This window comes from Homo sapiens, chromosome 2 (genome assembly GCF_000001405.40).
Source record: "Homo sapiens chromosome 2, GRCh38.p14 Primary Assembly".
Lineage (NCBI taxonomy): Eukaryota > Metazoa > Chordata > Mammalia > Primates > Hominidae > Homo > Homo sapiens.
The window spans coordinates 162,936,093-163,008,181 of record NC_000002.12 but is presented as its reverse complement, the minus strand read 5'-3'; the positions used below and the strand labels follow the sequence as shown (position 1 = coordinate 163,008,181).

General features: G+C 35.4%; 1 annotated feature.

Annotated features, from left to right (window-relative positions):
- Positions 69,469-69,763: a silencer, noted in NCBI's record as "tiled region #11367; HepG2 Repressive DNase matched - State 12:CtcfO, and K562 Repressive non-DNase unmatched - State 13:Ctcf". NCBI's record gives its function as "represses a minimal TATA promoter and a strong SV40 promoter by Sharpr-MPRA in HepG2 and K562 cells {active_cell/tissue: HepG2 | K562}" and the evidence as "EXISTENCE:reporter gene assay evidence [ECO:0000049][PMID:27701403]".

The window sequence follows — 72,089 nt, the reverse complement described above, 5'->3', positions numbered from 1 at the left end:
TTAAATAAATACAGGCATAAAATTAAGAGGCATTACTTAAAAGTGAGTTCCACATTTCTACTACAATCCACTTCAATCCATATAGTACTGGGTGACTAGAACTCTAGCAGAAAACTGATGAGCATCTCAGTGCCTTGAGGTCTCAGGACAGAGTTTGAGACCATTGCAGCTGCTGGAAATTCAGGGTGAAAATTCTGGAAATTAAGAGGACACAGAAGGGATAGCCCCCAAATCTGTGTATAATCATTCTCAAATTATTAACCATTTCCTAAACTGTGCATGCATGGAGAAGACTGTAATGGTAATAGTGTAAAACATCAAATAGAAGACTGAATGAGCTAGGCAAATATCTCAGTTTCTTCACACCAAAGGAAGATGAAAGTTTGAATTTGTGTTCTTCCCAGTGAAACACCAGAAGACAACACTTTCAGAATACAGATGATATAGCAGGACTAAAGCATTTATCTTGGACAAAGAACAAACCCAAAACAAATCTCTCCTAATAAAATATAAAGTCAAGCCCCCATAGTCCATAGTTAACAACCAATGCTTTAACTGTCTGAAAAACAAAAATCACTCTTCAGAGCAAGTTAACAGAATCCAGAGTTTCTACAAAGTGCCATCTACCTTGTCCAGTATACAATAAAAGTTACTAGGTATAGGAAGAAGTCGGGGGAGAAACTAATATTTAAGAGGAAACCAGTCAATAAAAATGGATTCTAAGATAGCTCATATGTTGAAATTTCCAGATAAGGACTTCATAGCAGCTATTTAAAAACATATTTAAGATGCAAATGAAAATATTATCAAAATGATTGGTTATATGGAGAATCTGATCATAGAAATAAGAAATTAAAAGAAGCAAACCAGAAATTTAAGAATTTAGAGGTACAGTGTATAAAATAAATTTACTAAAATTGATAAACAGACTTTTGGAGATAATGATCATTGTGTGTGGTGTTTACAAATTATCCAATCTTAAAAACAGAGATAAAAACAACAAAAAAAACAAAAAACAAAAGAGCTTCACTGATCTGTAATGGAAAATCAAGTGGTCTATCATGTGTAATTGGATTTCCAAAGGGACCAGAGAAAGAAACTGGGGTAGAAAAAGTATTTGAGGTTATAGGGCTGAAAACTTCTAAAGTATGGAAAAGAACAGAAACTTCAAAAAGCACAGCAAATACAAGGCACAATAGCACATATAAGACCATATCTAGATACAAATATTAAAAATGCTGATAACCAAAAATAAAGAGATAATATATCTAGTCAAACTGTTGAAAACCAAAAATAAGAATATCATAAAATTAGTCAGAAAAATGTATATTACAAAAATAGATATAAATATCTGGAAATTTTATATACATAAATATATAGCTAGAGATAAGAGAAAGAGAGAGAGGACAGTGTGTTATGAGATGTTATCAGTTCTATTTCCCCCATAGTCTTATGTTGAAGGCCCAACCCCTAGTACCTCGAAAGTGACTGTATTTGGAGTTAGTGTCTTTAAACAGGTTATTAAGCAAAATGAAACTATTAGGTTGGGTGCTTATTCAGTCTGACTGGTGTCCTTATAAGAAGAGGAAATATGGACACATGGACACCAGACATGTGCATGCACAGAGGAAAGACATTTTAAGACATAGCAAGAAGGCAGCCATCTATAAGCTAGGAAAAGGGGCTTCAGAAGAAACCAAACCTGATGATACCTTGATTATAAACTTCTAGCCTCCAGAACTATAAGAAAATAAATTTTTGTTTTTAAATCACCTAGTCTGTGGTACTTTGTTATGACAGCTCTAGAAAACTTGAAGATAGATAGATAGGTAGATAGATAGACAGATAGAGTGAACATATGAGGGGCTTCAAAAAGTTTATGGAAAATGCATATCATGCAAACACTATGCATACATTTCACATATTTCTCAATCAAAATAAACTCATACAAACTTGTTATAACGTATCTGAATAGGGTCTAGTTTGACGCACTAAAAAGGATAAGACATCTCCTTGAAAATAGCCCCTGTCAGAGCAACATATTTTGCTAAAATTGACACCAAAAAAACATCAAATTTATGAAGATGGTGACATCACTGATGCATTATGAAAAATGTATGGTGATAATGCCACAAAGAAATCATCAGTTTACAAATGAATAACTCATTTTAGAAAGGGACAAGATGATGTTGAAGATGAAACTCACAGCAGCCGACCATCCACATCAATTTTTGATGAAAAAATTAATGTTGTTTATGCCCTAATTGAAGAGAGCAATGATTAACAGCAGAAACAATACCTATTACCACAGACATCTCAGTTGATTCCACTTAACACAATTCTGACTGAAAAATTAAAGTTCAGTAAATTTTCCACTTGATGAGTACCAAAACTGTTGTGTCCAGATCAGCTGCAGACAACAGCAGATCTTTGAATGGAAATTTTAAACAAGTGGGATCAAGATTCTGAAACATTTCTCAGAAGAATTGTAACAGGAGATGAAATATGGCTTTACTAGCGTAATCCTGAAGACAAAGCACAATCAAACAACAGCTAACAAGCAGTGGAAGTGATTTGGTAAAAGCAAAAGCATACCGGTCAAAAACAAGGGTCATGAAAACAGTTTTTTGGGATGCTCAAGGCACTTTGCAGGTTGAATTTATACAAAGTATGAATTTGAACAAATCAGAAATAAATTAAATAAAATAAAGATACCTGGAAATTTTCTAAATATTTGGAAATTAAAGAAAATATTTTGAAAAAACCCACAGTTGAAAAATAGCTCACAAGGCAAATTGTAATGAAAATGAAAATACCACATACCAAAATTTGAATCACACAAATTATCTGTGTTGCTTTCAGATAATTTTATAGCATTAAATTAAATCGTCATTTTAGAAAAGAAAAAAGTCTCAAAGCAGTTATTTAAACTTTAAAGAAATTTTTAAAAACTCAAGCGAAATGCAAAGTAAGCAGAAGGAAGCAGATAACTATACAAATAGAAATCAATCAAATGTAAAATGATGTTGAAGACCAAAAAAGTAGAGAAAATCAATGAATGTAAAATCTGGTTTATTGAAATGATCAGTAACTTGATAAATATCTGGCTAGATTCATCATAAGAGAGAAAAACAAATTACCAATAATAGGAATAAAATTGTGGGTATCACAGCAGCCATTAAATAATAATAAGGCAATGTTATGAACAATTTCATGGCAATAAGTTTGGCTACTTACATGAAATATACAAATCCTTTTGACAGGTATAAACTTCCAAAACTAAATAAAAAAGAAATAGAAAACCTATAGACTTTTATCTTTAAAAGAAACTGATTTATAATTAACAAATTTCCAATAAAATAATCTTCAACCCAAATGGCAAATTTTATTAATCATTTAAGAAATAATATAGAGGAACCACTATCTTTTGGCAGCTTATGTAGGGTCCTCCCTTGATGTTGATGTCTACCAATTGACCAGAATGGTTGTTGCTGAAGGATGAAATCACTGTGACAATTCCTTAAAATATGACAACAAAAAAAGTTTGCTGAGTCTACTGACATTTCCTCTCATGAAAGATTTCTGTTTCTGCTGTTTGATACCATTTTACCCACAGTAGAATTTGTTTCAAAATCAATCCTTTCAAACTCTATCATGGCTTTATCAGCTAAGTTTATGTAATATTCCATATTCTTTATTGTCATTGCAACAAGTTCACAGCATCTTCACCAGGAGTAGAGTCCATCTCAAGAAAAGATTTTCTTTGCTCATCCATAAGAAGCAACTCTTCATCCATTCAAGTTTTATTATGAGGTTGAAGCAATTCAGTCGCATCCTCAGGCTTTGCTTCTAATTCTAGCTCTCTTTCTATTTCTAGTACATCTGCAGTTATTTCTTCTACTGAAGTCTTTAACTGCTCAAAGTCATCCAAGAGGGCCGGAACCATCTTCTTCCAAACTCCTGTTAATATTGATATTTTTACCTCCTCCCATGAATTATGAATATTCTTAATGGCATCTAGATGGTGAACCCTTTCCAGAAAGTTTTCAATTTATTTTGCCTATATTTATCAGAGGAATCATTATCTTATGGAAGCTATGGTCTTATGAAATGTATTTATTAAATAATAAAACTTCAAAGTCAAAATTACTCTCTTATATATGAGCTGCAGAAATGACGTTGTGTAAGCAGGCATAAAAACAGCATTAATCTCCTGTACATCTCCATCAGAGCTCTTGAGTGACTAGGTGCATTGCCAATAAGCAGTAATATTTTTGAAAGGAATTATTTTCTAGGTAGTAGATCTCAACAGTTGACTTAATCAGTAAACCATGCTGTTAACAGATGTGCTGTCAACCATTTTCTCTTCTATTTTCAGAGCATAGGCAGAGTAGATTTAGCATAACTTTTAAAGGCCCTATGATTTTTGGAATGGTAAATGAGCACTGGCTTCAACTTAAAGTCACTAGCTGTATTAGCCCCAACAAGTGGATCAGCCTGTCATCTTGTTTGAAGCTTTTAAGCTAGGCATTGACTTACTCTAGCTATTAAAACCCTAGATGGCATCTTCTTCTAATATAAGGCTGTTCTGTCTACATTGAAAATATGTTGTTCAGTGTAGCCACCTTCATCGATGAACTTAGCTAGATTTTTTGGATAATTTGCTATAGCTTCTACATAAGCACTTGCTGCACTTTTATGTTATATAGACACCTTCCTCCTTTAACCTTTATGAATAACTTTTGCTCACTTCAATCTTTTCTTCTACAACTTCCTTATTTCTCTCAGCCTTCACAGAATTGAGGAGGGTAGGGTTGCTTTGGATTAGGCTTTGGCTTAAGGGAATATTATAGCTGGTTTGATCTTCTATCCAGACCATGCAAACTTTCTCCATACCAGCAACAATCCTGTTTTGCTCTCATATTATTCCTGTGTTCACTGGGGTAGCATTTTTAATTCCTTTCAGGAACTCCTTTGCATTCACAACTTGCCTAATTGTTTAGTGCAAGAGGCCTCACTTTTGGCCTATCTCCACTTTTGACAGGCCTTCTCACCAAGCTTTATCATTTCGAGCTTTTGATTTAAAGTGTGAGAGACGTCTTCCTTTCACTTGAACACTTAGAGGCCTTTGTAGGGTTATTAGTTGGCCTAATTTCAATATTGTTTTGTCTCAGAAAATTGAGAGGCTTGAGGAGAGGGAAAGAGATGAGGGAACAGCTAGTGGGTGAGGCAGTCAGAGCACATGCAACATTATCAACTAAGTTCGTTGTCTCATATGGATGCAGCTTGTGGTGCCCCAGAATGACTACAATAATAACATCAAAGATCACTGATAACAGATCATCATAGCAGATAAAATAAAATAATAAAACAATGCAAAGTATTGTGAGAATTACCAAAATGTGGCATGGAGACACAAAGTGAGCACATGCTATTGGAAAAATGGTGCCAATAGACTTGATTGACATTACTTCAATTTACAAAAATTACAATATTCTGTGATGCACAATAAAATGAATTGAAATAAAATAAGGTATGCCTATATACATGATTATTAACTATAGTTATTTTGGGGTACATTAGGTCTCCAGTACTTATTTTGTACCCTTTGGCCAGTATCTATCCTATTCTGCTATCTCCCAACCCTTGGTAACAACCATTCTACTCCCTGTTGCTATGAGTTCAACTTTTTTTTTAGATTCCACATATAAGTGAGATCATGCAATATTTGTCTCTCTGTGTCAGGGTTACTTATCTAGCATTAAATCTTCAAGGTTCATCCATATTTTTCCAAATGGCAGGATTTCTTTCTTCTTTAAGGCTTAATAATATTCCATTGTGTCTATATATCACATTTTCTTCATCCATTCTTCTGTCAGTGAACATTTAGGTTGTTTTCGTATCTTGGCTACTGTAAATAACACTGCAATGAACACGGAAGTGCAAATATTATTTGGAAACAGTGATTTTATTTCCTTTAGGTACATACCCAGAAGTGAGATTCCTCAATCATATGGTGGTTCTATTTTTAATTTTGGGAGAACTTCCATACTGTTTTCCACAAAGGATGTACCAATTTGCATTCCCACCAACAGTGTTCAAGGGTTCCAATTTCTCCACATCCTTGGCAACACTTATTATCTTTCCACTTTCTGATGATAACCATCCTAACATGTGAAGTGATATTTTACTGTGGTTTTGGTTTGGATTTCCCTGGTGATTAGTCTCATTGAGCATCTTTTTATTTACGCATTGGCCACTTGTATGTCTATTTTGGAAAACTGTTTATGTTGGTCCTTTACTCATTTTTTAATTGGGTTACTCATTTTGCTATTGAGTTGAGTTCTTTATGTATTTTGGGTATTAACCCTTATCAGATATATAATTAAAATATTTACTCTCATTACATAGGCTGCCTTTTTTATTGTTATTTCTCTTTTCTGTGCAAAAATGTTTTAGTTTGATGAAGCCCCACTTGTTTATTTTTACTTTTCTTGTCTCTGCTTTTGTTATGAAACCCCAAAAATCATAGCCAAGACCAATGTCAAAGAGTTTATCTTGTATATTCTTCTTCTGGCAGTTTTACAGTTCCGGTCTTAAGATTAAGTCTTTAATACATTTTTAGTTTACTTTTATATCTGACTTAAGAGTCCAATTTAATTTTTTTTTTTGAGATGGAGTCTTGCTCTGTTGCCCAGGCTGGAGTGCAGTGGCATGATCTTGGCTCACTGCAACCTCTGCCTCCTGGGTTCAAGTGATTCTCCTGCCTCAGCCTCCCTAGTAGCTGGGATTACAGGTGCCCACCACCACACCTAGCTGATTTTTGTATTTTTAGTAGAGACAGGGTTTCACTGTATTGGCCAGGCTGGTCTTGAACTCCTGACCTTGTGATCCACCTGCCTTGGCCTCCCAAAGTGCTGGGATTACAACCATGAGCCACTGTGCCCGGCCTAATTTTTATTTTTATTTTTGCATGTGGATATCCAGTTTTCCCAACACCATTTATTGAAGAGTCTATTATTGTCCTGTTGTGTATTTTTGGCATCTTTGTTGATAATTAGTTAACCATATATGCGTGGATTTATTTCTGAACTCTCTATTTTGTTTCATTGGTCTATGTGTCTGCTTTTATGGCAGTACCATGCTATTTTGATTAGTATAGGTTTGTAATATTTTTTGAAATCAGGAAGTGTGATACCTCCAGCTTTGTTCTTTTTGCTCGAGGTTGCTTTAGCTATTCAGTGATTTTGTGGTTTCATATGAACTCTAGAATTATTTTTTTCTGAAAAACAGTCATTGAAATTTTGATAGGGACTGAATTGAATCTGTAGATCATTTATTAATTCTTCCAATCTGTGAATGTGAGAATCTGTCTATTTATTTGTGTCTTTAATTTCTTTCCTCAGTTTTTCATAGTTCTCAGTGTACAGATATTTCACCTTCTGGATTTATTTCTGTTTTGTTTGTTTTTTGATGCTATCGTAAATGAGATTATCAGTTTTTTTGAATAGCTCATTGTTAGTGTATAGAAATGCAACTGACTTTTGTATGTTGATTCCGTATCCTTTAACTTTACAGGAATTTATTAGTTCTAATAGTTTTTTGGTGTTTTATTAACATCTCTACACTCAGAATCTAGAATATTACCTAGCATATACTAGGTACTCACTAACAGTCATTGAATGAATTGAAGAACAAAATCCATTGTTTAAAACTGTAGTATTTAATTTTGCCATGTGTCTCTCCCATTTTATGTTTTCATCCTCCTTTTCTATGTGGCTTATTTTTGTTTTCTTATTAACTTCTGAAGTTATTTCAGTTAGTCATGTGCTTTTTAATTACATAAATGCTTTCTTTAGACCTTTTCCATGATATTTGTGAACCAACATTATACTATGATATATGAAGACTAAGATAAAACCCTTGTTTCAATACCTCCCAATGTGTGACTTTAGGCAAGTTTCCTAACCTCTCTGTTTCTCAGTTTGCTTACCTGCAAAGCAGGAATTATAACATTACCCATCGATTGGCTGTGAGAATTAAATTAGTATATATGTGCACTCCTTGGCACACTATAAGCAACATTCAGTTGATAGAAATTATAATTATTACTATGATTATCATAAAATCATAAAAATAAGTAATAAACTAATAACTTCTTCCTCATTCTTATGGAAGACCTGAGTGTCATTTTTTGCCTAATACTGTTTTCCCTTCTTTTGTTAATTTAATCCACAAATATAAACCTGTTTTCCTTCTTATTTAATTTAATAAATGTATTGTTTTACAAATAGTTAACTGAGCACAGTATTAGGCAATATGCTAAAGCAAAGTAGACATGATCCTGAGCATACACAGTTTAGTGGGAAAAGATTAGTGAAGAAGTCAGTACAAAAAAACAAATAAGTATATAAATGAAACTTACAAAAAATGTTCTAATTATAACAAACATTGTGCTATGATAGAAAATATCAGAAGCGACTTCAAAGTTGCCACATAAGGCTCTGCAAGGTAACATGATGGAAATTGAGAGCTAAGGGATGGGAAAGGCCAGGAATATTGGCAGTAGCAAAGCGGGTGGACTGTAAGTTTCCAGGCAGAGGTGCTCACAATACTGCCCATCTTTAATCTTCCAAAATTCACCAGCATACATATGATTATCTTTTTATTAACTTTGCTTCAAAGAGCTTCAACTCTCAATTTTTAGACTAAATTTATTTTAGATAAAAGGGTTTCATGCTATTATTTCTTCTGGATTCTCTTTGAAATTTCTATTTTGGTAGGTCACATTATCCTGAATCTAAGTTAAGGTTCTCATTTTGTCCGTTTATTTTTAATTTTTTTTCTTTTTATCCCTTTGAATTTGAGGAAATTCCTTTAGCTCGATTTCCTTAGCAATTTGATTTTCTGCAGCATTCACAGTCTCAATTTTAAAAAATATAACAATTATGTTTTAAATTCACTTAAAATTCCCCATAAGGTCAAATAACCCCATATTTATTACTACTCATTTGTAACTCAAATAGTCTCTTTTGAACCTTACTGAGAACACAAATATTATGTTTCTAATATGTTTTCTTATTCTTTTTTTAAAGTAGCTGTTTTAATGAATATACATTTCTGTGTCTTTAAATAAGTCACTCTTTTTCGAACTACAGAATCTTTTAAAAGATCTGATAGTTTTTTTCTTTCAGTGGGAACTTTTGGATTATTCAGTATTGGCTGGTCATTAGACAGAATCAAATAGCTCAGTGGCTGTCTCTGGCCCTAGGTAAAGGATATCTTGTCAATTTCTATTTATAATTATCTCTCTTTACACAAAGAAAAATGAGACCAAGTATGGACTTGAATATGAGAAATTTCCTAAAAATACTTTAACAATGATATTGGCTAGGAAGAGAAAAACTAATACCATACAAAATCTGTTTAGTTTTATATATTGGATAGTTTTGATGTAAAACATATAATGAATCTGATTATTTTGCATTGGTCAATAAGTCTTGGTTCTAAAAATTGTCTTTATTTTTACTATTTTATTAAACACCTTGTTTCCTTTTCTGCATGGATTTTAGGGGGAAATAACCCAACAAAGGGAAATTCTGATATATTCTGAATAGTCCTATCCATAGAAACAGAAAGTAGATTAGTAGTTGCCAGAGCATGGGGAAGGAGGTAATGGGGCATGGTGGTATAATAGGTGTGGGGTTTCCTTTTGGGGTGATAAGAATGTTTTGGAACTAGATAGTGCTGATGATTTCACAGCATTGCAAATGTACTAAATGCCATGAAATTGTGTACTTTAACATAGTTAATTTTTATGCTATGTAAACCACAATTTTAGAAAAAGGATCTCCCTACCAAAAAGAGCAATTCATTTTTATTAAGTAACAGACTTGATGCTAGTGTATAATAAAATGTTTTTTAAATTTTTTCCTGATAGACAAAAACACAAGGAAAGTACAAGAGGCCAAATCCTGAAACAAAAACATGCAGTTATGGCCAGCACAGTGTTCTCAGTTGGAGGAGGCACCTTTTTGTCTGGTATTATCTACCTCCAAAACACATAATATAAAATGGAGTAACAGAAATACAGTTCTCATAAGTAAGATACCTGCTTGAATAAGAGCAGAATAGGAAATGCAGCAGTCTCTTCTCCATAGCATGTATTTAGTGCTAAATAGAAATAACTAAGAGTCCTTGACTGTCTGATGGTGGAATCAACTTCTTTCCTATCTGAAATAGAAGATAATAGTTTTGCTTTCAAGGAAGAGCTCTACTGTGTTTCAAGACCACAAGGAGGATGGGTTCTTCCTATGTTTCCACTGCTTCAGTACTCCATTTCCTGTTGGAGTTAAGTTGGTGGCCTTAGGATTGAGCATTCGTAGGTTATTGCCAAGTTATTAAGTTTCTTTATATCAATAGAGTCCCCTCAAAAATCTAGCAGACTTTTATAATACTTATTTACTGGACTAATAACTATCACCGAGATCTTGACTACACTGAATTTGATGTTCTCCCCACATCTAACCTTTTGTTTAATGCACTCTACCTTGAATCCAATAAATAATAGCCATTAATCAGATTTCACTCTTAATCAAATTTGTTCATTGTTTGGTGGAGAATGCCTAATGAAAGGACCCTATAATAGGCTTAGGTCTCACTCTCAACAATTATATTTTCTGCAGAATCATTTATATCCTAATTCTCTGAAGGCACTAGCTACATATCGAGGATAGAGAAATTGTTTTAGAAACCTTGGAAAGCATGATACAATGGGGCTTTGTCTACTTAGAAGGCCTATTGCAGACAAAACTCCTTTCTCAACACTGCATTTTCCATCCTTTCTCCTCTCAGATCAAACTTCTTTAGGTTAAATTTCTCTCTGTTGTGTAGTCCCTTGCTAAAACCTACATGATAAAATCAACTCAAACAAACATTTTGAAATGTTTATATGATTTTTTCCTAATTCTGCCTCTTGCAGTCTAGGAGACCTATTATGCTAGGAAGAAAGCAAAAGTGGTTGGGGGTGGGGATAGTAATGACTATTGATCAAACAGCCAGCAAAGTCTGCCAGATTCAGGGCTTAATAAATGTTTATTGAATTACTTTGCTTGGATTTATAGTTGCTACTGACAATTCCTAATATGAAGAATGTTTTTTTATTTTGGAAATCTTTCATTAGCTGTTTTTTTCTCCCTGTTGATAAATGCTCCTGCATTAATCTACTTAGACTGCTATACAATATTCCACAGACTGGGTGGCTTAGACAACAGAAATTTGTTTTTTCATCATTAAGGTTGCTAGAGTCAAAGATCAAGGTATCAGCAGGGCTGGTTTCTGGCTGTGTCCTTACTGGCTTGCAGATGGCTGTCTTCTTGCTATGTCCTCTCATGGCATTTTCTTAGTGTGCACAAGTATACACACACACATAAACACATAAACACACACACACACACACACAGATGTGGTGTGTTTTTTCCTTCCTCTTCTAACAACACCCAGCCTATTTGATTAGGGTCCCACCCTTATGACTTTATGTAACACTACCTACCTCCTTAAAAGTCCTATCTCCAAATACAGTCACATTCACAGGTTAAGACTTCAACATATAAATTTGAGAGACACAGTTTAGCCCATAACATTCTGTCTTCTGGCCCCCTGAAATTTATGTTTTTCTCAGATACAAACTACATTCACTGTGTCCCAAGAGCCCCCAAAGTCTTCACCCACTCCAGTGTCAATTTCAAGTCCAAAGTCTTGTCTAAATATCATTTAAATCAGGAATATGTGAGACTCGAGGAATGAATCACCCTCAGGCGAATTTCCTTTCCAGTTCTGAACCTTTAAAACCAGACAAGATATGTGCTTCCAAAATATAATGTTGGGACAGACATAGTTTAGACATTCCTGCTCTAAAAAGGAGAAATTGAAAGGAAGAAAAGGGTAATGGATCCAAAAGAAGTTCAAAACCTAGAAAGAAAAATTTTATTAACTATTACAGCTTGAGAATAATCCTCTTTGATTGGACGCTGTGCCCCCAGGGCCCACTGGGACAGCAATATCACTTGTATGGCCCTGGGTGACAATTCTTTCCCTTGGCTCTGCATCCTGGCCTGCCTTTCAGCTCCGTGGGGTGGCCCTGCCCCAGAGGCACCGGGTGGTAGCATCTTAGCCCAGTGAAATGAAAGAGGAAACAACCTCTTCCTTGTGCCTATGGTGGGAGTGGCAGGCCTGACATCTCTGAAGTGCCTTCAAGGTCATTCTTCTCTTCTCCTGGAGGATAATATTGGATAGCTCTATTGTTTTATCCTGTAGAATTTCAGAATTCTGAAACCTTTCTTTCATTCCATCACATTTCTCTGTCCCTTTTATTCTGGCAGTGTTTCTGTTGGTATAATCTCATTTCTATTTCTGGCTTCAGCTAAGATGGCTGATCAAATGCACAAGTAATCTTTCTATGGAGTGATTTCCAGGGCTGCCCTTGATGTTCTCTCCAGGAAATGCTTTTTGTTATGTTTTGCAATATGGGTAAGCTGAGAATGTTCAAATCCTTGAGTTCTGGTTTCTTTTTACTTAACGATTCTTTCAATTTATATCTCTCCTCTTACATTTTACTATAAGCAGTAAGAGAAACCAGGCCACAACTTCAACACTTTGCTTAGAAATCTCCTCTGATAAATATCCAGTGTTATCACTCACAAGTGCACTAGAACATTACTTAGCCAAGTTCTTTATCACTTTATAAGACAGATCACCTTTCCTCCAGTTTCCAATAACAAGTTCCTCATTTCCATGTGAGACAGCACCAAAAGCATCTTTAATATTCACATTTCTACAAACCTTCTGTTTGCCATGGTATATGTGTCCTCTAACATGATATAACTTTCTCTACAGCTCTCCTCTTTTCTTCCTTAGCCCTCATTAGAATCCCCTTTAAAATTTAGAATTCTAACAACAGTCCCTTCGAGAAAATCTAGGATTTTTCTAGCATGCATCTGAAAACTCTTTCAGGCTCTGGCCATCACCTAGTTAGTTCCAAAGCCACTTCCACATTATTAGGTATTTGTTAAAGCAATACTTCATTTCTTCTACCAAAATTTGTATTCATCCACTTAGGCTGCCATAACACAATACCATATTTTGGGTGGCTTAAACAATACAAATATATTTTTTCACAGGTCTTGGGGACAAGTCCAAGATCAAGGTGCCAGCAGTGTTGGTTTCTGGTACTGCCTTTCTTCCTGGCTTGTAGACTGCCACCTTCTGTCTGTCTCCTTATATGGTCTTTCCTCTGTGCATGCATGGTGGGTAGGGACAGAGACAGAGAGAGAGAAGAAAAGAGAAAAAGAGAAATCTGGTATCTCACCTGTTCTTATAAGGAAAGTAGTCCTATCAGATTAGGGTCCTGTGATGGTTAATACTGAGTGTCAACTTGTTTGGATTGAAGGATACAAAGTATTGATCCCAGGTGTGTCTGCGAGGGTGTTGCCAAAGGAGATTAACATTTGAGTCAGTGGGCTGGGAAAGGCAGACCCACCCTTAATCTGGATGGGCACCATCATATCAGCTTCCAGCATGGCTAGAATATAAAGCAGGCAGAAAAAAATGTCAAAAGGCTAGACTGGCTTAGCCTCCCAGCCTGCATCTTTCTCCCATGCTGGATGCTTCCTGCCCTCTAAGATGGGACTCCAAGTTCTTCAGCTTTGGGACTTTGACTTACTTCTTTGCTCCTCAGCTTGCACATGGCCTATTGTGGGACCTTGTAATGAGTTAATACTACTTAATAAACTCTCCTGTATATATATCTATTAGATCTGTCCCTCTAGAGAGCCCTGACTAATACAGGTTCCATCCTTATGATTTCATTTAACTTTCCTCCATAAAGTCATTATCTCCAAATAAAGGCACATTGGGGATTAGAGTTTCAACATATGAATTTTGGAGGTATACAATCCTATCCATAAGAACACTTTTTAAGCAACATTCTAATAATAACCATATTTCTTTTGGAGTATCAGTTGCTCTCACTATGAAAAACATATTACCACTTATAGGTCAGAGCCATTGCTCACTAGTGTTGACCAGATGGAAAATCCTTTGGCAGGGAAGTTTACTAAATAAAGTAAAATTAGTATAGAATGTATTTTGTTAGAGAGCTGGAAATGTATGATCATGTGATTATTGCACTTGAAAATGTATGTTGTTAGAAGTAAAGTATACCAAATTGGTAGTCTGAGTAAAAGAAGTCTTGGTAACATATACAAAGACCAAGAGATAGTGGAAAAAACTATAAAGACTCTGCAATATTGTAACCATGAAAATGAAGCATTCTGGGGGCTAGTACTACGTCTGATCAAGTGAGATAAAAGTCTCAACTAAGAATGGACCAGGCTAATTTCATTCCTGGTTGCCTTGGAGAGTGGGCCTCTTTGTACAGGTGCATTTGTTTCAAGTGCCTAATGCATTCCAGGAACTGAAGATACAGCAAAAAATAAGACAAACAAGTGGAGCAGATGCTGGTGATGCCACATCCCTTATATCCTCTGTCAGTGACAGTGGAGGCCAATTTCTCTGCAGGCTGACAGCTTTCCACTCAAGTACTTTTGCTTCCCAGTCTAAACTTTAGGCTTTCTTCAGGACTCATGAAGCTGTTTGTCTCACACAATGGGAAGTCCAGCAGTGTTGCAAATTCAGCATTCTCAGGACAAATGCCCTCACTCAGGAAATTCTGAGGTACAGTGAGTTCTGCTATAATGTTTGTTTTGAAGAGATGCATTAGTTTCAACATAATAGAGATATTAAGAAAAAAATTAAATATGACCCAAATTTTGTGTTTGATTATGCATGATTTCTTCCATAAAAAACATTAACTTAGGGGTTGGGAAACTCTGGCTCACTGCCTTATAAAGAAGGTTTTATTGGAGCACAGACACATCCATTTTTTTTTTCTTTGGCTCTTTTCTGTGACAGAGTCCATATGTCGCACAATACTGAAAATATTTACTATCTGATCGTTTAAGGAAAAGATTGATCATCTCTGATTTAGATAAATAGAGAAAACAGCATATAGTTGGCCTAAGCCACATAAAAACACCAAAATGCTTATCTGCACACACCTCAACATCTACCAGTGACCTCAGGGCACTTCACGTGTTATGAGTCACACTCAGCCAACTCTGGTGTTAACAGCTGTCCATCAGTTTTGCCTAACTCTTCTTTCACCACTTTGCAATAACTCATCAACTACAACCCTTCCAAAATGCCCTTCCATATGCAAATGTCAAGCCTTCTTCAATATAAAGCACTGTATTTATTATAGATGTTATGCATTTCTTAACCATTTATCACATGTGAAATTATGCTACCGTTTTTAAGGATTTTATCTTTTTTATGTGTGACTGATACCAGTTTTTAGTGTTGTACTCCAACTCCATTTCTCCCACAAGCCTTGTGGTTTCTACTGGATGATATTGTATAGCAGTAATTGTTTTTAGAAACACATATGCACTATTATAGCAGAACTGACAGTACTTTCTACATTCTGTTTCTCAAAAGTTCATCAGGGTAATTGAGCCCCAACTGACCAATCTGGAACTTCCTCATTAACAGATATACTAATTGGCTTTGCCCTCTTCCCTGTCTCACTTATCCCACTCTCTCATTTGTGCTTGCTATCATGTCTCACATAACTACTTACTTCCCAGTCCTTGTTTCCCTAGGCTCTAATTTTGGGGGGACACTAAAAAAAGTTTCTGCCCACATGGAGCATAAACCCCAATTTAGAAGAAAAACCATAATCAATTAAATGAGTGAACAAATGCATAACAAACAAGCAAGACAAATACAGATTATGATAAGTGTTATGTAGGAAACAAACAAGGAGGTGAGAAGAAGAAAAATTGGGGGAGACTATAAAGGATTTAGGGAAGGTGTTTCTGAGGAGCGACATTTGCATTGAAACATACAGGGTGAAAGCAAGCCCACTGGGGAAAATGCTAATGCTCTTATAATGAGAAAAACTAGGGGGAAATCACTGGATGCAAAAGGACAAGAGTGGTAAATAATAATATATCAGTACTGCAGGATGTGTTGGGCATTGTACCAGTCATAATTTCTCTCACTGTTATGGCAGCAATCAGTATAAATACACTGTCTAAATAAAGCCATGTTATACTCAATATATACAAAGGACCACAGTGTGGAAGACTGAAGTTCATTCTTAGCATTTGTGAGTTGGCATAGGTGGGTAGAAACTGTAGCAACTTACAGCCTCAATTGATCTCTCTGCCTTTTACTGCTATGAAAGTGGAATTTTCAGAAAATGATAAGGAGCAACAAGTAGAATAAGAGATGAACAAGCATGGCATAAAAATACAATATATGATACAGATAAAGCATCTTAAATAACCTTGGGAATCTTCAAGTCCCTGGTAGTGGGCTTTCAAAGAATAGTAGTGGTGATGACTTTGACATTGACATTGGCAGTTATGGCAGAGAGTGGTGATAATCATGGCACTGATTGATGGTCAATCATCAGTGCAGAAACAATGAAATATAACTTCAACCGTTATAATTCTTGACGATGTAGAAGATACACACAATTTTAGGATTCTTTTAAGACTGGCTCTTAAAACTTATGGTATCTCAAAAAGAAAGAAACAGAAGGAAGAAAGGACAAGTCAAGGAAAATGACATTGCTGCATGTCCACATATTATCACTCTTAGTCATCTTTTGTATGTTACTTTACTTATTCTCACAATAACCATGTGCAGTAATTACTATTTCCCCAATTTATAAACAGGCAAAATGAATCTTGAAAAGTTTCTCTAATTTGCCCAAGTTTGCATTGTTCATTCAAAGCATTATGCTTTATGCTAATAAAGAAAAAAAATAAGTTACTATTACAGGCTGAACAGGTATGGACAATTTTAGGGAGAAGAAAAAAAGTGGAATAAATGAATGTCAGACTTGAGTTTAAGACTTCATTTAGAAAAGGTTGGAAAGGAGACAAGACAGGAAAGGTGCAGTGAGATGTGAGGTCTCCTCGTTCTATTATGCTTTCTTAAGCAATAGAGTCATTGTGGATCATCACCTCTAGGAAGATACACAGTATTGGCTTACTGTCAGTAATTAAACATTTTTGCTGTCTTTGAAGAATTTTATGAACACAGTAGGGAAGCCAAACTAATTTAATTGTTTTGCTAATTGCTAATTAGCCTCAGTATAAGGGCAGGTGCTTGCATTTGTGTAATTAGGAAGAGAGCCAGAATATCATTTGTAAGAAATCCTGCACTAAAAATTTGAAAAGTGACAACGATGTCAGTTGACAAAGTGTCTATACAATAAGGCAGGTGGTTTGCAATTTTTTTAAATTTAAAAAGAGGATTAAGATGCAATGTGTTTTCCTTTTCACTCTTCAGAAAGTATACTGATACATATTCTTTTTTCTTTTCTTTTTTTTTTTGCACATTTAGGAATGAAGTTGCAAATGGTTCAATGAAGATTACTTAATACAATGGAGTATAGAACTAAATAAAGGGAAACCCATTTTTGGCAATGGGTTTGCCCCATTCTCCACCTTTATTTCTTCCTTTTAATTTTAATTTATCTTTCCTCAAATTTGAGTCTCCATTCTCTTTTAGATCCTTGTTCTTATTTATATTATACTATGCTCTTTTACTATACTTTTAGTTTACTCTTAAAATCGACAAATGCTCTATGACAATACGAATTCTGTGTGTCATAAATGCCATTTGAATTTCTTTCATATTCTGCTAGAAAGACAAAAATCCTGTTAATGACAGAATGTACTGTTGCTCAAGCAGATTAATCAAGATTTCAAGAACATTAGGGAAATTGCTATAAATGTATACCGTGTTATAATATTATTTTTCCCCATAGCTTTGTTTCATTAGTATGCAGGAAGTGACGATGTTAATCTTTATGTGAGCCATGCACTTCTAGAAGACTGTTAAGACAGTTAAGAAATCCTCCTACCATTTTCTTTTCTGAAATCTCCTCACTACTTTGTTTCAAGAAATGGCTAACCTAACCACAAAGGACATTCTTTCTCTCTCATATTCCAAAACAAAAAACAAAATACAAACAAACAAAAAAAAACACTCTCCTTAACCCCCACCTTTCTTCAATGACTCAGATTTGAGCAATCTCTGTTCTTCAGTACTCCCATCAGACTTGATAATTATTTTCTTGTTTACCTGACTCTTTGTTCTTTATTAATGAACATTTTCTCTATCGCAATAGCCTGAATCAAATTATCTCCTTAACTGTCCCACATCTTTTTTCCTTAATGAAGGTTGAAAGAATTGGAAGAAATATTTGAATTTATACTTGACAAAGGCTTTCATCACACCCATTTTTCTTTGCCCTTTAGGTAACCAGGTGGCTGGAGAGCATAGCACATAACCACAAACTGGTCCCTTATGCAAACTTGGCACAAATAAGGCTACCTAAGGCACAGACGACTGCATTGCAGTTCATCACCACCAAGTGGTATGAATTGAATATAACAGGATGATCTTCTACTCCAAATATCTTAATCCAACCTTGCTGTTATAAACTCATAAACCTATCAAAAACAATGATGTGAAGCTTTTAGTTCAGTTCATGAACACACCGAACGCTCTATAAGTGTCAGTAATTTTTACTGTTGCTAACCAAGTGCTCATAGTTTCTTTCATTAAATTGAACATTCATTTCTCTGGCTTACAGGCATTCCACATCTAAGATGTTCACTAGTAAATGTGAGTACTCCTGGAATGGGTGACATTTTTATCCATTACTGGAAATGCTCCCGATTAGCACAAATTACATTAAAAGAAGGATGTAAAGCATTCTCTTTAATAAGGGATTGTCAAGAGAGGAGAAGGCGTCACAAACAAACAAATTATATATTCCTAAGTTGGCCTTATATTGGTCACTCAAGGTCATTGTTTCATCCTAGAGTTTCATGTTATTGTTGACAAGATCACAAATTTATACTTTATAGTCTGATGTGCCCAGAAAAATACCTTGCTCATTTCCGCTAATTTATTTAACCTTCCTTAAGAGCATTTCATCACCACATTACATATACATCCATCCAGTCCAGAAAAAAATTCTACATAAATGTAGTTCAGTCTGGTAAATGCAATTCAATTTGATATTTTAGTCTATTTTGTTTCAGGTCAAAACATATCTTGAAGATTTTTCCTTTTTTCTCCCTACTGCTTTCCTAGGTAGATTTTAGATAAAATGAAAACTAGGGGTTATATGATGTTGTATCTGAAGAAAATGGAGAACGAGGGCTGGGCCTTTAATTCACTTTGTGCCTTTGGATGTTCCGTGGCAAATGCTGTGGTATGGTTAGTCTGGGCTGCTCTCTGGACTGGTGATTGCTGAGGTGAGGTTGGCCCTATTCAGCCACTGAAGTCTTCTAAGGACCACTCGTCCTTGGTCAGAAAGTCCTCACACTTGGTGGCTGCTTTGTCCTCATCCAGGCCTCTGCAGTCTCACCAACTTTCTTAGTTTCTCTGTGGCTCTTCAACGAAGGCACACAGGACCACCTGAATTCCTCATGCTTCACACAGGGCTTGGAACCCAGAAACAGCTCAAAAGATTTTTCTAGGCATTTCCTTGTGGCAGTGCTGTGCAATACTGCCACATCATAATAGATGCGACTGTGTTGGACTATGTTTAGTTCACAGCTTTCCCAGGAAAATAGGCCACTCACTAGTGTCAATGATTTCTTTTTTTATTATTATTATACTTTAAGTTTTAGGGTACATGTGCACAACGTGCAGGTTTGTTACATATGTATACATGTGCCATGTTGGTGTGCTGCACCCATTAACTCGTCATTTACCATTAGGTATATCTCCTAATGCTATCCCTCCCCCCTCCCCCCAACCCACAACAGGCCCCAGTGTGTGATGTTCCCCTTCCTGTGTCCATGTGTTCTCATTGTTCAATTCCAACCTATGAGTGAGAACATGCGGTGTTTGGTTTTTTGTCCTTGCGATAGTTTGCTGAGAATGATGGTTTCCAGCTTCACCCATGTCCCTACAAAGGACATGAACTCATCATTTTTTATGGCTGAATAGTATTCCATGGTGTATATGTGCCACATTTTCTTAATCCAGTCTATCATTGTTGGACATTTGGGTTGGTTCCGAGTCTTTGCTATTGTGAATAGTGCCGCAATAAACATACGTGTGCATGTGTCTTTATAGCAGCATGATTTAGAATCCTTTGGGTATATACCCAGTAATGGGATGGCTGGGTCAAATGGTATTTCTAGTTCTACATCCCTGAGGAATTGCCACACTGTCTTCCACAATGCTTGAACTAGTTTATAGTCCCACCAACAGTGTAAAGGTGTTCCTATTTCTCCATATCCTCTCCAGCACCTGTTGTTTCCTGACTTTTTAATGATTGCCATTCTAAGTGGTGTGAGATGGTATCTCATTGTGGTTTTGATTTGCATTTCTCTGATGGCCAGTGATGATGAGCATGTTTTCATGTGTCTTTTGGCTGCATAGATGTCTCCTTTTGAGAAGTGTCTGTTCATATCCTTGGCCCACTTGTTGATGGGGTTGTTTTTTTCTTGTAAATTTGTTTGAGTTCATTGTAGATTCTGGATATTAGCCCTTTGTCAGATGAGTAGATCGCAAAAATTTTCTCCCATTCTGTAGGTTGCCTGCTCACTCTGATGGTAATTTCTTTTGCTGTGCAGAAACTCTTTAGTTTAATTAGATCCCATTTGTCAATTTTGGCTTCTGTTGCCATTGCTTTTGGTGTTTTAGACATGAAGTACTTGACCATACCTATGTCCTGAATGGTATTGCCTAGATTTTCTTCTAGGGTTTTTATGGTTTTAAGTCTAACATTTAAGTCTTTAACCCATCTTGAATTAATTTTTGTATAAGGTGTAAGGAAGGGATCCAGTTTCAGCTTTCTACATATGGCTAGCCAGTTTTCCCAGCACCATTTATTAAATAGGGAATCCTTTCCCCATTTCTTGTTTTTGTCAGGTTTGTCAAAGATCAGATAGTTGTAGATATGCGGCATTATTTCTGAGGGCTCTGTTCTGTTCCATTGATCTATATCTCTGTTTTGGTACCAGTACCATGCTGTTTTGGTTACTGTAGCCTTGTAGTATAGTTTGAAGTCAGGTAGTGTGATGCCTCCAGCTTTGTTCTTTTGGCTTAGGATTGACTTGGCAATGTGGGCTGTTTTTTGGTTCCATATGAACTTTAAAGTAGTTTTTTTCCAATTCTGTGAAGAAAGTCATTGGTAGCTTGATGGGGATGGCACTGAATCTATAAATTACCTTGGGCAGTATGGCCATTTTCACAATATTGTTTCTTCCTACCCATGAGCATGGAATGTTCTTCCATTTGTTTGTATCCTCTTTTATTTCATTGAGCAGTGGTTTGTAGTTCTCCTTGAAGAGGTCCTTCACATCCCTTGTAAGTTGGATTCCTAGGTATTTTATTCTCTTTGAAGCAGTTGTGAATGGGAGTTCACTCATGATTTGGCTCTCTGTTTGTCTGTTACTGGTGTATAAGAATGCTTGTGATTTTTGCACATTGATTTTGTATCCTGAGACTTTGCTGAAGTTGCTTATCAGCTTAAGGAGATTTTGGGCTGAGAAGATGGTGTTTTCTAGATATACAATCATGTCATCTGCAAACAGGGACAATTTGACTTCCTCTTTTCCTAATTGAATACCCTTTATTTCCTTCTCCTGCCTGATTGCTCTGGCCAGAACTTCCAACACTATGTTGAATAGGAGTGGTGAGAGAGGGCATCCCTGTCTTGTGCCAGTTTTCAAAGGGAATGCTTCCAGTTTTTGCCCATTCAGTATGATATTGGCTGTGGGTTTGTCATAAATAGCTCTTATTATTTTGAGATATGTCCCATCGATACCTAATTTATTGAGAGTTTTTAGAATGAAGGGTTGTTGAATTTTGTCAAAGGCCTTTTCTGCATCTATGGAGATAATCATGTGGTTTTTGTCATTGGTTCTGTTTGTATGCTGGATTACGTTTATTGATTTGCATATGTTGAACCAGCCTTGCATCTCAGGGATGAAACCCACTTGATCATGGTGGATAAGCTTTTTGATGTGTTGCTGGATTCGGTTTGCCAGTATTTTATTGAGGATTTTGGCATCGATGTTCATCAGGGATATTGGTCTAAAATTTTCTTTTTTTGTTGTGTCTCTGCCAGGCTTTGGTATCAGGATGATGCTGGCCTCATAAAATGAGTTAGGGAGGATTCCCTCTTTTTCTATTGATTGGAATAGTTTCAGAAGGAATGGTACCAGCTCCTCCTTTTACCTCTGGTAGAATTCGGCTGCGAATCCATCTGGTCCTGGACTTTTTTTGGTTTGTAAGCTATTAATTATTGCCTCAATTTCAGAGCCTGTTATTGGTCTATTCAGAGATTCATCTTCTTCCTGGTTTAGTGTCAATGATTTGTAGTCCTGCTCTCATTTGATGGTGTTTCTCCTATTCTGTTTTTCACACCTTTCATTTCCCACCTTTACAGACAGAAAGCAAGACACACGGGTGCCTCATCTTTCTACATTGTTCACATGTCTGTCTTTTTTGCCACCACACATTGGGGCCACAATAGGTGAAATTTCTTTATTATTTGCCATTCCATTCAAGGCAGAAAGGACTAATGTTCACCTGCATGCTTTCTACTGGAACAGTGGATTGTAAGGACTTCAAGAGATGCTGCTGGCCAGAACAAATGGGCATCCCCAGGATAACTGGCATGAGTAGAAAACCAGAGAGGCTGCCCCCAAATGTGCTGTATGAGACCTGTGGTATTTTATATTACTCTCTGCAGTAAAGGAGACACCAAAAATAATTGAAGTTTCCCAGCAGGACAACTAAATGAGGGTTCTTCACTGACCTGCACTGACTTTAACTAGGTTAAAGAAAATAAATAAATAAGATATTCTTGCAAACTTTAATTTGTGGACCACTTGCTTCTGCTACATAATGCTGTTCTTCTCTCAGAATAAGTTCAGAATTTCTGATGATTTGCTTAATATTCACAAGGGCTAATGTTATGAATTTAGAAATTGATAGCTTTCTATCTATAACAGATTTCTTCCCTCTCAAAGCACAATTTGAGTAAATGTAAACCTTGTATGCTTTGCATAAACTGTAATGGCTATTTATTCCTCTGAAGGAAATTGAACTTTTGTAATTTGTTTTACTCAAAATATCTTTGAGTTTCCCCATCATCCTTTGCTATGACAAGTATATCATATTTTTAATAGTTGTGGCTTTTAAGAATTTTAGAGACAAGACATAGTCAACTCTCACATTAATGCTTTATACTGTGAAAATTTCTAAATCAGTAAACATTTTAGAAGAAAAAAATCAATACTGCCCAAACTCCAGTGAGCAGGAAATGCCCTTGTGTTTTAGATAAGTACTGAAGACCTGTGAGGAGACCTATAATTGGATGGATTTTGTTGTTTGGCTTTGTGATACAGCATGATTCACCATGCTATATTCCCAACATCCCCCTTTGCAGGAACCTCTGTCTCCAGAAATAGATCGTAATCTTCAAATGTATATGTTCACTGTGTGATGCCTGAGGGACATCTGGGGTCATCAGCTTAAGGCTATGAGGAAACAACTACAAGTACAACATATTAAAGGTGATTTGTAGACTGATGATTTTTTTTTTTGTTTACTACGCCCATTCTCTAGAAAAGTATGGCATTTTACCTAACCCCGAAAAAAAAATAAATGGAACCTCTGAGGTACTGGAGTTCTAATTTCTCAGCAGCGGACAAGATGAAGGTCCACCATTGAATCTCTACTAAGTTTAATTCAGTTCAATAAATACATAAATAAGACATTTATTGCAAATCTAACTTAAAATGGTAGTATAACAATACTGTAACTTGGTAGGTAATGGGGTATGAATATATTCCCAGTAGGTGTAACCCTAAAAAATCATATTCCAGACCATAAATAGTGACTCATGCCTGTAATCTTTGCACTTTTGAAGGCCAACACAGGAGGTTATGTTAGGCCAGGAGTTCAAGACCAACCTGGGCAACATAGTGAAACCCTCTCTCTAGTAATAATAGTAACAATAACAGTAAATTAGCCAGGAGTGGTGGTGCAGTACCTGTAGTCCTTGCTACTTGGGAGACTGAGATGGGAAGATCACCTGAGCCCAAGAGTTCAAAGCTGCAGTGAGCTCCATGGTACTCCAGCCTGGGTGACAGAACAAGACCCTATCTAAAAACAGTCATATGTCATCAGATATTAATATAATATTTTCATATTTTATTTACTTTAGAATCAATTGTTTTTAAAGTTAGACATCCCTAACTTCCCAAGCCAATGTTGCTGCATATGTCCATTTCAGTTATAATTAGGATCAGCTGGGTTCCACACGTATTTCTCCTTATCACCTGCTATGGACTGAATTGTGGCCTCTCCCTCTGCAAATTCATATGTTGAAGCCCTAAACTTCAATGTGACTGTATTTGGAGATAGGGCTTTTAGGAGGTAACTTAAGTTAAATGAAGTCATCAGGGCAAGGTCCTAATTCAATAGGATTGTTGGCCTTATAAGAGGAGGAAAAGAAAGAGCACGCTCTCTCTCTCTCTCCAAGCATATAAACCAAGGAAAGGCTATATGAGTGTGCAATGAGAAGGTGACCATCTGCCAGTTAGGAACAGGGCCCTATCAGAACCCAACCATATTACTTCAGGGATCTTGGACTTCCAGCCTAAAGAACTAAGAGAAAATAAGTAAATAATAAATACTAACATTTTCTGTGGTTTAAGCCACCCAGTCTATGGTATTTTGTTATGGCAGCCCAAGCTGACTACCTCCATCCCCACTGCTTTTCAAGGTCATTCCTGAAAGTGGTAGTACTGCAGCTACCATTCATTTTAAGCTGGCACCATATGCCATGTTGACTCGTTAGTAAACCAGGCTTGAGCTCCTTCATAGTCTCTCAGCTTGCCATTTGAGATGCTTTTCCCTGCTCCATGGGACCATGTGAGTGGGCTGGAGGTTGGATTCTTGTGCACCTTGGTGAGTGATATGTAGGTTGGACCATCTGCTCATGCAGCTTACTTGCTCTAATCCTCCTCAAGCTCAAATCTGATGTACCATTTCCATTTTCTGATGGACTGCTAATGGGCCTGTTCACCTTTGTGGTTTGATGGGTCCAACAAAGGTCATCTCATGTAAGCAAAGTTCTAGACACACAGTCATTTGGTACAGAGTCAGTGGTCAAGCATTCCTCTCTTATAAGGACCCAGCAACATGCCAGGAGCTGTTTTTTGAAAAAGTGCAACATTATCCACTGTGAATGGCATGGCTTTGCTTCAGCATCTCAGAAGTCTGCATTGCTAGTAACTTGGGCTTGTCATAAATTCCACACTGAATCTTTTCCCATCGCTTATATTTCCAATATTATAGGATCTTCCAGATATTATGGCCCAAGAGACAATCTGGGCCTTCTGTGCTGCCGTTTCCTACTCAAGACCCCACTCAACACTGGCAGCCTTCCATATCACACAGTATGGAGGTTTGAGCAATATTCCTAGGATTGAAATGTGTTGACTCCAGAACTTGAAGAGGCCTAGCAGATTCTGTGCCTCCTTCTCTGTGATAGAGGATGTAAGATGCAGCAATTGGTCTTTTACTTTGGAGGGAATAACCTGACATGCCCTCTACCATGGATCTTCTAACATTTTTAACTAAATGGAAAGTCTCTGAATTTCTCAACTTTCCTAGGGCTTAATCTCTACTCATTTAATACATGTGTCTTACCAAGTCCTCCCATGTTCTAACCTCTTCATGCTCATTCTCTCTTGATCACCATGATGTCCTAAGTGAAATGATGATGTCAATGATTAGCAAAGAAATGCCACATTCGACAGAATGTCCAAAAGGTACAGATCTCTTCAAACTATATTATGAAAGACAACCAGAGAGTTTATATAACCCTCGGGCAAAACTGTAAAATGAATATTTTTGTCCATTCCATGTGAATTCAAATTATTTCTTTTCCTATTTTCTGAGTACAGGCTTGACACCTATAAAAGAAGTGAGGGAAGAAAAGAGGAGTGCATCAGGAGAGCTTCAGACTGAATTGGAATTGAAAATCTAGGCTAAAATAATGAGGAGTCTTCAGAAAAGGTTTTCCTGGAGGAGTTCCATGTCAGTCAAAAATGGCTGGCTGTGGTAGTTCTGCCATTGTCAGTCATTGCTGTAAGCAGCCTAAGGGAAGCATGACCACGGTGTGGCTGTAATGGTGGATTAAAAGTGCACTGAAAACTCAGCCAATTATGGTCTCTGCAGCAAATTCTCTTGAAGAGAGATTCAAGCAGTGCAAAGCCATTGGTACTAAGAACAGAAGAAAATACTGTTTGTTATCATTGCTCTCCTTATAAAGATCGTTATTATTAGACTAGTTTCACTCTCACTTCTTTAGATCATCCCTCCAGGTGAAAAACAAACAAGTAAACTATTTCTAACAGATGCTCATCCTCACTTCCCTAAATAAATGTTGAAAAAATACATAAAGAATATGAATCAAAAGGGATATCAAATTATTATTCTGCCCAGGGTATTTGCAATCCAACCCTGTGAATATTTGTCTTCTATCACTTTCTCTTGAGTCTCTCATCATCACATCCTTGCTTTTGTGCTGATGTATGTTGGTTAGTGGGTATGTGATATTTTAGGTAGCTGCATGCAGGAGTTTGATCATTTTCTTTATTCAATTATGAGAACATCGTTCATCTGTTAGGTATCAGATTTGAGCTTACATCTGATTTCCAAAGGTGTAAAAATCTACCTTTTTAGCATGCAAGCTGACAAAATAACTATCTAACTGGAGATATGCCATCCTAAAAAGATTCCTTGTTTTGGCAGAAATATAAAAGTTTTGTGATTCAAAGCAAAAAAAAAATGTCACCAACTGCCTGGGTATGCTTTGGCACCTTAATGTATATGTTTTCCCACATAAAATATATTTGTAATAGTATTCAATCTTGTTCTTGGAATTTTAATGAGAAAATATTATCTAATAAAAACAAGACATTTTGTTCTGTTAATTTTTCATTTTGAATGTGCTATATGCTAAAAGCCTATTAGATACAGAATGCAAATTCTTCTTAAATTTGTGGCTGTTCACTTTGATAGAGCAGTCTGTATGGTTATTGTTTTGATCATATCACTTTATTTACAAACTACCTCTCACATCTATTGTTTTTAAACTAATCTAAGCATCTGTCTACAGGGTTTTTCACTGTTTACTGTTTCTTCCATATATAGTTTTATCAATCTGTGAAAATCCTAGTTTGTCTTTTGCTGTTTTTTTTTCTGAGATAGATTTTCTCTTTCATTCATAATATTGTAAAAATGATCAAACAGATACTTTGTTTAACATAGATAGTAAAGTATATCAAGTTTTCTTCATTGTTGTACAAATCGAATTAGCAATATTAACATGTATTTATATTGTGATTTATTATCACAACAATAAATCACAATATGCATACATGTTAGTATTGTTTGTTTGGCAGTGAATGACACTCTCTTAAGAAACTACTTAGACTCCTGAAGAAATCTAAAAGTACTGTTGAATTTCAATTCAAGTAACATGACTGGAAGCTAATTCCCGTATTATGTGTTGGAGAGAAAGATTTGTCCTGTTTAAGATTGAGAGCAAATATATCTCCTGAGGAAATTGTCTATAGATAAAATCTCTACTTCTGTTCCCATTTACTCTTCATCTCAATCCATCCAAGTTTTTTCTCTACCATTCAAGTTAATTACCTTGTCAAAGCCACAAATGTTTTCCAAATCCAGTGGGCATTTATCAGTTTTTATTTCATTCATTAGACTTAGATTGCCATAGTTGAACACTCCTCTTTTCTGACTTACTTTTCTGTCTTGGCTTCCATGATGTTAGATGTAATTGTTATTTTTTTCTTTTTTACCTCCCTAGCCATTGTAACTTGATCTTCATTTCTGGTTCATCAGAACATATTGCAATTTTCAATGAGGCCTAATTTTGTCTTTCCTACCTTGTCATATTGGACAGCTATTGCTGCATAATAAACAACTATAAAATCTCAGTGGCATGCAATAATAAGCATTATTTCTTACATGTCTGTGGGTTGGCTGAAGTGGCTCTGCTAATCTTGGCTGGGCTTTCTCATATGTCCATAGAAGGGGGGTAGATTGGACTAGGTAGACATTGCTGGGTAGTTTTGCTTGAAGCTGAAAAAAGTTGGCTGATCTGCCAGTCAGCCAGGTGGCTCTGTTTCATATGTCTCTTATCCTTCTTGCACTAGTGGGCTGGGCACAGCATGTCCTTATCATGGAGATGGCAGACATGCCATGGAACCAGCCAAACAAAATTTGCAATGTTTGCAAAGATCATTCAGAATTGGCACACTGCCTTTTCCATTCATACTCCATTGATCAAAGAAAGTTACGTTGAGTCTAAAGTCAAAAGGCATGGAGATACACTCCTCTTTTAGGTAAGAAAATGCATTATTACATGGCAAAGGATGCAGATATTAGAGTGAAAAATTGGAGCTAATAGCTCAATCCACCACATTGACCTAACTCACCATATTGCTCATCTTTAGTTCTTCAGATAGATTATTTTTTCCCATATCAGGATTATTGCATGTCATATACACTCTTTTTGCAGTACTCTTCCTTATTTGCCTGACTGGCTCTTATGGAACATTCGTTTCCTCACAAATATATTTTCCAACCATTATAAAAAAAATCAGCTGTCATCTCTCATGCAACACATCACAGCATCCTATTGTTTCCTTACAGCAGTCAATGTATAGTATTCTATATATTATTTTATTTGTTTGTTAAATGTTCCACCATTCAGATTTCAAACTTCAAAAAAGTAGAGAGTATATGTGCTATGTTCACCATTGAATTCTCAACACCTAGCATAAGGTCTTGCATATAGTGTTCAATCAATAAATATTTGTTGAATAAATAAAATGATAAAAAGATTAGGCTATGTGTTTTTCTTCTAAAAATTATAAAAAATAGGTAGAGTCAAAAGCATTATCTTTAGCTCTTTGTGTTCTACAAATTTATTTGTTGTGGATGAAAGGGGGACACCAGGACAATAGCTTTAAAATAGTGAAGTATTGTTACTCATCTTTTAAAAAATTCAGTTTCGTTTTCAATTCAGAAAGCCTATTACTCTTAGAAAAATGTTGCTTTCTAACCTACAGTGGTATAACATCATAAAAACAAAGAGATCGGCTAGGACATTATTGCTGTGGTACAGATGAGATGGTGACTTGGAGTAGACTGGAAAACCAGAAACAGGAGAAGGTTTTGGAGGAACATAATGAGTTCCATCTTGGATACAGAAAGTTTAAAAGATGTATGAATGAACATTTGAATGGAGATACTAGCAGGCTAGAGAAAGAAATTTGTTAAATGGAGTAACAGTGGCCAAGGGAGTGGGTAACATTATCTCTAGGAAATAAGCCAAGAGTGAGAATCAAAGAGGTCCTAGAACTTTGCCCCAAAGAGCTCTGACAATTAAAGCTTGGCTAAAGGAGTTGAAATCAGACATAAAAATGAGAAGGGGGCAGTTACAGAGAGGCAAGAATACTATGCCATCACACACCACAATGGAAGAAAATGTTTCTGAAAGAGAAAATAGTTAACGATTTTGACCACTGTTGAGAGGGTAAGATGTGGAAGCAATAGTATCCACTGAATATGTACATACAGAAGACCTACTTTACATGATCAAGAGCAGTTCAGAGGTGTTCTTTTGGTGGAAGCTAGAATGGAGCAGACTAGAGATAAATACAGGCAAGTAATAAAGTCAGGAGATGTAGATGACTCTTAAGAAGTTTTTGCAGGAAGTGGGAGAAGGATAAATATAAAATTATTATGACATATGAGTCTTCTATTTCTCCTGGAATATCAATTATTTTTCCTTCATTACATGAGGTAATCAAATATCTAGATATAAAATAGCTAACCATTAGGTTTGAATCTTAACCCCACAAATTACTAATTATTTTAATTATTTTATTTAACTTTTAAAGCCTCAGTTCCTCATATCTAAAAATAGGGATAACAGTATCTAATTTACTGGATCCTTAAGTGTCAAAGAAATGGTTAATGAGAATGTGATTGGCACAGAGAAGATGCTTAGTAAATATTTGATCTTGAAAGGGTAAATTTTAGAACTAAGAAACAAAGCACACTTCACACTGAGGTCCTATTAAGATATTAAAAAAAAAACGAATTCCTTTTCTTGTTTTTAACTGTGGTGCTTTGCTTTCACAGCTCGTTTTGCTCTTCTGCCATATTATCTTCATTTTCTTCTCTTTTTTTCCTTGCTTCATTACTATTCATGCTATCAAGATTTGGAAATACCTTATGCTCTTTTTTTCTGCCTTTGACTTTTCAAATTGCCTGAACCTTTCTCTCTCATCCACCCAGCACTTAATTCTTGACAAATAACATTCTTACTCTGAATATCCTTACTCTGAGCTGCAATTACAGATGTGGATGACTTCTCGAACTACACCTCCTTCCCTGACACCCCAAACTCAATGGGCATGGTACCCTACTTCTTGGGTACCCTACTTCTTGGGGGACTATTAATATTAAAAATGAAACAAAAAGTTGTAGTAGCTTAGCTCTTACAGAGCAGATCGTTCTTCTGCATGAAGCACTTTCACATATAACACCATTTTTTCCTTATAATCAGCCTATGAGATATATATTCATATTATCCTCATTTTATAGATGAGAAAACTAAAGCACAGAAAGGTTGAGAAACTTGCCCAAATATACAATTACTAAATGATGGAACCACTATGTCTGCAGTCTATAGACCTTTGGTCTAATTCTAAAATCTAAAAGTTCTAAGACCCAAACATTTTTGTAACCTCTTTTCTGGCAGTAGAAACTTGCCCTTAAAGTGATTTAGTCCAGGAAATTAAGATAGTAGTTATATCAAAGGAACAATTTGTTTGGACATGGAGACCCATACATGTTTGCAGGCAGCAGGAAAGGTGTTCACGGAAAAAAAATATGTTATTTTGACAAACATATTTTAGCATATTTTTATATTGCACACTATGCTAGCCTCTGAGTTTATTGCAATGAACTCAACACAGATTCTGACAGAACAAGACCTTAGAGGAAGCAGGAGATGGGAGGTAAACAGTGTGAAGCAAAGAGGGAGCCAGGTGGATTGGAATGTTTATGATCTGATTCCTATGTAGGGGAATTTTGGGGGATCACATAGAGGGATTAGCCTTGCTAGGAAGGAAGAAGTAAATGGGAAAAATGTTGAAGGCTTTTCAAATTTCTAAGTTATTATGGATATATAATAGTTTATAAGTTTAAGAGGTACATGTGAAGACATACAATGTGTAATGATTTAATCAGTGTCATTGGGGTATCCATCACCTTAAGCACTTGTCATTTCTTTGTGTTAGGAACATTTTAACTTCACTCCTCTAGTTAATTCGAAATACATAATAAATTATTGTTTGCTAAATTTGCCCCTATTGTGCTACCGAACACTAGATTGTGTTCCTTCTATCTAATTGTGCTTTTGAGTTTTGAGGTATAGTGACACGAAGACAATGTAGGTTACACCAGGATACCTTAACTTTTCATTGAAGTAGGAGTAAGGTGTGAATGTGTGCCTCATGCCTTTGATTTCTCTGCAGTTATGTCTCCATGTTCCTACATGGTGTCCACTCTAGCTAGTGTCTCCCAAATGCAACAAGCACCTATCTCCTAGCCTTTCTCATTTCTCTGAAGTGCCTTCCCACTCCTCTAAATATATTAAGGTCTCCTTTTCCTACAAGCCATCTTGAGTCAGTGTAGACTTCTCATAGAAGAATTTCTATGAATTCCTGTTGCCATCTGTAGCAGTGTAGGTATAACATACTCATTAAGAACACAAATTCTGGGGCCAGATACCTGGGTTTATATCAGTTCTACATCTTAATATGGGATGTTTGGAAAAGTTACTTAAGCTTTCTAAACTTCAATTCTAAATTGCAGATGACAGTAATATCTACCTCATAGGTACATTTGTCACATGGTAAGTATTCATTAAATGTTAGCATTTATTATTTATTACCTACTCCACACATGCACTCAGCATATGTTACCCATATAGTTATTTTTCTTATATATCTCTCTCTATATATATATTTAGATATGTATACATATATACATACGTATACATACATGCACACATATGGGTTATCTTCTCACTTGAAAGCAAGGGTTGAATCTGAACTGCTCAACTCCGTCTATCCAAAGACAGCTGGCTGGTCACTTAAAAAATGCATAAATGATAACGTAACATTTTTCCATTGTGCAGTTTCTGTTTTGAGTCCCAGGTCAAGTCATCCCTCTTAATGTATCTTACACAGTATCTCAAGAACTGTGTTCCACATTATTGCTTTGATGGATTATTAGTAGCCTCAGAGAAAAAGTAATGTTGTGATAAGAAAAAAATTGAGCTTAGTGTTCAAATACCTCTGTTTTGGAGTTTGTCAAACTCAGTACCATGGAAACTTAGAGCTAAACAGCTATTTGTTTGGGGGTTTGTCCTGTATGTTGCAGGATACTGAGTAGTATCCCAGGCCTCTACAAACCAGATGCCAATATTGTCCTTTTCCCAGTTGTGAAAACCAAAAATGTCTCCTCTGTACATTAGCAAATGCCCCCCTGGAGGGCAGAATTGCCCCTAGTTGACAACTGCTGATGTAACTACAGTTCTATTTATACTTGAGCTTTGTCGTTTTTTAGCTACATGCAATTTTGGATAGGTCAGCTTACTACTGTAAGCCTTGAATACCTTATTTGTAAAATGTATACAATATTAGCTACCACATAGAAATGTTACAAAGACTAAATGAGATATTGTATTGCAGTATCTGGTACACAGTATATCCATAATACAATTTGTTAATCTAAATTTCAGAAGTCTCCATTGATTATCCACTCACAACAAGAGAAAATGTTAAAAATGCATCCAAAGGATGAAAAAGATCATGCCCATTTCTAACTCTCAACTTCTCTCCCATCCTAACATCAGTTTCCACTTGATTTGACCCATGTTTGCTGCAGAGCTAAAATTGGCACTGTTTTAAGTAACCTTCATGCACCACCTGTCTCTTCTGGCAACCCAAACTTAAAGAGCAGCAAGTCAGAAGTGGAGGGGAAAACAAGACACAACCACCAAAACACACTAGCAACCAGCAGTAGGATGGGATTTTGTAGCGAAAGAGAAGTGAATTCTTTGTCTCTAAAGTATGCAACACGCTGCCTGTGTGACTTCACAGCATTCAAGTATTGAGACCAAACTTAAAGAATATTATTCTTGATATCTGAAAAATAGTACGCCTTAATCAGGTAAATTAATCATTATTATTAAAGTAGAATATTAAATATTCCCATTATAGCTTAGGAGATTCATGAAATAGCTGTCCACATAGAGTGAAATTATTCTTAAGAAGTTTTTGATTCAGAACAAATTCTGTTTATGGTATTGAAACTATAAATAAAATATTGTAATACTAAAATAATAGTGAATGCTTTAAAACGTGAAACCACATTATATATGTCAAAGGGTACAGACGGGGTCCTTTCCTAGAGGATGTTATATCTCTTAGGCTTAATAAAAATTTGATTGACTGACATGCTGCAGAATTGAGCTGTTCTGTTTCACTTGGATTTTTTTTCTTGGCCTTGACTTTGCAAAAAAAAAATCTCCAAATTGTTGTAAATATGTTCTTGTACATTTTTCTGTCTTAAGAAGCAAAGCAACCTGAGACTTTCCTTGCTAACACAGATTCCTAAAATGCTTCAGGGATCTACATTCTCATGAAGAATGAATAATGAGGTAGAACTCACTGAAATGAATATTTACTGGCCCAAAGGAAATATTTAGAGAATTGTTTTTAATATTAGGCTTCTGGGACTCATTTTTTTCTTATATTTGTCTCTGCTTGATAGAAGCCAAGCATAAAAGTAGCTAGATGACTTAGATTTTACTATAGTAAATTGATTGTATCAGAAAACATAATTTAGGATCACTAAGGGTCTTAATGAGGTCATGAATCTCTGAGCTGACATTAAAATATTTGTTCACTTACTATAATTAGCCATAAATTACCAGAAACTCTTTTAAAAATGTACAACATACTGTTTTTAATTCTCCTTCCCTCCCACCCTCCCTTGATTCCATTTCCCTCCCTCTCTCCCTCCCTCCCTCCCTTCCTTCCTTCCTTCCTCCCTTTCTTCCTTCTTTCCTTCCTTCCCAGTGTCAAAAGCATTATTTGATTATATAAGCTGTTCCAGATGGCAAATTTGATCAACATGGATACACAGTATGTTACCACAGGCCTACCCACCTCTAGGAAGTGTTTTATCTCATCGATAAAAAATAATGACTTTGACACTAAATGTGTTATAGCCATATTGTTACAGACAATGTTATACTTACTAGACATCTAGCCATCATTATCATTCACCTTAGAATTAGAACTCAGTCATAAACTGCCATACAAATAGTTTGAATCTATTTTCTTTTGCATTGCTTCCCCTACACCTGTCGTTTTTGAGTACAGAGGAATATAGAAGAAAGAAAAATTTTTATTTTCTTTTTGCTCATAGATTGTCACCATGATTCTACCTTATATATATGCATATATGTACACCAACACACAAAAATAAGCATACATAATCTGCCACCTTACCCACATGCTGATTTGTTAGATAAGGATTTGTGAAATCAGGTTTTTAACTTTTTTTGCTATTTTTTAAAATGAGTTTTTATTGCTCTGATGGAAAACTTTACTTAATTGAAAAGGCACAGTTTTTGCCCGTGTGTGACTAGAAAAGAGCTTTCATCCTATGTGATCTAATTATTTGTGATAAATTTTCTCTTTTTATTTCAACTATTCGTTACTTGTACTTACTTTTTACTTACTAATAACCTTATTGCTTCACTGATATTGCTCTTAAACTTGAATTTCATTGACCTTTTGTGTGAGAAACAAAAGATAAATTATTTTGCTTGGTTTTTCTATTCTAACTCTATTTTATGAAATTAAAAAGAAAACTTGTTCAGAATGTATATCATAGACTTAAATGATACATTAAATAGCAATGGAATGCACTTATCCTCTCTTATGATTACTCCACAGTTAAAATACATTCAGTTTGTACCCATATTAAATTATAACTATTGTAAATATTGCAAGACCTACATACACTTTAATTATATTATATACACAAACACACACAAAGATATGATGAAAATTCTAACTTAAGGAATTGTACATTCTACATATCCTGTAAATAGCTTTATATATTTACATTTGTAATTTGTAGTTTTTGCTATATTTCATATATTTTAAATACTTTTCACATGATTTTAATCTCAAAACATTTTCTTCCTGCTTGATGAAGGAAACTAAACACAGTTTGGTTAAAGAACATATCTGAAGTCACATAATTAGTCAGCGTTCAACCTGAAACTAGAATCTGAGGCTTCTGATTTCTAATCTAGCAACCTTCCCACTCCATCTATTGCTGAGTGGGGTGTTGTAATTCTCCTGAGGGCAAAACTCATGAAATTGGCTTGTTTAAACCCAGTTAGGTACATTAGAAATATTTGATAGTATAAGACTGACATAGAACACTATTAACTTAAATTTCATTTTGTACATATTTTTCTAAGCAACCGAGGCAAGCAAATTTCCTTTTACTACTGTACACTATTGTGGGGGATTTAAAATCTGTTTTGCCTCTTTATTCGCTTCACCCCCGCTTCTCACCACATCTTTCCCTTCACTATTGCTTGACCTTTTTCTAGGAAGATTTCCCAGTTTAGGGTGTGTGTGTGTGTGTGTGTGTGTGTGTGTGTCACTCACAGCTGTCTGCAGGCACATGTTCCGTTTTTGTTTATCATTATGTACTCCATCCCAGATTCTGTTTTTGAGTGGAGTGCTTCATAAATTGTTGTTAATGTTCACATTAAAGCTCTTTACAAATAAAATGCCGCATACAAGAATGACTGCCACAAAACAGGTAGACGGGGTGGCTAATTATACATCTTTGCATTTATGATCTCCCTCAAGGAAAAATAAAAGATGTGTGAGTTTAGAACACACAGACAAGGTGAATACAAAATGCTTACTGTTTTGAGACAGATGTCAGTGAATGAACTCACCTCAGGAATAGCTGTAAAATATTCAAAATGCTATTGTGCTGGGAAAGCAGATCTAACGTGCCCATGTACAACAGCCTGCAAAAAGGTGCTTCATATACAAATGGGCTATTGTTTCTTTATAGTAGATATAAACTTGAGTAATTTGAAATGGGAGCCAGAAATACAGACTTGATCTTGACAATTGAAAGGGTAAACAAAGCTAAAATTTGAAGGTAAAAATATTTTTCTTCTATTTCACTTAGTGAGACCAAATAGAATTTTCGTAAGTTATTGAACAAATGCTGAAGTCTATGGAAAATATCACTTAGCCTCTCCAACTTATTATATAATATTCAAAAACAAAGCTGCACTAATTGTGTTATTGAGCTGCTCCTGAACAACTGTGGTGACTCTTCCTTGTTTTATTTCAGTTATAGAAGCTACATATCATTGGGATTCAGAGAAGAGTGGTGGACATCCAAATCTCTTTGAATCATATTATTTCAGGTTAGTGATTTTAGCTGTGATATTAACATGCTAGGGATTTTAGTTTTAATAAGCCACCACAAATTACATTTGGTTTTGCTAGCATGGCTAATATTTTATTAAAACTGATGTCCTGTTAAATGGCTGGAGAACTTGTTGGCTATATGAAAGAAATATATTACATTTATTTCTTGGGTCTTAATGTAGTCAGTATGATGGATTTACACTGGTGAGCTGCTAAATCTTGCCTAATCTCTCTGTAAAACACAAATAGTCACCCTATAAACAATGCTGTTGGCACACCCAACTAGGAATATCTGATGTTAACAAAAGGTTTCCAAGATAGCTCTCCAGCAGTTTGTGGGGTTTTTTGCTGTTATCTGGTTTACTTTCTAGTGACTTGAATTGAAGGAGGAAAATGAAAAACTGGCCACCAAAGATGTCACAACTTAGTCTTTGGAAATAAAACCAATATGACATCTAATTTCAAGGAATATAAAGTAGTACTTCTATTTAAAGCCTGACAAGTATGAGCAAGGTAATACTCTTTTAGCTACAGTCTTGGGATGGACTGTGGAAAGCAAAGGAGAAATAAGGAGATTATTCCATATTACAATAAAACATTTCATTTGTTATTTTCAAGTTGCTTGCTTCCTATTAGAGTAACCACAGTATCAAGGTTTGCTGTAATCATGGGAGTCTAGTAGATCAGCCTGATCCTCCCCAAGTGATGCCCGAAGTGATGAGTTATCTAAATTCTGATGAGTCAATTTAACAAAAATTTAGGGAACATCTAATTGGTGACAAGCTCTGGGTAGGAGCTCACAGCCAGAGCTTCTGTTGGCTCAGTGACACCATAAGAAGGGAAACTCATGCCGCACAGGAAGGACTTGCTTTAAATGTAGTAGGTAAACTTTTGTGTATTGGCATGGCCTTCATCCAGCCTGAATTACAGAAACTAATGAGCTAGTTCTTTGGATCTGCCAAGATCTTCATTCTACATAAACCATACTGATTACAAAACTTGGGAGGCATCCTTATAAGAAACTAGGGAATCCCTATTTCTCATTGGGAGCTACATCTTCTTGGTGATTTGCATCATTGTTTCATATATTATTTACACTATTTGTTTGTAGTCTGATGGTAAACCAGAGTGGAAGCTATTTATGTCAAATATGATTACTCATTTTAATGGATATTCTGAATGGAATAGATTTTGTATGAGACTGGCTCACATCTTGCTAGGTGATCCTGAAGATGCAAGAACATGTATATTCTAAGTAATATATTCACAACTGTGTGACTATACCACATGCATAGGTGGTGAAGAACTTAATATATGATATTTGCTGTTCAGTTTAAATTTAAATATTTTATTTTGGTCAATTAAATGAAAGAATCAAACATCTTTTTCCATTAAATTAACTGACCTCAATTGGCCATACAATTAATTACATGTGAATGTCAAATATAGGCGTCCTATGTATACACAGGCTGAGCAACCATAATCTGAAAATTTAATTCTAAAATGACCCAAAATCTGAAATTTGCCCTCACAAGTGGAAAATTTCACATCTGACCTCATGTGATGGGTCATAATCAAAACTAAGTCACAACTTTGTTTTGCGCAAAAATTATTATAAATATTATATCAAATTTCCTTCAGGTTATTTGTACAAGTTGCATATGAAAACTAAATAAATGTTGTGTTTAGACTTGGGCCTTATCCCTAAGACATCTCATTAGATATGTGAAAACATTTCAAAACTTGATAAAATCCAAAATCTGAAACACTTCTTATCTAAGCATTTTGGATAAGGGATAGACTGATTCCCTTATCAGAAACCTATATAGATGACTCAAAGCTTTCCCTTTGTATTCTATATAATTTTTTTCCCTTAAAGTCATGTAGAATCAAGATACTATAGAAAATTAAGCTCTTCTGGTTCATAAATTTTCTATTTCGATTGCATATTGTATTTAACAAATAGAAGTTTTTATATGCACACTATTTTTTAAAATCTCATTATTGAATATCAATTTTAACCTACAAATTATTTTTTTAAAAAAGAAAGTTAATGTACTACATGCGTAGCTGGTGAGGGAGAAAATGTCCCAATGCTTCACCTATTCTCATTGAATTTGGCATAAAAGAGTTAAATTATTTGCCCAAGATAACAAAGAGGCCACTAACCAACTCTAGAGTATTACCAAAAATTCTCCCAAAGTATTCTTCTGTACATATTGTCTTTGTTAAGTAGTAAGAATACCTTCACCACCATATTTGAAAAACTTTTGTTATCCAAAGGTTGAAAAACAAATTTGACAAAGACAGGGAATGCCACATCTGAAGCATTGTCATGACCAAGAATAATTACATCCCTTTCTTCAAGATAAATTACAATTTACCTAGATAGATATATTTGTTACAATAAATATTTGTATCTCTTTAGGTAAAATACTTCCCATGTATTTGAGGTAAGGGAATACTAAAAGGTAAAACCTAGTCATATCCATTATATAGATTTCCCAAGAAAACTTAAAATTCTAAGAAGAAATTCAGAAATTTAGAAAGTCTATTATATGTTTAAATACTTAAAGCAATATTTATAGTTGATTTCCTATCAAATTTGAAATTCTCTTTTCTATAGTTCTGGGGATATTTGGGGGCAATTATTTTATGTAAGCAGATGTTTTGTTTGTTAAATGTCTACCTTCAATTTACCTTAGGGCACTCACTGCTAATTTATCTGGAATCTTTGTGCACAAAGAGAATTTATCTTGATGAAAGGGATGCAGTTAGCCTTGGTCATGACAATGTTTCAGATGTGGCATTCCCTTTGGGCAGATACACTCTCGTGGGCACACTGCTCAGTGATCTGAACACTGGCTGAATTTGAGTCTTTCCTTAGAAGCCCAGCTGGCAGTTTTGTGCAGTGTCCAGTGTGCACAATGTCCCTGAGTTCACTCTCTGTTCTGTGCTTCTTGTGCACATTCTCACTTTCTAATAAAAGCTCTCCTTCAGTTTATTAATCTTGTCCTTTTGTAAGAGATACCTGCTAACCAATAGATTTCTTTGCCTTTAGATTTCATTTTTTGCAGCCAAGATTCCAGCTTTAAACATTCTAGAATTTATAAAAAACAACAGTAGCAAACAGTCAAAACTAAACTCCATAAAAGATAACTTTGCAAAATGTGAAAATTTAAAGAGAAGAAAAATGTAGAAATCATCAGCAAGACCAAACAACTGAGACTTTTAAGTGTTTTAGTTTAAATTCAGTCCCATGAGGGCACTATGAAATATTTATACTTTAATGTCCCTGAAGTAGTTTAATCTGATCTGCCAAGTCAGAGCTACAGCATGATGCTATGTCCCAGGGTCAGGCAATGTGCTGAACTCAGCAGGATAGGGCCCAGCTTCCAATGCTAACATATGTCCTACAGACTGTGGTGAAAAGGTTGTAAATTATGAAAATCCCTCAACTCTCAGCAACGGAACTCTTCTAGAAATGTTCAAGAATTTTCTGCTTAGATTTCTGGATATATTATTTCCTAATTGATATTTTGAGTAGAAGAAGCAATATTTACAGAATTGCTACACACACACACACACACACACACAAAACCAAGGTATTAATCTCTTAAAAATTTTGAGACATCATTAATAATTAAAGCTATACAATTGCTTCAAAAATTACATATTATTAATACATAGCGATGAAAACAGTTCATTAAGATCGGTGGGAAGGTGGAGCAAATCAATCTTAATTGATTTATCTGTTACTCAGAATAACACCATGATAAATAATTATCACCTAAACCCAATGAGTTGTACCATTTCCTTTAAGGTGATATTTGTGACATATTATCAGTGTGCACAACTTAAAAGCTTACATATGTTTTTCCCATCCGTGTAATCTAATCAAAGGTGCAAAGCCTGGATCTATGCCAGTATAAACCTTCCTTGTTACACAGTTGCAGCCGCATGGTCCATCTGGAGTTTCTGGTCTGCTTGATGTCACATGACAGATCCTACTGGCATGGAAGATGAAAGGATGTTCAGGCCACGTGTCTGGGGATGACAGTTTTCTTTGTGATGAACCCCAGAGTCACAGCTTGTTAAATAAGCCTGTAACAGTGATAAAAGACAAAGCCATCAGTTTGTAGCAGAATATGGCCTATCTTCCCATGACAAACTATGCTATCTCTTCTCACACACACTGACATCTCATAAACCATTCCCACAAGTGGTGGTCAGAAATAGTGTCTGAAGGCAGCCCTACAAGAGTGTAATAGATTGCTGCTTATCTTTGAGCAAATGAATGGAAAAAATACCTGGAGTGCACAGCGCAGTTCTCTTAGCCTCACAGAAGAAAGTGACTTTCTACTTAGAACATTTTGCATGATGGACCTATTTCACATAACTTTAAAATCCTGAGCAGTGACATAAAGATGACTATGAGATACCTGCTTCCAAAGGCATGCAAATTTTGAACTCTTCCTATTGTTCAATAAGTCCATAGGTTCAATTTACAAGGCTGCTTCTGTTTATTCAGAAACAATATGTCTATGAACCAAATAATTATGAAAACAGTAATAAGAGCTACCACTTAGTCAGTGTTTACAATGTGCTAGGCATAGTGCTGATTACATAATATATACCGTCAAAATTCTCACAACACAGGTATTACCTAGACATAACCAGATGTATCATTTCCTTTCAAGCAATGGCATTATTATACCCATTCTGCAGATGAGGAAACAGAGGACCAAAGAAATAATTTTCCCAGGCCACTCAATAGGTGAATCCGAGGTTGGAATGTGAGAATCCTGATTGATCTTTTCCACTCTATCAGAATAGTAACAAATACAGTGGGAAATATTATGAAAATGGATGGATGAAAAATGTAAGGACTATAATCTTGGACACTTTATTTTGGGGTTATGCCTAAATTCATCAATGATTTAAACCAGGGCAGAAGTTGAAATAGTTAGGTCCAGTTATATTAGTATGTCAGAGCATGATATTCTTCCAGATGTTTTGCTGATGTGGGGCAATTCACAAAAGAGAAACCAGTAGTTTAACATTTGACCATTCCTTTCCTTTTGTTTCTTTTTTCTTCTTCCCAATCTCCTAGTTTCTCTCTACCCATCTTACTGTTTAGATCCCATTTCTTTTCATCTGATTCTCTTATACTTTAGACTGTCCATAGTTCCTTTGAATTTTGGTGTCTTCTCTTCCTGATGAGTCATTTTATATACATATGCACACACATTCTGGCATTAGGTTCTATTTAATCATATGATGTTTTCATATAGTTCAATAATTGCCTTGTGAATGTAAATTTTGGCTTTTCACTCTGCCTAACAAATTTCTTGAGAATGTAAATGGGTCAAATACTTCTCCGTATTTATATCAGACTTTGTAAAGTCCTGGACAACTAGAAGCTCAGTGAATGCTTATCCAATTGAAGTGCTTTTCTCTGCTAATACTTTCAAAGACCAAAAAGGATATGAAACCCCTAATGCTAAGAAATAATAATACCTGCCAAATCCAAATTCTGAATAAGCTTTTCAGTAGCAATAGAAGCTTGCTTTGAAAAAAAAAAAAAGACTTTCTCTAGTACACTAAAATTGAAAAAAAAAATGCTTTCTATCCTGTGGTTCTTACTGTACTGAGGGGACTGGCTAGACAATATCGCTATTTTGGTTTTAATGGCCACCTTAATTTTAAGTGCTAATGATGGGATTTTAATAGAATTTACAGACACATTAGAATGGAATATTCGTACTTACAGATAGTTTTAATTATGAAATTATAAAATGAGCAAGTTTGAGACTAAAATTGAACTTAAATATCACTAAACTGATTCTCAACTCTGGGTTCGCATTTGAATCCACTAAGATGTGCACGCACGTATGTACACACACACACACACACACACACGTGCCATCTCCATAAATTACTAAGGTGGAATTTAAGGTGCTAAGACATTTAAAAAACATTCTCAAGTGATTCCGATGTGCATTCAGGGCAAGTAAGTGACCTAGTTTAACCATTGTTTGTTCTAGTATTTCTTCCATAACATCTCTTCCCAGAAATAAGTAACCTATTTCCTTAATACTTTCAATGACAGAGCAGTGTCAGAGCACTGAATGACTCTCATGAACTGAAAGACTGGAGGTCACTTGCAAAATACATTATTTACAATCAGGAAGAATAGCTCCCTTCTGATTATAACATACAAGGCTATTAAATTTCACAATCAGTGTCCTTTACAATTCGAAATTATAAAACATATAATACAAAACATGGCTTTTAAACCAATGTTTTTTCCCACTGAAGTCTTTGTGTTCTTGTTGATAAAAGTAGGGGAATCAGGTTGAAAATGGTTGGAGAGAGGCAGGAGAAAGATTCTTAAGGAGAAAGTAACAGAAAAAGGAGAACAGGAAATTATCCTGGAAAAAGAATAATTACCTTTTAGTATTTAGGCAATTTGGCCAAAAACTGTGCTTAATTTTTGGCTGTCAGCTTTAAATCACAGAAGAACAACAGTAGAGATCAGATTGTACATGTATAGATGCATGTGTTGTTTATCATTCAAGGAGATTGGCAGGCCTGATAGAATAATATCGAAACCCACTATCAGATGAAATCGCCTCATGTTTATGGAACATTTATTATATGAAAGACACTGTTAGAATAAGTGCTTGGCAAAAGCAGGACTGGCCAGTATGTGGAGGATCTGGCAAAATTAGGCAGGCTTGTTAAAGTGGGCCAGTCAGTTTTGAAAGAGGCCAGAAGTTACCAATAGATGGAGATAGAGATAGAAAACTATCAGTGAGGAAAATAGAGCAATGAACAATGATTCTTAGTGGGATGTGAGCCTGGCCTTCTGAAATAGGAGAATAATACGGTTATTAGAAAATAATTGCACAAGTAGGAAGATAAACTTCTATATAAGTTGATAATATTAAACTAGTGATTTTGGCCTCTAGCTTCTCCCACACTAAAAACCATATTATTATCACCAAATTGAAGTTTAAAGATAGGGTGAGAACAAAGATATTTCAAGTGGCGGTATATGAATTTCAACTGTAGTTATTTGAAGTTTACAAGGAAATGGGGCCAAGAAGATCATTGTAGACTCTACACTAGATATAATTGAAACTATATTTAGGTATTTTCTTCCCTCTAACAGACAAACACATAAGAATATGGTAAGAAATAATAAACATAAAGTTCAAATATAATAATAGAAGAGGTGTCACAAGATAATAGAAGAGTAACTGCATGATCATGAGTTGTTCATATAATAACAGCATTAAGACTACCAACATACAGATCCCTTCCATCTGAAGAGCCTGGGAAATCTGGAGGAGAAGAACCTTGCAAATGGTTATAAGGCAATGCTCCAGGGGAGAACCATTCTGTCATTAATGCTTAGGGGCAGGATCTTAAGACAGTTTCAATTAATAATTTATTTGATAGAAATGGAATTTTTGGCAAGGATAGGTTGGCTTAGGTGTTTAAACACATGCTGAGTAGTTTGGGTTTTATTTTATAAACAATGGGGACCCATGGAAGGTTTTTACAGAGGACAGTTATTTGTGATCAATACAGTGCTTTTAAAAAATTGATAGTTCATATTGAATAGATTGGAGAGAAGAGAAATTGCAGAGCTGAAGACTCATTGTGAAATCATCATAATAAAGTACACATAAGGTAATAAGGGTCTGAATGGGAGTCATGGCAGTAGGAACAGAAAGAAAGGGTCTGATGGAATAGTTTTTCTAATGAAAGAACTGAGAAGATGTAGCAACTACTTCTTAATAACTTTGTACTTTAATCATTCAACTGTAATCAGAAGTCTCAAATGAATCAATCTGGTGAAACATTAGCTCAGTTGAAATGTGTGACAATTTACTACTTAAAAGGTCACAAAAGTCAAACCTGAAAAGCTTCTTATTTGGATACAATTATTCAAATACCATTTGGAAACAGCACTTCACTCATATGCTGCCTACCAAAATTTAGCCAGTCCCCTCAATTAAGCCTTTTCATCTGTGGAACTTATCCAAGCCAACAATGTTCCTTGGCCTCTGATGTCCTTTCCAAATCATATCTGACAGGGAGAGAACCCTCTGTCTGCACTGAAGTCAGAAAATGACATTAAACTCTACAGCAATGCAGATTCATTATCATTTAAAAGGATTTTAAAAACACAGAGGTTATGAATTTGACCATATAAAAGCTCCATTTAGCTTTTTGGTATTTAAGGTGATGCAGTAGACAGAGATCAGCTATGAAGGTGGCAAAAACAATAACAACAACAACAAAAAAACTTCGAAAGTTCTTAAAACATTCTAAAAAGCGAAGAAAGAAACAATGTTACAACTGGATTTTTATATAGTTAAATAGTTTAAGCATATTGTGTTTGATAGGTAATAGTTAAATAATCCAAATGTTACCACCTGAAATGCATGAACTTTGGAGGAGTCTACCTCCTACATATCTCTTGAAGATCTATTGTCACATGATGTTGCAGTCTTTATTTTTGTCCTTTTTCTTTTGTATTCTTTGAAAAGCCCCAAGTAGAGAAGGTGATACATTTAACTCTCTTATTCTTTGTCAGTGATATATTCTGTAATTTGTGCTATATAGAACATTCTGGGATGATACAGTTATCTCCAGCACATCCTGGAATGATAATACTTCACAGAATCATGACATTTTAAATATGGAAAAGATTTTGGAAATTATATAGCCAACCTCCTACTCAGGATAGAAATACCTTCTTTGACAAGGATATCCCTGACAGAAATTATCACCCAGACTGCGAATGCTTTGCAAGTATTCCATTCTAAAGCTTCCAGTAAAAAAACAAAACAAAAAAAAACAAAAAAAACTTCCTATATCTTTATCCAAGGCATTTGTAAAATTGTTGAACAAAGCAAAGACAAATGCTGCCTCTGTAGCCCCAGTGTATTCATTCATTCTCATGCTGCTATAAAGAACTGCCTGAGACTGGGTAATTTATAAAGGAAAGTGGTTTAATTAACTCACAGTTCTGCAGGGCTGGGGAGGCCTCAGGAAACTTGCAATCATGGTGGAAAAGGAAGCAAAAACATCCTTCTTCACATGGCAGCAGGAAGGAGAATAATGACAACAGAGCAAAGGGGGAAGCCCCTTATAAAACCATCAAATGTTGTGAGAACTTACTATCACAAGAATAACATGGGGAAGACGGCCCCCATGATTCAGTTACCTCCCACTGGGTCCTTCCTGCGACATGTGGGGATTATGGGAACTAAAACTCAAGATAAGATTTGGGTGGGGACACAGCCAAACCATATCACTCAGAGACCTATTAGAAATATCACTATTCCTTGTTTATTTATTTATTTATTTATTTATTTATTTAATTTTACTTTAATTTCAGGGATATGAGTGCAGAACGTGTACGTTTTATATATATGTATGTTATGGTGGTTTGCTGCACCTATCAATCAGTCATCTAGGTTTTAAGCCCCACATGCATTAGCTATTTTTCCTAATGCTCTCCCTCCCCTTGCCTCCCTACTCCCTGACTGGCCCGATGTGTGTTGTTCTTCTCTCTGTGTTCATGTGTTCTCATTGTTCAACTCTCACTTATGAATTAGAGCATGTTATGTTTGGTTTTCTGTTCCTGTGTTAGTTTGCTGAGAATGATGGCTTCTAGCTTTATCCACATCCCTGCAAAGGACATTATCTCATTCCTTTTTATGGCTGAATAATATTCCATGGTGTATATGTACCACATTTTCTTTATCCAGTCTATAATTGATGGGCATTTGGGTTGGTTCCATGTCTTTGCTATTGTAAATAGTGCTGTAATAAACATGTGTGTGCTTGTGTCTTTTTAGTAGAATAATTACATTCCTTTGGTTATATATGCAGTAATGGGATTGCTGGGTCAAATGGTATTTCTGGTTCTAGATCCTTGAGGAATTGCTACACTGTCTTCTACAATGGTTGAACTAATTTACATTCCCACCAACAGTGTAAAAGTGTTTCTATTTCTCCACATCCTCACCTAAATCTATTGTTTCTTGACTTTTTAATAATCATTATTCTGACGGGCATAAGATGGTATCTCATTGTGGTTTTGATTTGCATTTGTCTAATGATCAGTGATATTGAACTTTTTTTCATATGTTTGTTGGCCGTGTAAATGTCATCTTTTGAGAAGTGTCTGTTCTTATCCTTTGCCCACTTTTTGATGGGTTTTTTTTTTCTTGTAAATTTGTTTAAGTTCCTTGTAGGTTCGGGATATTAGATCTTTGTCAGATGGATAGATTGGACAATTTTCTCTGATTCTATAGGTTGTCTGTTCACTCTGATGCTAGTTTCTTTTGCTGTGCAGAAGCTCTTTAGTTTAATTAGATCCTATTTGTCAATTTTGGCTTTTATTGCAATTGCTCTTGGCATTTTAGTCATGAAGCCTTTGCCCATGCCTATGTCCTGAATGGTATTGCCTAGGCTTCCCTCTAAGGTTTTTATGGGTTTGGGTCTTATGTTTAAATCTTTAATCCATCTTGAGTTAATTTTTGTATAAGGTGTAAGGAAGGGGTCCAGTTTCAGTTTTCTGTGAATGGCTAGCCAGTTTTCCGTGTATGGCTAGCCAGTTTTCCCAGCACCATTTATTAAACAGGGACTCCTTTCCCAATTGCTTGATTTTGTCAGGTTTGTCAAAGATCAGATAGTTGTAGATGTGTGGTGTTATTTCTGAGGTCTCAAGTCTGTTCCAATGGTCTATGTGTCTGTTTGGTCCAGTACCATGCTGTTTTGGTTACTGTAGCCTTGTAGTATAGTTTGAAGTCAGGTAGCGTGATGCCTCTAGCTTTGTTCTTTTTGCTTAGGATTGTCTTGGCTATAGAGGCTCTTTTTTGGTTCCATATGAAATTTAAAGTAGATTTTTCTAATTCTGTGAAGAATGTCAATGGTAGTTGGATGGAAATAGCATTTAATCTATAAATTACTTTGGGCAGTATGGTCATTTTCACTATATTGATTCTTCCTATCTATGAGGAAGGAATTTATTTTTCCATCTGTTTATGTCCTCTCTTATTTTCTTGATCAGTAGTTTGTAGCTCTCCTTGAAGAGGTCCTTCACATCCCTTGTTAGCTGTATTCCTAGGTATTTTATTCTCTTTGTAGCAATTGTGAATGGGAGTTTATTCATGATTTGGCTCTCTGTTTGTCTATTGTTGGTGTATAGGAAGCTTGTGATTTTTGCACATTGATTTTGTATCCTGAGACTTTGCTGAAGTTGCTTATCAGCTTAAGGAGTTCTTGGGCTAAGACAATGGAGTTTTCTAAATACAGAATTATGTTGTCTACAAACGGAGACAATTTGACTTCCTGTTTTCCTGTTTGAATACCCTTTATTTCTTTCTTTTGCCTGATTACCCTGGCCAGAACTTCCAATATTATGTAGAATAAGAGTGGTGAGAGTATTCCTTGTTTTTTTTTATTTGATCTCATGTCATCATTTTGTCCGCAATGACACAAGAGATTATAAGACTTATTAGATACTTTAGAAGCAAATGCATTTCCAAAGAGAAAAGTCTAGGCACTGCATCTAGGGCAGTCTCATATACCAGAGAGAATCCACTTAATAGGGCATGACGTGTTCTTTGTGACTCCATGATGCCTGCTAGTCATCAGCACTTTAGTTTCAAAGTACTTACAAATTATCTATTCAATAATTTATTCTGGATTTCTTTCGGGGCTCAATGTTAAAATCACAAGAATATATATTTATAGTGTAATTTATTGATTCATCCAGTTTGACAAACATTCATTAAGCACCTACTACATGCCAGGTGTGAACATATGTTTAGTGCTGTGGTGGCACATATGTTCTCTACATTCCAGCCTAATGGGGGAAATATGAAAAAAAACCAGACAATTTCAATGCATTCTGGCAATGGATAAGAAAGGAGAAATAGATTTGGGGAAGCATATCAGAAAGTCATTCGGTGAGGTTAAGTTTTCCAGAAGATTTTAGATCTTAGCTGAGAAGTAATCTGTGAGGAGAAGTTAGGTAAAAGCAGGGATAGTCAACATGGAAGAATCTGCATGTTTGGAGGTCCCAATGACAGAATTTCAGTTCAGCAAATAAGGTTAGCAAAGGATGTAGAGGAGAGTATTAGGCTAAGTTGGAGAAAAGGTGGTGTGGAGGCTGCAGTAAGAAATAAGAGTAGGAGGAAAGTATTGGGAGGAGCCTTAACGTCCAAGGAATACAGTGTGTGTGTGTGTGTGTGTGTGTGTGTGCGCGTGTGTGTGTGCACGCACGTGCATGTGTGTGTGTGTGTTTAAAAGAGAAATAGCAACCAAAGATAGAAGAAAAAACAGAAAAATGTGCTGGCAAGAATGCCGAAGAAACACATTTTCCAAGAAAGAGAGATGAGTTTATTAAGCTATATGTACTTTGTGAAATCAAGCAGGGTAAGGTTGGGATGTTTTTATTGGATCTAGCAACAGACTGGTTCCTGGCACCCTCGTGTGAACAGTACCAGTGGAGTTGGAAATGCCAAATACAAGTTGCTATGAATTGAGAAGTGACTGCAAGGGGAGAAAGTAGGTGCAGTAATTACAGAGAACCTAAAGGATAAATTTAAAGAGGAAGGATGAAGTCAAGGCTGTAGCTAGAAACACATCTCAAGGGAAAACTTTTAAGTATGAAAATATTAAAAATTGAAAATATTTAAATCTAGACTAGGCACAGAAAAAGAAAAAATAACTTATTAACCTGAAGAGTTGGAAGAGAATAAGATCAAGATAAAATGGAGAAATTCACTATAGACAACAGATGAGACACCACTTTTATTTTAAAAGGAAAAAGGGAAAAATATGAATGCAGATTCAGGGAAGTCAGTAAGTTCGGTGATAGCTATAGAAAATGAGAATGCTTATCTCATCTCTTCTACTTTCTCTATAAGATCATGAACTGAGATGGAGACAGATGTTAAATCAAATGTTTAAAGAATGAAGCTGCTGCAATGAGGAGACCTGGAGGAGAGAATACCTTGCTTTCCTATTTGCTTGAAATGTTGACAAACAATAAATTATTGAGAAACTGTAAAAGTATTATCTAGTGGCACTGGGCATGAGTTAAAACATTTATATGCCCACAGAAAAAGAAATTGTTCTACAACCCAGAGTAACAACTTACTTGAATTTTTTACTTCTTTCTTTCGATTCATTCATCTTGTAAGTATTTTTAAATAAGTGGTCATTATTGTCAAGCAAACTGGGAGGGTACAAAAAGAAAGATCACATAAGAATTGAACTATAAGGAAGATTTTTTCCCATAAGAAGAATAGATATGAATATGATTAATTATGATTTGTGAAAAATATTATAAAGGCCTTAAGAGTCTCAGCATAAACTTAGTTACAGTATTTAATAATAACTATGGGAATTATACTTGCTATTCTCAATTTATCATATACTTATGGATATAAGAAACTAGCAGCAATTCTTCTGAGGTGATAGGCCAGTTAAGAAGAGTTAAAAAGGGAGTTTCAGAAGAATGCATATCCGAATCTCTGTCTGGGAGCCATGTACAATTCTTAAAAGCTTCCAAGAGATTAGGATGTATTACCTCCTGCCCAGGCACAAATGCACATTTTTTGAGAATTTGAAGTTTTCTCAGCTAAATAAAAAAAGGTTATACTGAGATATTCTTTGTTCCTGGGTCTAGCTCTCTGATAGTGAAGGCCTCATTTTTGGATTTAGTGAGTTAATAAGATTTGGAGTTTCCTGAATATTATTTCTTCCACGAGTTCCCAAACTAAAATGTATGCTTAATTACAAATATCTTAGTGATTATTTTATAACAAAACTATTTTTTTCCATTTATTATTGTTACAAATATTTCTGGTATTCAGGTTAGGTTCTGGGTAGAATGGGGAAAGTAATTTGAATTTTATATTAAAAATGCACGATGAGCTTATATTTATGTAAACTAAAGAAATAGTTAAGGACAGAAGACAACTAAACATAACTGGGTGGTTGTTTTGCATATTAAACAAAATTCTTAGTTCCAAGTTGCAAACTGCCTTGAATTTAATAAGCACAAAGATGTATCTACCACATATAAGATCATGTAGCCTTGTTAATCCACTGTAACCATAGTGGATAGAGTTAATCCAGCCTAACAAAAGTGAAGGATAGAATGCTGCTGAAATGTTTGATTTGAATAAGAAGAGAACTCTCCAATAAAGATACTGTTGTAGCAGAAGCTGGAGGAGGGTATAGTAGGAGAAGAGGTTTAGCCTTGGAGTTGCAAACAGTAAGTACTTAGCAGAAGGTTCCTGTGTTCTAGAAAGATGCTGTGTTGCCAACATAAGTATTTAGGATTAAATGGCCAAAGATTTCTATACTTGCCAAAGATTTCTATACTTGCTGTGGTTGCATATAAGCATAAAGAAAATGTCCAGAGAGATTTTCAGTGTCACCTTCTAGGTAACAAAACAAAGCAAATCCATAATTTCCAGTACAATTATCAACTAACGAAAGTGACCCTGCTTCTACCTATGGCCTTTTCCATTTTCTCTTTTTCTTTCTTATCTTTATTTATTTATTTACTTATTTTGCTTTCTTTTATCCTTTCAGTAGTCCAATACTATCAGTCATGGCTACCAGATCTACCAAGTCTATTTAGTTTGTACCATGTAATTTATGACAAAAGACAAGACCAAAAATATTGGGCACATAAATACACATAAATATATATACATGTAAAATAAAATAATATGACAAATAAATTTAGAAGATGAATTATGAAGTAAAAAATCACTTAGAAAATATAATACAATATATTTCATTCACAACACCAACAAAAACATAATCGATCTTGGAGTGAACATATTAATACTATAGATTTACAGTAAAATAAAATACTAAGGTACCTAAAAGAAAACTGGAATACATGGTAGTTACCAAATAAGTGTTATTGAATTGGAAATTTCATAAGTATAAAAATGTTAATACCCCATAAATTAGAAGTTGAATAAAGTATTGAATTCCAATCAAAGTATTAGTTGTGGTATTTTAAATTTTTTTAAAAAGCAATTTTTCCCTTTATACTCAAAATGTTCTTGGATATTTATGGTAAATAATTTTTAGAATTATTTATCAAATAACAAAACAAATGGGCATGGTGGCTCACACCTGTAATCCCAGCACTTTGGGAGGCCAAGGCGGGTGGATCACTTGAGGTCAGGAATTTGAGACCAGTCTGGCCAACATGGTGAAACCCCATTTCTACTAAAAATACTAAAATTAGCCAGGTGTGGTGGTGCACACCTGTAATCCCAGCTACTCAGGAGGCTGAGACAGGAGAATAACTTGAACCTGGGAGGCGGAGATTGCAGTGAGCTGAGATCACACCACTGCACTCCAGCCTGGGCCACAGAGAGACTCTGTCTCAAAAAAAAAAAAAAAAAAATCAAGTGATCAATTGGCTTGGTAAAAATTGTGCAAAGGTCATAAATATAGAATGCAAATAAAAATAAAATGGCCAAAGGACATATGTACTTTCTATAATATAAAATGTAAATTTAAAATATATATTTTTCTCTTCACGTTAGCATTTTTTAAAGTTAGAATATCTTGTGTCAGTGAGACTGAGAGAAAATAGTAGTCTTCTATACTACTGTTACAAACATAGTTATAAATAATAAAATCCTAATTAAAAAGGAAGAATAAGTACTGGTGTTCTGTTCCACAGTAGGGTAACTATAGTCAGCAGTAAGATAGCACATATCTCAAAATAGATGGAAGAGAGAATTTTGAATGGTCCCACCACAAAAAAAGACAAATGGTTGAGATTATGGATATGCTAATTGTCCTGATTTGGTCAGTACATAATATATACATGTTTTGAAACATCACAGTGTACCCCATAACTATGCACAATTATGTCAATTAAAAATTAAAAATGAAAATAATTTTAATAATGAATAAATAACAAAATCTTTCATCTGTAATGCTGTGCCTACTCACTCTCTTTTTTGCTACAACCATCCAACTTGCAGAAATGTATCTGAAAGAAATAATTGAATGACAACCCAAAGATATATTTATAAACATATTCTTTGGAGTACACCACTTCACACAGGATAGGCTATAAATAAACATTTTAATTGACTAATAAATGTTCACAAAAGACTGAAAAATTATGAATAACATTACAATAAAACCTTAGAAAGGAATACACTGTAGCTTCATTTATTGATATGGAGACAGGGTCATAATTTATTGATAAATGAAATAAGACAAAGAAGAACAAAGGAAAGCAGCCACTTTGTATTTCATGTTTATGACCACTAGTGCAATTGATAGTACTGAGGAGGCAAGGTAGTGTGGCAGAGTCAGACATACCTGAGTCCAATCCCAGTTCTGCCACTCACATGCTGTGTGATGAAGAGAAAGTTACTTAACTCTCTAAAATTGTCTATTTCTCACCCTTGAAATGGGATACAAATGCCTGTTACTTCCGATTCTTGTGAGAACAACTGTGATAATGTAAGTAAAGCACATAGCTTTTTCTACACATGAAATTTAATCACTGACAAAGGGAGTTACAAGAAAAAAGAGATATAAATTCATAACATATTTATGTAATATGAAAATTAAATGTTTCTGTATGTATATGTCTATAGACTGCTTCAACAGAATATGTTTTTTATTTTATACTCTGTTCAAATATCTTTTAAAATTGCAAAATGTTTATTATTTCCTGGACTGCTGGAAAAGTAGCTACGTTTCAGTACATATAATTTTTGCTATGTATATGGAAACATTTTAATGAGTGATAATCTGGGAAAAAACAAAATTCTCAAATATTTAATTTTATCTGCAGTCTCCCCAATCAATGTACACATGGCCACACACACACAAACACATACAAAACAGTGTTGTGTTTATTTATTCTTATGCTCCACATTGTTTACTATTTTATAAGCAGGTTCTCCAAATTTTCAAGCATACCCTCACAATAGCATTCATTACATGTCAAATTCATGAGCTGCTTTGGAGATACAAAAATATAGAATACGACTCAAGACTGATTGCCTCAGGACAGGTGTATTATTGCCGGCTCTTCCATTGCATTTCTCTGTGTTCTTGGCAGAGATGCTTACTTAATATAGCAGCCTGGGACTGTTTGGATATTTCACCATAAACCTCAGTTTAGCGTCTTAAAAAGTACACTGATACCAAAGTCACACGTAGCAGTGACATAAATTGATTACACTGTTCTCAAGAGTGTCAAACACAGGGTAATGTGGGGAGGAAGGCTACTTGAAGGAGAACTCTATTTAAACTCAAAGACAACCACAAGTAGGTTGAATACTCCTGTTCTCACTTCCCGAAGAAGGCATCAACATTTCTCTAAACTCCACTATTTTAAAGTCTTTCTGCAGCTTGTTGTATTTTAATCGAGAAACAATGCAATCCAGGTATGAGTACCACATCTCATTTACATTTGCTTCAAATAAAGAATTTATGTACAATCTTTGAAGATACAAATAGAAATAAAAAGCAAAAGTGATTTTGAGTTGACACAAAATGTTCTTAAATTTCTTACTAGCCAACATATACTACTTCTTAGAAAATTTGGTAGGCTTAAAATTTCTAAAACTGGACCTTCAGACCATGTTATTCAGGATAAATAAGCCCTTCCAAATTGCTCTAATCCTTTCAAGACTGAAATGTAGGCAAAGTGCTGCTCTATTTCCAGTGCAGAGGTGGAGTTGCTCTGGGTTTAGGTTCTCTGAGGAAGTCAGCCACATGGCCAGTAATTCTTGCCATGGCTTTTGTGTTGCACCAGCTACATTGAAAGTTCTCCTGGCTTGTGGAACTCCAGAATATAAAACTAATGATCTGTGGAAATGAGCAAGGTTGGTGAGAAAAACCACAGCAGGATATACCAGGATATTTAGGGCACTTTTCTAACACTTGTATTGTGTGGAGTGGTAAGAAATAAAAGTCATTTTGCATTTTAGTGGAACTTCTCTTGAAGAGAGTGCATGCTGTCCCAGCCTTAGGCACCAGAATTAGAAGTCTTTAGTGATCTCTGGGAGACCAAATGTCTCTCGTAGAAAGACAAAATAAATTATCCGGATGGCATTATATTAGCATTTCAGGTTTGGAAAATGATCTGCCATTCTTTATATGAGTTGTTTCTCACTGTAATTTTGGGGTTCATGAACTTGGTATAGATTGATGCATGGCATACAAAATGCTGCTGTGAAAAGGGCCATAGCAAAGCTAGGATCTTCTGGATTCTAAATTTAGGTTATATAATAACTGAAGAATAATAGGAAGACGTGTATTTAAAGTATAAACATTCACATTTAAAAATGGAAGTAACTTGTTCCCTGAATTGCAAATGATATGGATCCTCTTTTAAGATATTGATGATCTGGAGCTAACCCCTACCCCCCAAAATCATTTATGTTGAGATTTGAAACATCTTGCACATATTTTGAGCAGTAAGTATGTCTTGGTGATCATTAAAGTGAATCTTCATGTCTTGAATTTAGAGATGGAGACCAAGAAATCTGATGGGTGGTAGAAAACAACTGGATGAGATTTGACTAGTTTGTTCCCACAGTGAATAATTCACAAATGGTTAAAATGTTGTATTCCAAAATTCTTTAATGAAAGGTAAAATGTAAGTATTTTATATTATTAGTAGTAGTTGTATTATGTCAGTTCTAGATATGAGTAGTTAATTTACAGATCAACTATTCTAGCCTCCCAGTATAACATTTGGATAAACTAAGTGAAATAACTTGCATAACCACATACCCACCAAGTGTCCAGATTGGGAATAGAATCTAGAGATACTCTTCCACTATAGAAAGTGGTCAGGAAGACAGATTTAGATTAAAGAGCCAAGTGAAATTTTCCTAAATATACAAATACACACACACACACACACAGTAGGCAGAATAAATAAATACACACACACACACACACACACACACACAGTAGGCAGAATAATGGCCCCCAAACATATTTGCATCATAATTCCTAGAACTTGGAGCCTGTGATTATGTTAACTTCTGTGGCAAAAGAGATTTTGCAGATGTGATTAAAGTTAAGGACCTTGAGATGGGAGATCATCACAGATTATTCAGGTGGGTACAGTCTCATCATATGAATCCTTAAAAGTGGAGAAACTTTCTTGGGTAGTTAGTCAGAGATATGATGACAGAAAATGGAAGAGAGCTGCTAGATTTGAAGATGAAGAAAGAGAGCTATGAGCTAAAACTGTGGGCAACATCAAGAAGCTGGAAAAGACAAGAAAAGGTTCTCCCCTAGAGTCTGTAGAAACACACACAACCCAGTGAGACACAAGTCAAACATCTGACCTACAGAACTGCAAGATAATAACTTTATGTTGTTTCAGGCATCATGTTTGTAGTAATTTGTTATAGCCACTATAGAAAGCTAATACTATATATATATATATATATATATATATATATAGATATAGATATATAGTATATTATATACATTATTATATATATGTATAAACATTTAATGATTTATAATACATATAGGAAGAGGTGTACAAATTATAACTCAACTGGTCAGTGAATTATCCCAAATTGCTCACACATGTATAAGCACCAGCCAGATCAAAAAAGATATTATGAGCACACCAGAAGCCTCCTTAATGCCCCATTCCAGTCACTATGCTTTTACCCAGGGTAACCATTATTATCACTTCTGACAGCACAGGTTAATTGTTCCTATTTTGAACTTGAAATGCATGGAGCCATATAGTAGGCACTCTTTTGTATCTGTCTTCTAATCAACGTTATGTTTCTTAGATTCATATGTATTGTACTTGTAGTTGGTTCATTCTCATTTTTTGATAAAATTCCATTCATCAATATACCACAGTTTACTTATCTCTTCAACATTCAGGAAATATGGCAATTATCAGTTTGGAATTCTTAGAAATAGCACTGCTTTAAGCATTTTTTCATGTCTTTAGGGAATATATATCCATATTTCTGTTACATCTCTACTTCAGAATGGAATTTCTGAGTCATAGGATATGAGTACATTCCATTTTAGTGTATGCTATCAGTTTTTCAAAGTTTTTGAACCCATTTGCACTCCTCCCATCAATATATGGGAATTCTAATGCAGTATATCCTTTCCAACACTTGTTGCTTATACCCTTTTATATTGTATTTATTCTTTTAGTGGTGGTATTGCATTGTGATTTTAATTTGTATTCTTTTATTATGAAGATGTAGTTTACTGTTTTTAACATAACTAGGTATCTAATTTTACCAAATTATTTTTCTGCTTCTATTGAGATGATTATATAATTTTTCACTTATGTATTTATTAATGTGGTGTATGACACTGATAGATTTACAAGTGTAAAAATACCCTTGGTTTTCTGAAGTAAACAGCTTAGTCTTGGAATATTGCTTTTTTAATCACTGAATTCTATTGTGTAGTATTTTACATAGGATTTTGAATTAGATTGATGAAAGATATTGGCCAGTAAATTTCTTTTCTTTTCCCGTTCTTGTAGGGATTTGGCATCACAGTAATGTAATCTCCATACAAATAGGTAGAAAGTGTACCATCTTTATTATCTGGTAGATTTTGTGTAATATTGGTGTTTGGAAGAATTCACAGGTTAATCTATCATAGTTTGAAATGTTCATTGTGGGAAGATTTCTTAAATTGAATTTATTTCTTCATGAGATTTCAAATCACTCAGATTTTTAATTTATTATTAAGTCCATTTGGTAAGTTGAGTTTTCAGAGGAAGTTTTCATTTCATTCAAATTTTCAAATTTATTGGTTAAAATTTTTCATATTCAATTGTTATAGTTTTAATATTTAAATGATTTATACTTATGTCATCTCTAATATTCCTAACATAGGTAATTTGTGTTTGCTTTTTAAAAAATTAGTCTTCCTAAGAGTTTTTTCAGTTTTATTAAAATTAAATAAGAACAAATTTCTGATAATTTTCTCCATGTTTTTTAGTTCTTGGCTACTGTGGCTAGTGCTGCCATAAACATAAAACTGCAGATATATCTTCTATATACTAATTTCCTTTCTTTAGGCCATATACCCAGCCATGAAATTGCTAGATCATATGGTAGTTCTATTTTTAGCTTTTTCAGGAACCTACATATTGTTCTCCATTGTGGTTGTACTAATTTGCATTCCCACCAACAGTGTATGAAGGTTCTCCTTTCTCCACATCCTTGCCAGCATTTGTTACTGCCTGTCTTTTGGATAAAAGCTGTCTTAGCTGGGGTGAGATAATATCTCATTGTCATTTTGATTTGCATTTCTCTGATGATTAGTGATGTTGGTTGGACATTTGTACCTTTCTTTCAAGAAATATCTATTCAGACCTTTTCCCATTTTAATAATTGGATAATTTGTTTTCTTTCTATTGAGTTGAGTTCCTTCTATATTCTGGTTATTAATCCCTTGTCATATAGATAGTCTACAAATATTTTCTCCTATTCTGTGGGTTGTTTCTTCACTTTGTTGATTGTTTCCTTTACCGTGCAGAAGCTTTTTAGCTTCATGTGATCTCATTTATCCACTTTTGCTTTGGTTGCCTGCCCTTTTGAGGTCTTACTCAATAAATCTCTACACAGACCTATATCCTAGAGTGTTTCTCCAATTTTTATAGTAGTTTCATAGTTTAAGGTCTTATATTTAAGTTTTCAATAAATTTTGATTTTATTTTTGTACATTGCAAGAGATAGGGGTCTAATATCATTCTTCTGCATATGGATATTCAGTTTTCCAGCACCATTTGTTGAAGAGACTGTCTATTCTCCAATCTATGTTCTCAGCACCTCTGTCAAAAATGAATTCACGTAGATTTATGCATTTATTCTGGGGCTGTCTATTCTGTTCCATTGGTCTATGTGTCTAGTTTTATGCCAGTAAACAAAATACTAGAAAAGTGAATCTAAGAGCACAATGAAAGATTTATTTTGTATAAAATATGAAGATTTATTTTGTATAAAACTTGTATAAAAGATTTATTGTGCTCTTAGATTCAGTTTTCTAGTAGTTGAAGATTTTTACATTTATGTTGATCTGAAATACTGGCTTATAGTTTTCTTTTTTCATTGTATCTTTTTCTGGTTTTGGTATCAGGGTAATATTGGCCTTATATCATGAGTTCAGAAGTATTCCCTCTCTATTATTTGGAATAGTTTGAGTAGGATTGGTATTAGTTCTTTATTATATGTTTGATAGAACTCAACAGTATAGTCATCAGGTCCTGGGATGTTTTTGATTGCAGTCTTTTTATTACTTCTATAATATCAGGGTACTTGTTATTGGTCTCTTTAGGTTGTGGATTTCTTCCTGGTTCAACCATGAAGTTGATGTATGGTTGATGTATGGTTCAACCATGAAGTTAAGGTAGGTTGTATGTGTCTAGGACTTCTCAGTTTTCCAATTTACTGGCATATGGTTGCTTGTATGGGCTCTAAAAATCCTTTGAATTTCTGTGGAATCAGTTATACTGTTCTTTTTTTATCTGATTTATTCATTTGGGTCCTCTTTTTCCTTAGTCTCGCTAAAGTTTTGTCAATTTTGTTTATCTTTTCAAACAAGGAACTTTTCATTTCATTAAATTTTTCTGTTTTTTTAGTTTAGATTTTATTTATTTCTCCTGTGATGTTTATTATTTATTTTCTTCTACTAATTTGGGTTTTTTTTTGCTCTTGCTGTTCTAATTCTTTAAGACACATCATTAGGTTGTTTATTTGAAGCTTTTCAGCTTTTTTTTTTTTTGAGACAGAGTCTCGCTGTCGCCCAGGCTGGAGTGCAGTGGTGCGATTTCGGCTCACTGCAAGCTCCGCCCCCCGGGGTTCACACCATTCTCCCGCCTCAGCCTCCCGCGTAGCTGGGACTACAGCTTGCCCAGCTAATTTTTTTGTATTTTTAGTAGAGACGGGGTTTCACAGTGTTAGCCAGGATGGTCTCGATCTCCTGACCTCGTGATCCACCCGCCTGGGCCTCCCAAAGTGCTGGCATTACAGGCGTGAGCCACGGCGCCCGGCCTCAGCTTTTTTGATGTAGGTGTTTATTGCTATCAACTATCCTTTTAGTACTGTTTTTGCTGTGTCCCCATAGGTTTCGGTATGTTGTGTTTCCATTTTCATTTGTTTCCAGGATTTTTAAATGTTATTCTTAATTTCCCTATTAACCCAGTGATTATTCTGGAGTATATTGTTTATTTTCATGTGTTTGTATATGTTCAAAAGTATATCTTCTTGATTTTCAGTTTTTTTCTATTGTCTTTAGTAAAAATACTTAATATTATTTCAATTTTTCTCAATGTTTTGAGACTTGTTTTGTAGTCTAACACGTGGTGTATCCTTGAGAATGCTCCATTTGCTGGGAAAAAATGTGTATTCTGCAGCTGTTGAATGAAATGTTCTGCAAATGTCTATTAGATCCATTTGGCCTATAGTAAAGATTAAATCTGATGTTTCTTTTTTATTTTTTAGTAATTTCAACTTTTATGTTAGATTCAGAGGGTATATATGTTCATGTTTGTTACATGGGTATATTGTGTGATGCTCAGTTTTGAGGTATGAATGACCCCCTCAGGTTGTGAGCATAGTACCCAATAGGCAGTCTTTCAACCCTTGCCCCACTCTATCTCTTCCCCTTCTAGTAGTCCCCAGGATCTATTGTTCCCATCTTTATGTCCATGTGTACCCAATTATTAGCTCTTTCTTATAAGTGAAAGCAGGCAATAATTAGTTTTCTGTTCATTCATTAATTTGCTTAGAATATTGGCCTTCAACTGCATCCATGTTGCTGCAAAGGACAGGATTTTGCTCTTTTTATGGCTGTATAGTATTCCATGATGTATATATACCACATTTTATTTATCCCATCCACAGTTGATGGACATCTAGGTTGATTCCATGTCTTTGCTCCTATGAGACACACAAATGCATGTGTCTTTTTGGTAGGATTATTTATTTTCCTTTGGCTACACACCCAGAAATGGGATTGCAGGGTCAAATGGTAGTTCTGTTTCAAGTCATATGAGAAATCCCCAAAGTCCTTTCCACTATGGCTAAACTAATTTAAATTCTTGCCAACAGAATAAGCGTCCCCTTCCTTTCTGTAGCCTCACCAGAATCTGTTATTTTTTATAAGTCTGATATTTTTTATTGATTTTTTATCTAGATGATCTGTCCAATGCTGGAAGTGGGATGTTGAAGTCCCAGCTATTATTGTATTGGGGTCTCTCTTTTTGGCTGTAATAACATTTGCTTTATATGTCTGAGCGCTCTAGCATTGGGTGTGTATATATATTTACAATTATTATATCATCTTGCTGAATTGTATCTTTGTCATTTGTCTCTTTTTACAGTTTTTGTCTTGAAATTGATTTTATCTAATATGTATATAGCTATTCCTGCTCTTTTTTGGTTTCCATTTGCATGGAATACCTTTTCCTATTCCTTTATTTTAAGGCTATGTGTGTCTTTATAGGTGAGGTGAGTTTCTTATAGGCAGGATATAGTTGGGTCTTGTTTTTTACCCATTCAGCAAGTCTATGTCTTTTGATTGGAGAATTTAGTTTATTTTTATTCAATACTATTATTGATAGGTAAGGACTTACTACTTTCATTTTGTTATTTGTTTTCTGATTGTTCCATTGGTCCTGCCCTTCCCCTTCCCCTTCCCCTTCTCCTTCCCCTTCTTCCCCTTCCCGTCCCCTTCCCCTTCCCTTTCCCCCTCCCCTTCCCCTTTTCCTTCCTTCCTTCCTTCCTGTCTTCCTTTGTGTAAAACTTATTTATTCTAGTAATATGTTTTAGTGTTTTGCTTTGTATTTGTGTGTGTATGTTATAGGTTTTTGTTCTGTAGTTACCGTAAGTCTTGTAAATACCATCTGATAATCTATTATTTTAACTAATGACAGTTTAATTCTGATTACAAGAAAAGAAAAAAAATGAACAAGCAAAGAGAAAACTAAAAAAACTCCACAGTTTAACTTCATCACCACCATTAACTTTTTGTTGTCTCTATTTTCTTTATGTTGTCTATCTCTTAAGACATTTTTGTAGTTATAATTTTTATAAATTTGTCCTTAGTCTTCCTGCTCAAAATATGAGTGGTAATACACAATTACAGTTTTAAAATATTCTGTATTTGTCCATGTACTTACTATTACCAGTGAATTTTATACCTTCAAATGATTTCTCGCTGTTCATTAATGTCCTTTTCTATCAGTTTGAAGAACTGTCTTTTGAATTTATTGTTAAGACAGGTCTGCTGTTTACGAAGTCCCTCAGCTTTTGCTTGTCTAAGAGAGTATTTTTCCTTCATGTTTGAAGGTTAATTTTGCTGACTATAATATTCTAAGTTGAAAGTCTTTTTTCCCATCAGCACTTTGAATATGTGATTTCACTCTCTCCTGGCCTATGAGGTTTCTGCTGAGAAGTCTGCTTTCAGACATATCAAAGCACCTTTATATGTTATTTGCTTCTTTTCTCTCCATCTAGGGTCCTTTCTTTATCCTTGACTTTGAGAATTTGATTATATAAGCCTTGAGGTAGTCTTATTTGGGTTGAATCTTCTTGGCATCTATGGCCTTCTTATACCTGGATATTCCTATCTTTCTCTAGGTTTGGAAAGTTCCTTGTTACTATTTCTTTGAACAAACTATCTACCCTGATTTCTTCTCTATATCCTCTTCAAGGCCAGTCACTTTTATATCTGCCTTTTTGAGGCTATTTTCTAGATCTTGTAGGCATGCCTCATTCCTTTTTACTTTTTTTCTCCTCAGACTGTGTATTTTTATATAGCCTGTCTTTAAACTCACTAATTCTTTCTTCTGCTTGATCAGTTCTGCTGTTGAGACGCTCATGATTTTTTCAATTATTTATTTGAATTTTTCAGCTCCAGAATTTTTGCTTTTTAAAACATTAATCTCGTTGTTAAATTATCATGGACAGAATTCTGAATTTCTTCTCTCTGTTAACTTGAAGTTCATTGAGTTTCCTCAAGATAGCTATTTTGAATTCCCTGTCAGAACTGAAATGTCACATATCTCCATCACTTTGGGATTGGTTACTGGTGCCTTATTTAGTTTGTGTGGTGAAGTTATGTTCTCCTGGATGTTGTTGTTGCTTGTGGACATTTTTGATTGCTGGGCACTGAAGACTTAGGTATTTATTTCAATCTTTGAAGTCTGGACTTATTTGTATGCATCCTTTTTGAGGAGGTTTTCCATGTATTCATGTGTTGTGATCTAAGCCTGTGGTCACTGCAGTGGTCTCAGCACTACGGAACACCCTAATCCCAGAAATGCTGCAACTCTTGACAACTCCTAGAGGCACTACCTTGGGGGGCTTGAGCAAGATAGGGGAGAATCCCTTGGGTTACCAGACAAAATCTCTCACTCTCTTCCCTCTCTTTCCCCTAGTCAGGTTGGAGGAGGGGTCATACAAGCACTCTTGTGGCGACCAGTACCACACTGTACCAGTACCATCACTACCAACACCAGTACCATCCAGGCACTACACTGGGTTGCACCTGAAGCCAGTGTGGTACTGGGTCTTGTCCAAGGCCTGTGGCAACTACTGTCTGACTATTGCTAACATTTATTCAAGGATAGAAGGCTTTTTATTCAGCTGGTGGTGAATCCTGCTGAGACTGGATTCTTTCCTTCAGGGCCGTGGATTCCCTTCTGGCCAAAAGTGAGTCTAGAAATGCCATGTAGAAGCTAATTCCTCTAACTGGGTGCTTCAGGAATCCGATTTCTGCTTAATTTTACTGTGGGTGAGCTGGTATCCAAGTTGGAAGACAGAGTCTTCTGTACTTTCCCCTCTTCTTTCCCCAAACTAAGGGAATCTCTCCTCAAGCTTCACTGCCTGGAGTTGGGGAAGATGTGATGCAGGCACTACTTGGCCTTCATAGTTGGTGTCACACTGGGTCACCTGCACCCCAAATGCACTGTGTGATTCAGACAAACCTCCAGGTCTCACTGAAGGACTGTAGTCCAAGTAGCCTGACTGCCACTCACATTTATTCTGGCCCCAGACCTCTTTATATTCAGCCAGTGGGAGAGCCAGCTAGGACTCAAATTCCTCCTGCTGGGTGATTGTTTTAACATGCTGTTGACTTCAGTTTTCCTGATATCCCTGATAAACATAAAAAACAATTTTTTGCATCTATGTTTATCAGGGATGCTGGGCTGTAATTCACTTTTCTTGTACTGTCCTCATCTGGCTTTGGTATCAGGGTAATTCTGGCCTCATAAAATGAGTTTGAAAGTGTTCACTTCTCTTCAATTTTTTGTAAGAAGTTGAGAAAGATTAGGTTATTTCTTTAAATGTTTGGTGGACTTTGCTAGTGAAGCAATCTGGTCCTGGGTTTTCTTTACTAGGATATTTTCATTACTGATTTAATCTTCTTCTTATTGATTTGTTCAGATTTTCTATTTGTGATGCAGTCTTGAAAGTTTGTAGGTTTCTAAGAATTAACCATTTTTTCTAGTTTCTGATTTTATTAATTTGAGTGTTCTCTTTGTTTCTTGGTTAGTATAGCTAATGGCTTTTCAATTTGGTTTATTTTTCAAAAACAACTCTCAGTTTCTTTGATCTTTTCTAATCTTTTTTTTGTTCTATAGTTCATTAATTTTTCTTCTAATCTTTGTAGTTTATTTCCTTTTGCAAAACTTGGGATTAGTTTGTTTTTGTTCTAGTTTACTGAGGTGTAACATTAGATAGTTTGAGATCTTTCCTTTTTCTTAATGTAGGCATTTAGCACTATAACCTTTCCTCTGGAAACTGCTTTTGCTGCATTACATAAGTTTTGTGGGTGTTTTTGTTTGTTTTTTGTTTTGTTTTGTTTTGAGATGGAGTCTTGCTCTGTTGCCCAGGCTAGAGTGCAGTGGCACGATCTCAGCTCACTGCAATCTCTGCCTCGGAGGTTCATGTTATTCTCATGCCTCAGCCTCCCAGTTAGCTGGGATTACAGGTGTGCACCATGACGCCTGGCTAATTTTTGTATTTAACCTGAGGGTGGAGGGTGGGAGGAGGGAGAGGAGCAGATAAAATTACCATTGTGTACTAGGCTTAGTACTGGGTTGACAAAATAACCTGTACAACAAACTCCTGTGACACAAATTTACCTATAAAACAAAGTGCATATGTGCCCATGAACCTAAAATATTTTTTTAAGAAGATCAGATTTATTAGCTAAGCTATTTTGAGTTGACAAGATTTTAATTTTTCTCCTGGCATTTTCTATATATCATCCAACTGTTTCCTGACCTGCAAGGTTTCTGCTGAGAAATTCACTGATAGTCTAATTAAAGTTCTGTTGTATGTAACATATCTCTTTTCTCTTGATGTTTTCAAAATTCTCTCTTTGCCTTTGATTTTTGGCAATTTGATTATAATGTTCCCTGGTTAAATCCTCTTTGAGTTGAATTGTTTGGGAAATTTCTACTTTGTCCTAATGTCAGTGAAAAAATACTCAATGGTTTTTAAATCTCAGATATTGGCCGGGCGTGGTAGATCACGCCTGTAATCCCAGCACTTTGGGAGGCCAAGGCGGGTGGATCACAAGGTCAGCAGATCAAGACCATCCTGGCTAACATGGTGAAACCCTGTCTCTACTAAAAATGCAACAAAAAATTAGCTGGATGTGGTGGCGCATGCCTGCAGTCCCAGCTACTCGAGAGGCTGAGGCAGGAGAATGGTGTGAAACTGGGAGGCGGAGCTTGCAGTGAGCCGAGATCACGCCACTGCGCTCCAGCCTGGGTGACAGAGCAAGACTATGTCTCAAAAAAAAAAAAAAAACCAGACATTGTGTTTTTGTTTCTACAATACTCATTTTATTATTCTAGTATATTGAACTCCTTCATATACCAATTTTTACATTTTTTTCTAATACTATTGTCTATTTTTCCTTTTGGTTACTGATCATATGGTCCTATTTCTCTGCATGTCTAATTTTTTTATGTAATGATAAACACTGTACACAAACACCATAAAGGTTCAGATTATAGATGCTGCTTTTCACTAGAGAGGTGCTAGGCAAAGGAAATTGCGGAGTGATCAATTTTATCCAATTAGAAATGGAGCTAGGTCAAAACTGCACTGAAGTTGAGACTCAATTTATTTCTACTTTGCCCCTATTTCTATAGTATGCCACACCAAGCTCATTATAATTGAGGGCCTGGAAAGCATCTGTCTCTGACCTCTGAGAAAATGTAGGAATTTCTTCTCTGCTTTGAGAGATTTTCAGTTTAGTCTTGTCTTGTGCAGCTTTTCAATGCCTGAGAAAGAGTCGACTGTGTGTCTGACTGCCAGAATTCCTGCTTGCTTCTTAGTTCTCCAAAAACTCTCTGCCATGGGGCCAGGCTTAATTCTATCTCTAGTTTTATTCAGAATAGGCAAATATCACCAGAAAGAAAAGCAAATGGTAGCTTCTCAGTATCCATTCACCACTCTCTCCAGAGCTCTCAAAAATTGTGTTTTTATGGACCTTTTCTCTCACAGAGATACTTCGACATTTTTGCTCTAATTTTCTAAAATTTACAGGTTGGCTCTTTTAAGCACTCACACTGCCCATCTATAAGTTAAGATATATTCTTACAAGAAAAATTGGTCATGGGTTTGAGGCTGCTTAAGTCTCCAGCCCTGGATGACTGGTAAAAGCTCTATTTGTTTATTTGTTCCTTCCCATTGCTTCTCTTTATGAAGAAAACCAAGTCCTCGGGCTCCATATCATTCTAAAAATCATCACATTTCCCAGGGAAAAGGCATCTACAAATCTTGATCTCACCTCTGAATATTTTTTCTGAGCTTTTCTCTAAAACTGTAGTTTGTCTAATCCTTCTTGTATCCACAGCTCTGTGAAACCTTTAAAAATATGATTTTTATAATTTATCTGGTCTTCTAGGTGTTCACATTAAAAGTGTTAGCCTCCTGCAAATTACTCCATTCTACTTAGAAGTGGAATTCTCCATACATTGCTTTTCATTTTCATTTTTAATGCCAGCAAGGAGGGAAAATATTCTTCAGGTTTTTGTTTTTGAGACAGAGTCTCACTGTGTCGCCCAGGCTGGAGTGCAGTGGGTGCTCTCAGCTCACTGCAACCTCCACCTCCCAGGTTCAAGTATTTCTCCTGCCTCAACCTCCACACCTGGCTAATTTTTATATTTTTAGTGGAGACAAGGTTTCACCATGTTGCCCAGGCTGGTCTCAGACTCCTAACCTCAAGTGATCTGCCTGCCTCAGCCTTCCAAAGTTCTGGATTACAGGTGTGAGCCACCACACCCAGCCAATTTTCAGTTATTTAACATTTCACTAATCCCTTTGTATGAAATACACAGTCTGATTTACTGATATTGTTTGTGATCACTGTAATAAAATAAATTATAATTTTTCATCTCCTCTGACTGCCCAGTTCTTACAAGTTTTTAAAAGTGCAATTCAAGCCCAACTCCTCTGGGACACCTTGCCTCATTGGCAAGAGATACCTACTTCCAACAAATTCCTTGACATTACTGTCCTCTGTGCCATCTTCCTCAACAATAAATATTGGCAAAGGGTTCATGGGTTCCAAAATAAAAGAACATTTTTATTTGTCTGAAATAGTTTTTAAATATGGGTAGAGGCCCAGGGAAGAATGGGTTTTGATACTTTCCAGTTTCATCTAACCCTTTTAATTGAAAAGTGATTTTAAAAGACTTTAATAGTTATAGATTGCATGGGAGACAAGCTAATAATATTCTAAAGAAGTAGATCTTTTTGATTGATTTGGAAAATATATTTTATGGGTCTCCCCCATGCTTTCCTTCTCTGCAAGCTAAGGATACAATGAAAAAAGAAAAATAAAATATACACAGAAGTTGGTTGCCCTGATAGCAACATCAAATTTATCTCACTGAATCTGACTGTTAAGTTGTTCAGCTGAATATTCTCCTTCTGGCTATGCTTAAAATCCCTCAAGTTTCAGGGTTGTGTGAAAAAGCCCACTATGCTACTAATCAATTTATCCTTTCAGTTTGGGTAACAGTAGCTCTCTGGGTCCCAAAGGCAATCAGCTAGTTCCCTGAAGCACACAATTTAGGTATACAGTTTATAAAATGTTAATGTAAATAAAATGATGACTCTTATTTTGAAAAATAGCCTGTAACAGAATTAATGATATTCTAGCAGTGGTATTTGAAAATCTAGCCACAATACCTTAATATTAAATTCTGTATATTCAGTAGTGTATATTTGTCAATACACCACCGCATAATTTATTCATACCACTCACTCAGTGTCCTCCAGCATTGATCTCAAAGCTGTTTTTTTACCTCCGTAATGAAAACTCTAGAACTTAAAATCCTGATCAAATGTAATCACTACCCCGATCAGAAATATGGCCTATGAGGGTTGAGGTAGAAGAAACTTTGTTTTTTTGGCTTGCATTATAAAATCTTTCCCAGAGCTAATCTGAAAAAAAAGGATAAAAACAACTCAGTGAGTCGGGAGCCCTGTTGCCATCTTCTGCTCATCAGCATAGATGGAATTTATCTTTCTGAACCATGTGCTCCAAATGTTAAAAGAAAAGGAATGCCTTTGATAAGATGAGCAAGTGCTGTGTTTAACCAAGATGCAACATTTGGAAATGCACTAATGATGGAAAGTTTTTTTTTTTGGAGACGGAGTCTTCCTCTGTCGCCCAGGCTGGAGTGCAGTGGCACGATCTTGGCTCACTGCAAGCTCCATCTCCCAGGTTTGCACCATTCTTCTGCCTCAGCCTCCCGAGTAGCTGGAACTACAGGTCCCTGCCACCATGCCCGGCTAATTTTTTTGTATTTTTAGTAGAGACGAGGTTTCACCGTATTAGCCAGGATGGTCTCCATCTCCTGACCTCATGATCCGCCTGCCTCGGCCTCCCAAAGGGCTGGGATTACAGACTTGAGCCACCACGCCCGGGTAGAAAGTTTTTAAAAATTCTCTTTAAAATGAGGTTAATTTAATATCAGTAACGGCCTTGGGACAACAGAAGTGAAGAAAGCTTCCCTAGAATGTTTCATTATCCATTGTTAAGTGCTTAGAAAGACAAGAGTTAGCTCTGGGATTCATGGGAATATTACAACTTTCTAACACAGTATGAGGCATGATTGTGATATTTTCATAAACAAAAATAAAAACAAACTATTCCAAGGAAACCTCTGAAGTATGTCTGGTTAAACTCTTCTTGGAGAACATCTTATGAGTAAAACTCAGCACCTTCTCAGGCTTCCGACTCTACCATGGGGTTGGCTAGAAATAAGGGAATGTCATACTTTGCTTTTGAAAGGCAGAAAAATACTAGTTTTCCATTTTATTTGACTTAAAAATCTCCATCATATGTATTTAAGAACTAAGGTTGCCAGTAATGTCAGTCCTTTTATTAATTTACACGTGTATTTATAATATACAAAATTTTATAAGAATATCTAAAGGATCAAGCACAAAAACAGGCAAGACTCCATAGGCTGATACAAATTTATTGAAGTTAACCCAAGAAAAATAAACTATAGATATAATAAATATTCACAAATATTTTTAATCAAATTGACACACCAAATGACAATCACAGTAATATATATGTTGAAACAGGAGAGTTTCCTGATTCCCCTCCCAGGATGTGAGACACGGGTGTTGCTCGCCTGCTTGGTTGCCCCACAGCTCAAACCCCTAGGGGGAGCATGCAGACAGGCAGGTGCAGAGGCCCGGGTGAGCGCTTTCGCGATCCCGCCCCACGACGGCATCTAGGGGTGGGTGTCTGCGACTCCCAAAGCCCAGGTGAGCATGTGTTACAAAGCTCTTTCAGATTTGCCGTCTGCAGAAGGCTTGTGTGTTAATCAGCTCAATGGACCCTCTTCCTTATCTCAAGGGCAGAGGGCCAGTGTGACGGTCTTCTGTATCCTGAGCTCTTGCCGAGCATCTTGCAAGAATCACATCACTCCCAGGTTCAAAGGGTGAGTGCAAGGTTTTATTGAGTGGTGGAGGTGGCTCTAGCAAGGTGGATGGGGAGCCAGAAGTGGGGATGGAGTGGGAAAGTAGTCTTCCCCTGGAGTTGGGCTGCCCAGTGGCTGTTCTCTGACCACCCCTGGCCAAACTCCCCTCGGAGTTCAGATGTCCCTCCTCTTCTCCCTTTCTCTGCCACCTCCTTCTACCATCACTGGTCTGCTGTTCTGCTGGTCTGCTGGTCTCGACAGACATTCAGCTGCCTGTGTGTGTGCCTGCTAAGGTCTCTGGTTTATATGGGGGCACAATTGGGGGGCATGGCAGGCCAAAAAAATTTTGAGGCTGGAAAACAGAAATGCCTGTCCTCATTTAGCGCTGCAGGTCTTCAGGCTTAAGGGTGGGGCCTTTGCCAGGTAACCGCCCTCTTTTACCCAGTATTTCCGTCTCCTGTCCATATCATTTGAATTTAAGTAATGGTTGACTTCATCAAATCCCAAAGAGTGCTGAAGATTACTAAACTGAAATTCAAGTCCTGCTTTTTTGAAAAATCAGAGAATCAAATTAAGTTAGAGAACGTTTAAATCTTTCTTACCATAAATGTTGTGTCAATCCTTATAAACACATATAATGGTGAAGAGAAAGTATTTCTGCATACAGTTTTCTATAACAAAATGCCATTGAGCATGCATTTCTACTATTCATCTTCCGAAAAAATATTAAAATAAGAAAAAATAATTTTGTAGACACTTCCAATATACTTGCCAATGATGAATAGCTTTAACACTGATATCCCTATGTATTGATACATTAACAGAGAATTAGAGGAGTTGTTTTCATAATCCTTAATAAGCATGGTAAAACCATTGAACTATAGGAAGATAGAGAGGATTCTTATAAATATATACCATGTAAAAATACACCATGGAGTATCTACAACAGTTTAGAACAAATGGAGCAACTTTAATTCTTTTCTTTTGGCCTTATGATTGGCATTGTTTACAATTATGTGGTTTGCTGTTGGTGACAGCATAACAAGAAAGGCAACTAAAGATTATGGTAAAAGGAGTTATTACTGTTTTAAAACTTATCTAAGTACAATTGACCTTATTTTCTTCTAAAATTGTAATATATATTATATATACAATATATAATATATAATATGTATATTATATATACAATATATAATATATAATATGTATATTATATATACAATATATAATATATAATATGTATATTATATATACAATATATAATATATAATATGTATATTATATATACAATATATAATATATAATATGTATATTATATATACAATATATAATATATAATATGTATATTATATATACAATATATAATATATAATATGTATATTATATATACAATATATAATATATAATATGTATATTATATATACAATATATAATATATAATATGTATATTATATATACAATATATAATATATAATATGTATATTATATATACAATATATAATATATAATATGTATATTATATATACAATATATAATATATAATATGTATATTATATATACAATATATAATATATAATATGTATATTATATATACAATATATAATATATAATATGTATATTATATATACAATATATAATATATAATATGTATATTATATATACAATATATAATATATAATATGTATATTTATTCAGGTATTCACTACTACAGTCAGAATATATATCAGTTCCATCTCCCCAAAAAACACTCTTGGACTTCTTATTTGTAATCAAGCCCCCTCTGTATGCTTAATTCCAGGCAACCATTGATTTATTCCGTATCCCTATAGTTTTACTCTTTAAAAGTATTTCAAATTGATGGAACATTCTGAGACGGTCTTCATTCAGCATAATATTTTTGACATACATCCCTGTTATTGTGTCAATAGTATCAGTAGTATTTTTTCCTTTAGGTTACTGAGACTATTTAATTACATGGATGTACTGTGATTTGTTTATCCATTCTCCAAGGAATGACATTTGGATTGCTTACAGGTTTTGGCAGTCATAAATAAAGACACTATAAAGATTCGTGTGCATGCATTTGTGTGAACATATGTTTACATTTCTATATGAGGAATATCTAGAATGGGGATTGCTGGATTGTACGGTAAAGATATGTTTCTCTTCACAAGAACCTGCCAAACTATTTTACGGAATGACAGTACAATTTTGCATTCCCACTGGCAATGCATGAGAGTTCTAGTTGCTCTACATCCTTGCCAACTTTTGGAATTGTTAGG